This window comes from Chenopodium album, chromosome 27 (assembly GCF_948465745.1).
Source record: "Chenopodium album chromosome 27, dcCheAlbu1.1, whole genome shotgun sequence".
Taxonomy (NCBI): domain Eukaryota; kingdom Viridiplantae; phylum Streptophyta; class Magnoliopsida; order Caryophyllales; family Amaranthaceae; genus Chenopodium; species Chenopodium album.
In genome coordinates, this window is record NC_137860.1 from 9,075,020 (window position 1) to 9,147,108 (window position 72,089).

Below are 72,089 nucleotides of genomic sequence, written 5' to 3' on the forward strand. Positions count from 1 at the left end.
TTGAGTTAATTGAAAGGTTGACTTATTTTGAGTTAATCATATAAAGGTTGCCTTATTTTTAACAAATTTTCCTACAATTAATGTGAGACGGAAGAATTAATTAGATTCTAGTATCCGTAATATGAAAGCTACCCTTTTTTTAATATAAAAAAAAGTACTCCCTCCGTTTCAATATGATAGTATCATATGGAATCAATCACATAAAATAAGAAAAGGAAAATATTTGGAATCCAGCATTAAAGTAAAAAAAAATCATAAATAGTTTTGCCTTATTTAATTTTTTTGATTTTTTTTTAGAAAAGCATTAGTCATAATGGCATAAATCAAGGGAGTAATTTCTTTACTTAGAGTCATGTCATTAATTCACAATCAATTAATCTAACCAATCATAATTTAATATGTATAAAATTGGAAATACAAATTAAGTTAAAAGTAGAATACATTCAATATGGGTAGATCTTTTTGAAACGCCCAAAATAGTATATGGGACTAACAAATTGAAACGGAGGGAGTACTAACTATTCATGTTATTCTAGTTGGGGAAAAAAAATATTTTTTTGATGATATATTAATAGTACTCGTATTATGTAATTTGACCTAACATTTCATTCAATATAACTATATTTTTTAATTTTATTTAAATTATTATTGTTGGATATCACTCCCTAAATGTAAGGCAAAAACTTCTCCTTTAGATATAGTAAAACACTTATATCAATTTAAAAAAAAAAAAGGTTAAAAGGTAACAAAATATTTTGGCGGGAAAATTTTTTATATGGTGATGACACGTGTACTTAGGGATAACTACGGGGATTACTTTAGCATTAAGTGTAGAAGTGTAGATAGATAGATATTTATTTATAGAAGGATACATCAAATATTTTATTTTAACTATTTTTTAAATGTTTAAAATTTTAATTACTTTCCTAGATCTTTTTAACTTATAATTAAATAAATAAATAAAATTATTGTAGTAATAAGTAGTACATAAGATTCTTGCACAATTTATGTTGAAAATCTAATTGTATTAGATTTGTCAAATCTTTTATTTATGTAATTATTTAGCTATTTTTTTTTTTTTTTTAATTTATGTATAAGATTTGTTTCCTAAAATATTATTTTTTTTTGTTAAAAAGAACTAATGTCTTTTAGTATATAAGAGTAGGTATAGATCCTATCCCCTTCATAATCTCCGTCCCTCTAAACAATCAAAAGACTTGTTTAATCCCTCCTCTGTTATCCTATTCCTAGACCTGGCAAACAGGTCATTCGGGTCGGGTTCGGGTCGGGTCAATTCAGGTCGGGTCAAGTTCGGGTCAACAAATGTTCGGGTCGGGTTCGGGTCGAGTCGGGTCGACTCGGGTTTCGGGTCAAATTCAGGTCAGCACTTCGGGTCAAGTTCGGGTCAGGTCAAGTTCGGGTCGGGTTAAGTTCGGGTCGGGTTAAGTTCGGGTCGGGTCAATTCGGGTCGAGTCTTTTCGGGTCGGGTCAATATTTAGGATCAATTTTCGGGCCAATTTCGAGTCGGGTCAATTTCGGTCGAGTCAACTCGGGTCGGGTCTATTCGGGTCAAGTTTGTGTTGGGTCACCAATGTAAATTCACTTAAAAAAAAATAGTTGGAAAATAAAGTAAAATCGTTAAAAAAAAAAAAAAAAAAAATCGTGAGTACCTATTACTTAGAAAATAAAGAAGCCTTAAAACAAGTAATTAACCATTTCATCCTATTCTCTTATTATTCGGGTCAATTCGGGTCGGGTTGATTGGGGTCAATCAATTCGGGTTAAAATTTGGTCGGGCCACTTCGGGTTTCGGGTCGTTTCGGGTCGGGTCAAGTTCGGGTTTCGGGTCAATTTCGGGTCAGGTCATTCGAGTCAGGTCACTTCGGGTCATCGGGTCATGTTCGGGTCAACTCCATTTCGGGTCGGGTTCAGGTCGGGTCGGGTTAGTTCGAGTTCGGGTCATTTTCGGGTCAATGATTTCGGGTCAACTTCAGGTTACGGGTCGGGTTATTCGGGTCGGGTCAATCGGGTCGGGTCAGGATTGCCAGGTCTACCTATTCCCCTCTTTTATTCCTCTAAGCAAACACCCCCCAAATTTCACGAATTTCCCCAATTCAGCCCCTTTTTGTAACCCTAGAACCCTAATTTCTCGATTTATTCTCCAATTCAGCCCCAATTTGTTGAATTTCCTTCCAATTATCGTAAGTTTTCCTTAAATCCATGTTTTGGTCTCTCTCAGATTAGTGAGATATCCATTGAAGCGCACTCAACGTTCTCCATTGAAGCGCAGTTGGCGTGAAGCTCTTTTATCCCCCATTGAAGCAACTTCTGAGGTAAGTTGTTTGTATTTGTTATCATCATATCAAATATCTCTAAAATTATGAGATTGATAATTGAATCAAATATCTCTATGCCCTATAATTATGAATCAAATTTGGTTGCTAATGTATTGCACAGCACTTATTAAAAAAGTTAAAAAACAGGAAAAGCCAGCATAGCAATTTTAATCCATAAAATTTGGGGAAAAGAAAAACTGAAAAAAACAGGGTAAAGTAGGGACGAATTAGTGAATTACTTTGCCAGTGTTACAATTTAGCATGCACCTTTGGCAGATTTTGATTAATGGTCTTGCAATGGATAGAATTTTCAGCAATTCAATGTAGAAGAGTTTTGAACATCTTCACTGAATGATCTGTGAGGGTACTCGATTAAAAGGGGTACTTTAGTAAATTACAACTTGATTTAACTATGGTTAATGACTCGATTAAAAGGGGTACTTTAGTAAATTACAACTTGATTTAACTATGGTTAATGATTTTAGTTCAATTTGGTCAGATTTACTTACATATAGCTATATTAGAGACTAATTAGAATACTAATGCTATTTAGGAGATTATTGAAAAAATTTGGCTACCATTGAGAATCCGCAATCGTATATAGCTACCACTGAGAATTACCCTGTTTGTTTTAATCTATCGAATATTAATTTCACAATCTAGTGTTAATTGATTAATTTAGTCGTCAATTTAGGGATCTTGATTGAATTATTGATTCTAATTAATTATGATTATTGTTTTGATTATATGTTTGTATTGTTCTTTAGATGGGTGATTGGTCTATGTTGCCCAAGGATATCCTTGGTATAATTGCATTGAAATTGGAAATAATTGAGGACTTGGTTTATTTCTCTGCGGTATGTCATTCATGGAATCATGCCTTCAATATGGTTAAACTCGAGTGGAGTCGTGCTAATAAACACACAACACCTTGGTTGTTACTAGGTGAGCCTACTAATAATAATAATGATGGTCATAGGAAAATCTTAAGTATTGGAAGAAATAATAAGTGTTATAAATTAAGTCTTCCGGAGACTTTTGGGGCGCTATGTTGGGGTTCTCCATATGGCTTTATCTTGATGCTACACCTTAACAAGAAGATCGAGTTATTTAATCCAATCACCAAAGCTCGACTAAATCTCCCATCCCTGCAAACGTTGCCAATCGATCCAGAAGATGAAATTTTTGATGATCAACTTTACTTTGATAAAGATTGGCAAAAATTGTGTGTACGCAAGTTCATTATCTTAAAAATGCCTCAAAGTGATGAGTTTCTTGTAATGGCAATCCATTGGAATCATGACAATTTAGCATTCGCTCGCCTTGGAGACCAAACATGGACACCAATACACACATCTTGCGGTAGATATTATCAAGTAATTGATGTGTGTTTTTGGGACGGAGTATTACTCATATTATATCAAGACGGAACACTTGCTTATTGTGATATTACAAAATCTGATTTTACGGCCAAGCTTTATTTATCGGTTCCTTGCGAGGTTTATAGAGATGTACTTTTGGGGATTGGAGAGATGTATATGGTGGCGATTGATGGTCATTTGCATGTAGTCTCTCGAATGAAGCAGGAAACAAGATCTGGCTGTAGTACCTATTTTACGTATGATATTCTAGTTCACAAGCTTGACGTTAAGAATAAATTGTGGGAAAAAGTTAACGGTTTGAGAGATGGTTCGTTTTTTGTCGGTAATAACACATCAATGTTTGTTAACATATCAAATGCTCAACGAAATTGTGTCTACTTTACCGATGATGAAATTGAATACTGGGATGAAATTGACAAATTTCGTGGACATGATATGGGTGTGTATGATATGACATCTAAATGTTTAAACAAATTTTACCAAGGTGACGATGCACTTTCCGAGAATACATCTCCTACATGGTTTATACCCATGTTTTAGATATTATTTGTTTTCCTTTTTCTTTGAACAATTTTGCTTACAGAGAAGCTTATCTAGTAATTTTAAATGTACTAAAGCTTTTTTTTTTTTTTTTTTTTTTTTTTTTTTTTTTTTTTTTTTTGTAAAATAAAGGGGATATGCTATTATCCTTATAGTAGTTTTTAATGGAACTTTGAGTTGATCTGAACTAAATTTCTAGTTGAATATTTATGATTTTTCTTAATAATGTCTCTCTCTCTCTATATATATATAGTCCTTTTTATTAGGCCAAGTTTAGTTTGGTTTATAATGTTATATGCTGCTTGTATTCTGATTGATTTTAATATGAATATTTATGATGTTTAATTTTATATATATATAAGGTATAATCCTTTTTTAACTTGGTTTATATTTTTTAAATTTATTTTCTTGCCCAAACTTTGTTTATAATCTGTATTATAATCTTTATTAAAATCTATATTGTTAATTTGAAATTAAAAATAAAAGTTGTTATTTGTGTTTTGGGGTTTTTTGTATTGTTTATTTTGAAGTTGTAATCTGAAATTTTCTGTAAAATTGTAATTGAAACTTGGATTTTGAAATATATTCTCTGTTTGCAATCCCTCATTTGTTGTAAACTCAGGTTCATCTCAACTAATATTGGCAAATGTCTATGTATGCTCTTTGTAGCTTGAAATTCTTTTCAACTGTATCTACATGTGGAGAAGAGTCTTGTTGGTATTTTTTTTTGGTTTTGGGTTTTCACACAGACAAAAAAAAAGCCATTGACACCTAGGTTAAAGGAAAGAAGAAAATGTTTAGCTCAAGCGTCTCGACTCTTAACCTTTAATTAATCTATGCAGGTGTACTTATGATATTGATCTATTACTTAAACTGAAAGAAATTGTATTTTTTGGGTTTGGATTATAATTCACCAAATCAAAATGCTAAATAAACTATGTGTATATATATGAATTTGAAGAAGTCGAGCCATACCTTCATTGCTTTCAGATCAGCGGCCTAATGTAAATGACCTTTTAACTGTAAGGGTAAGGTTATCATATGGTCAAGTATTCGATGACCTTTATAGCATTTATTTATTTATAAACCAGAGTAAAAAGAGTAAATGAGTTGGCATGTTAGGATGTGCAAGAGTAGGCTAGAAGGAGATAAAGAGAGGAATAAAACTATGATCGATCTCTTTTATTTTGAAATATAACAACAATCTTTGAATATTGTATAGCATTGTTTAAATACCAGGTATAAGTTGTTGGGACTTCCTGCAAGTGCAGCGGCAGGACAAGTAGTTGGAACTGTTGTTTGACTTGTTTTGCCTGTTTTGCCACCACATATATAGGAGCTGAGGAATTGCAGGTTCTGTGTGAAAGTGAGACAATCAATTTATATGAACTTTTAACAAGTTTAGAATGAGCATATAAAGGCAGCTGATTTGGGTCAAAAGTTGTCATTTTTGGGTCCAATCAGCTCTAACGTAGTGATATATAATACTAATAGTACCATTATACTCTTGTTAGAGTGAGCAATCAGGGCAGATGATTTGGGCCAAGAGTTGTCATTGTTTTTGCTCCCGTAATACATTTTTTCACTTACAGAATGAGAGGGAGTTAAAGCAGGAGAATTGAAAACAGTCCAATTGAGAATCTGCTAGAAGATCAAGGTTTAAGGAAACAGGTAGTGTGACACATACCGTTACTTAATTTAGATAAAGCAAAACCTCAACTGTGAAAATCACTATGTTTTCTTCTTGCCTTTGCAAGTGTAGAACTTGCCAGAATAGTAGAATATCTCAATGCTGAAAACTTGGCACTAAACTCAGAAATCAATCAGCTGGTGGAGAAGTTCAGAAACTCCGTCTTGTAAATGCTGCATTTACGGTATAATCAATTTACATCAACTCATCTTCACCCCTTAATCTTATCCTGCAATACTTCTCCCTGCACTAGGAACTTCTACGTGCATTATTTTTGACTGTTCTGCTGTAACTCTGTATAGTTCTAATAGATTTGCTTCAATAAGATTAGAATTTTTACTTGTTATATGGAGTAAAAGATCACTAATTTTGTTAATTTATTTGTTATACATTCTGTCATGAGAAATTCAGTATGCTCATTATTTTGTTAAATACAATGTAATATTTTCTCTCCCCCACCTTTCCTTATGATTTTGCAGAATTTATCAATGGATTAATATTTCTGAAGAGTCCCGTTTTCCACTACGGTGTTTAGAGTCTAAACCATTAATATCAATGGATTAGCATCTTTTTTCTTTCTTAGCTGCCCAATGTGTTTTTTGGGTGTGTGTATAGATATTGATTAAATAAAGTTGAATCTATCATATCTTTTTTTATTCATTTCTTGCTGGCTGTATCAGGAAGTGTTGGCAACTTTGAATGTGATTGTACTTTACTGATTACTTTCATAGTTTGGATTGTGCATTTTAGTGCATGGTAACATCAGATTGGCAAAGTCCGCTGCAATTCTTGTACAATGCGTGAAATATGAAGGGAGAATTGACCATAATCAAGTTTTTAATACTCTTCTAGTCTTTTGTGAGAAAAGTTATATTTATTTCTCTAATCTGGGTTGCTGATGATGTTTGAGGAACTTCTGTATTTCCTTGTTCTGCTGTAATATATGTTGACTTTTGCTGTTACATTTTAGTGCATGGTTACATCGGATTGGCAAAGTCTGCTGCAATTCTTGTACAATTCGTGAAATATGAGATATAATTGACCATTATCAAGTTTTTAATACTCTTCTAGTCTTTTTGTGAGAAAAAAAATTATATTTATTTCTCTTTTCTGGGTTGATAATGTTTGAGAAACTTCTGTATTTCTTTGTTCTGCTGTAATATATGTTGACTCTTGCTGTTATATGACATTTCATTCAACAATCTCTCAAGCTTTGCATGCATAGTTTCTTTTGCTCTAATATAGATTTGCAGAATTTGTCAACCTTGGTTTTTGGTGTATAAAGTTTATGGTCCATACTGCATAGTTTGTTGTTTAAGTACTCCACTTTCATAAACCAACATATAAATGTTGAAAACAATTTACTGGAAAACAATTCAGGTATCATGGTGTTTAATGAGTTGATGCTTTGTTTACCACAGATGCCTCTAAAACTGGTACTGCAAAAGAAGCAAGGCAAAACACAGTTCGTAAAGCAAGTTGGGCTCTCACAGATCAAGAAGCAAGACAAATTCTTGGAGTCCCTAAAATGCTGCTTGGGAAGAAATTGTCTGCATTTGGTACAAGACTACAAGGTAAAAATTTATGGTTTTGTGGATTCTCACAAAGTAGTGAAAGGGACCAGCTTCTTTACACAATTGCTATGCGAGATAAAGTTATATATTTGCCACCTACTATATTATGCTCATGTGATCTTCCAAACGAACTGAGCTACCTTTAAATAGTAAACAATTTTTTTTTTGAAGTGTAGATTAAGGTGAGAGTATCATATGTCAACACCTATAATAAAGAACTCAAACCCACAACAAGCACATTATTCAATCATAATAGGCATGCCTACTTTGCAAAGGTGGTTATTGCTGAACCAGTAGCCCAAATATTAGAGTTGCTATGGCTATTTCAGACTAGCACTCTGAAATATACCCAAATCCCTAGTGAAAGTAGTTTAGATGACGTCCTTGGCGGTGGAATTGGTGAGGATAGTGGGTTATCTTGATTTTGATAATTCCAACTAACATACCTTGATTTTGATATCTACATTTCACATTAGCTGCCTCTTATTGAATATTTAAAGTGAGAATTGATGGTAAGAGAGACAGTGGGAGATTTGGGAGTGAAAGAGCCAGGAAGTGTAGTTAGATGGATGTGAGGGACTTTGGGAAATGCACTTTCTCTAAGCTACAACAAATATACTTCTTTTGTTTTAAAAGCGTGTAACTATAGGATAATTCATTTATTCTTCTTCAGCAGTTAGCATTTTATATTTAATGAATCAAGCCTATGTTAGTTTTCTAAAACTAAGACAATAACCATTAGAGAGGACTAGAGGAGTGGGAGATGGAGTGAGCAAAGGGGAAAAGGTTAAGTGGGAAACAACTTTGTGAATTTTCCAAAATGGTTATACACTATGTAAAATGATGGCGTGGAGAGTCTGTAGTTAGAGAAAACTATTTGTGCTTTTTTCCCCCAATAACGTTAGGCTAGTATGGTAGAATTTTAATATTTTACCATGTCATCTATGTAAAGGCAAGCTCAATGGTAGTTTGGAAAATATATATGAGCTTTCAGTCTCATATAGTTGAACTAAAGGGGCTTATCTCTCTGACTACTGGAAGAAATGATATACACTTAAGATAAGTCATTTTTAAGTACATTGCTCATGGTATCTTTTTAAAGAGCTAACCTTTGCCCAAAATTCATATCGCAGGTTCTTGTCCTAAAAATGTTTTATGGGATATGGACAATCTTGTAAAGAATCTTTATATTCAGACGCCTACAGTCACTGTTTTAGCAATGGATGGAAAGAGACTTTGGTTGGATATTCAGAAGCTGGTTAGTCTGGGTTTTTATGCAAAATTCACATGTCAATCTATTCAAAAAAAAAAAAAAAAAAAAAATCACATGTCAATAGAAGTAAATATGTAGAAAAGTGGGATATAGGGGGATCATCTAAATTAAAATTTTCAAACAATAAATGATTTTTGATTATCTTCTCTTCCCCTTTTTCTTTTAGAAGGGAGGCCATAAAATAGTTATCTATTTCTTCTCTCACACTACTTTATACATCCATTTCAAGGCTCTGTTCTGTCTAACTTCTTTTGTCTGAATACATAATATCAAAACTTAAAATTTATGTTTCACTGTGTTTGAACTAATTTTGTCTAAACTTAATTTGAGGAATAAGAGAAGATGAGTTGAAACAAACAGACCCTAACTCTATTTTCATAGTGCCATCTATGTGGTGATCATTTGTCTGAAACATGGAAAGGAATCAAAGGATTGCTATCAAAACTTTCTTTTTATCTTTAGGGTATCAAAAATCTGTTCATGGAATCATGGCTATAAATTGAATCTTAGGAGTTTATAATTATGGTACTTTGATTTGAAAGTCCATAGCTGCAAACAATTGCAATGGTTTGAGTTATGCGTACTGGCTGCTTGCATTCATTCTTTGGTATCTTGAATGCTCTGGTATCAGTTGTAATAGTTTATTCATGTCTGTAGGGCTCAAATGGGAAAAACCATTTTTTATTGGTTACAAATCTTTCCCCATGTTATGGGATCAGAGTTCATCTCTGGCTAGAAAAGGGAAACTCTTCATCTGACTTGCCTCTTGGCAAAAGAATAGTGGAGGTAACATCAACAACGGCACAAATTCCATCAGGACCAGCACCAAGGCAGGTACTAATCTGATACTTCCCTGTTTTATCCTCAAAGTTATCTTGTTAATATACTGCAAGGCCTTAACTCTTTCCGTTTTCGTCAGATTTAAAAAGTTCTTGACAATTTTACTAATGCCTTTTTTGACAAACCCCTATTACCATGTTATCTCTCTTACTCCACAATATTTTCACCTTAACTCATTTAACTTAATCCACCTTTTTCTTACACCCACATACCTTTTTACTATGTCAATACCTTTTCTTTGATTGCTTTAATTTGTGTGCATACATTAACATAATAAAGAACATTCAGAATTGGAGGTAGTATATTTTTATGGTCAACGATTGACTTCAATCATTAAATTGTTTTATGCTGAGATTTCTTACTTTCAGTAATCATTGTGATTTTTATTGAAGTATGTGGAGGCAAATCATCCTTATATAATTCAAATTAGCATGTATATAAAAGATATAGTTCCCTTGTCGATAAATCGTCATTGTAATTTAAACATACTGACATCTCTGGATTTTTTAATGGCCATTACTATCAGATTGAACCAGGGAGTCAGACAGAATAGCCTCCTCCATCTGCTGTATTTTGGTTGAGGCCTGAAGCTATGCAGGGATTTAGATTCATAACAATTTCAGTTGCTCCTCGGCCGGTATTGTCTTAGACCTCATTAGACAAATCTTATCCTGTATTACCCAATCATGTCAACTTTACAACTGATCTGCTCAAACTTCTGTATGTAGACGGTATCTGGGAGACCTCCACCAGCAGCTTCAATGGCTGTTGGACAATTCTTCAACCCAGGGGAGGGAGTTAAGGAATTTTCTCGGTTCTCAATACTTCTGTCTGCCATTTTGTGTAATGTAAGCTTTCTCTTATTTTGCATTTGTCATGAATCTACATTCATTATTAATTTTAATATGCTAAATTACTGACTGTGCAGGAGATATTGTTCAAGGAGGATCATCCTATAGCTCTTAATCTTTCTTTAACCATCAGTTTAGGCCTGTTACCAGTCACGATTTCTCTTAAAACAAGTGGTTGTGGAATAAAAAATTCTGGATTTTCAGCTCAAGAGGATGATGATGTTGAAAACAGCCCTAAGTGCTCAATTTCTATTTGCTTGTGTGTAGTAGAATTTCATATGATATTATTAGATTTTAATTAGCTAATCTTAATCTGGAATCTTGATACATTATAGATTCCTTTTGTTTCCTGGTACCCACTATTGGAGATTTGCTAAAAATGTTTAAGCATAGCCTCTGGTTTTCTTTCCTAAACCTTAGTTTGGATTCCATGATGTAAGATGATATAGATAGTAACTTAGAGGATTCCTACTTCCTGGCTTCTTGGCTTGAATTTCATATACTCTAGTAAGACAACTTGATGATCACTGTATTCTCTTTTTAAAGCTGAGAAGAGTCAAAGACGCATTGTAATTGGGATGAAATAAGTTGACTTTTACAATTATGCTGAAGTTTCTCTTGTTCTTTGCTGAATCTGCTTTCACTATCCATGTAATAAAGACACTTTTTTCTGCTATAAAATGCTAAGCATTCTAAGGATTAATGAGCCTTTCCTGCAGATCTAATTATCTATATGTGTTTTGCTTCATTATCTTTTTTATTATTATTTCTTTTTAATTAGCTAGAATTTAACTGTGGTAAGATTCAGCTTCTTTAAGACTTAACAGAGTGGACGCTCAATTCGACATCATTGTTATTAGTTCTTTTAAGGTTGCAATTAATTATAAAAGTTCGTGTATATCTTGGGCTTGTATAGTGCTGAGTATTCCTAGTTCCTCTTTTTATACCCAAGTGCCTTTAATTGACAATTTATCAAGGGTGTAAACTTTCCAGTATTATACTACCTGTCTAGTTATCACATTGTAAGTATAAATTACATTATAATAGAAATAATTATTTGTGGATGGAAGGAGAATATATTTTAAAGGTGATATAGTGATATTTGTAGCTATCATTGCAAGAGCCTTGTAACAGTAAAAACAAATTCAACATATCTTTTCCGTGAAGTTAATTATTTCAGTATCTATTCATCTGGCCTTTTGACATTGTGTTTCACTCTCTTTTACATGGTTATTTAATTGCTTTGCATCAATTTGTTTTAATTTTTTAATTTATTTATTATTGCTTATTGCTATGTCATTAGGGCTTTGCAAGATGCGATGCTTTCCAGCTGTGGCCTTTGCTTGGGATAGGACATCTGGTCTTCATGTATACCCAAATCTGAATTCTGAAACAGTCATCGTAGACTCTGCACCAGCACTCTGGAATTCAGCCCAGGGATCAGACAAAACTACTGTCCTGTTACTGGTACTTCATTCTTTTCTTAACTAGTTATTGACTTATCATTGGTATATTCATAGTATCTACTCTTAGGGGCCGTTTGGTTCACGCAGGGTAAATGGAATGGAATGAACAATGGGAATGAAAGAGAATGGAATGAAAGAGAATGGAATGAAAAACCATTCCAATTGCTATGTTGTATGTTTACAAAAAAACAAAGAGAATCCAACCACCATTCTAAACACTACACCACCACCCCACCACCACCACTACAAACACAACACCTTCCCTTTTTTCACTTTTCCAGCCACCCCACCCCACCACCACCTTCGCCACCCCTCTCCCACCCATCGGTGCCCCTCTCTGGCCCCTTACCGCCCCCCTCTCTCCCCAAAAACCAATCTTCTTTCCTGAAAAACCATCCCCCACCAACGAAAAAACCCTAAAAACCCCTCCACCTCCACGGAAAATAGTCGGCCACCCCTCCCCTCATCCTCGAAACCCTCGGGCGAGGGTTTCGAGGGTGGGAGGAGGGGTGGCTGACTGTTTTTCGTGGGGGTGGAGGGGTTTTTAGGGTTTTTTTCATGAATTAATTTTTGGGGGATGGAGAGGAGGGGCGGCGAGGGGGAGGGGCGACAAGAGGTGGGGTGGCTCGGCTATGGGGTGGTTGTATGGTGGGGGAACAATTTCGGGAAGAGAAAGGGGGTTTATCAGTGGTGTCGGTGGGCCGGGGAGGGGCGTTGGGGGGCAGGGGAGAGGCGGCGGTGGGAAGGGGAGAGGCTGCGGTGGGATAGGGAGAGGTAGTGGTGGGCGGCTGGGTGGTGGAGGTAGGTTAGAAGGTTGTGGTGAAGTGGTGGGTAGGGAAAGGGAATGCAAAAGGGTAGGGGGGGGGGGGTGGGGAATCAATTTGGAATAAAAATGGGTAAACTCAAAAATAAATATTGGGAAAGGGAATGACAAAAACAGACAAGCAAACAATAACAAAGGGAATGATACCCTTTCCCTTTGATGATTAACCCCAACCAAATGGCCCCTTAGTATTTATTCAGTATGGAGTACATGACTACTCATTTATTACATTAACTTCCATTGGTTCTGGTCGATCCTCACTGTGCTTACAAAGCTAGCTTTTCTGTTTTTATCACTGCTGCTGCAAGCAGATTTCTGCTTCTATACTGCTCTAAGGTGATGAGCTTTGCTCTATGATCTAAGTATCAATATTGTTTGCCTCAAGTTTTGCTATGTGTCACTCACCAAAAGAGCATGTTCATTTAACTCTAGATCTGATTTTTGTAAAGAAATTTTAATAAATGTTCTATTGTTAGAAATTTGGTTTTTGTATCAAAGTCTGGTGTGGCAGCAAGGATTTGCTGATAAAATTTGTGTTTACAACTGGAAACTTACTCATACCTTGGCTCCATGGTGAACATTATCAGAAAATTGCAATTTGTTGATTGGTTTGAAAATCTATCTTATCTAAAGATCAACAATCCAACTCCCCCAACTTCTCTTATTGGTCACAGACTATCTATGTTTTATATGTTACAAGAACAAGCAACTTTTGATTATCTATTCTATCACTAATTCACAAAATCATTAGAGGGTAACTTATAGCAAAGGTTTCTTAAGTAATTCTATTCTACTATTCTAGTAGGTTTTTTTGTTTTGTTTTTTTGTTTTTTGTTTTTGTTTTTTTTTTTTTTTTTTTTTTTTTTAAATAACACACAAGAATTTTGATATTTCAATGCAGATATTAAATGTGGAGTTAATAGCTTTTTTTTTTTGACTAGGTCAAATCACCGATATGTAATATATGTGACTTTTGTAATTGAACATGGTTTCCTTACTGCCCGCTAAACATAATTGTGATCTGTGAATTAAGCCTGTATGGGATATTGGTTCACTGAACCTTATCAGCTGTTTGGTTCCATAATCTAGAGTAATATTATAGCATATGCCATATCACCTATTCTCAGTTGACATCATTCACTGTCTTCTGTGGCCTGCTGTGAGATCCCCCAATTTTTTTGATACAATCTAAATGATGAATGCCTGATTATAGTGCAACTCCAGTTTTTAAAAAATTAATTGTCAAACTTGTTCTTATAGGCAGATGTGCCTGTGTGGCTACATTTTAAGATTTGCTGAGCTTTGCTTTTTAATAATGTATCAAAGCTGCATGTTTAATTCAAAGCATAACAAAGATGCCTATTCAGTATTGGATTTGTTGATTTCCCAAATTCATATGATATGCGGTTGCTGTTGCAGATAGTTGGTCTTGCTATTGCCGTAGTCTTCTTTGCTCTTATGAGGCAAGCACATGCCTGGGAGCATGATTTGCCTATACCATCAATGTGAACTTCTGTTGGGAGTAATATGAAGCTATTTACCCCATTTGTCCTAGTGACTGTAGTGCCTCTGTTGACCCCTCTGGTGCTCTCTGTCCTTCAGTTTCATCCCATTCCATCAGTCTCAAGCTTCCTTGTTGTATCACTTGCCTGTTACATGTTTGCGAATGGCCTCATCATTATTCTGATTTTAGTCTCACAGTTGGTTTTCCATGTCAGTGCCGTTGCTCATGTACTCTTCAGGAAAAAGGTCAGTTTACTCAATTTTCCTCCTTCATACACTTGTTTTTGGATAAATAACAACTTGTTTATATGCCACAACTGCATTCTGCTTTGGCCTTGCTTTGGATAGTCCCTACTTCCCAATTATAAAATATATTGCTGGCTTGCTATTTTTTGTGCCTGACTAGTACTTTCCATGTCTCCAAACATGCAATGGCACTATGGCAGTTGTGCAGGCTGTGATTGATTGGAACTGATGCCAATTTTGCTTGAATGCCTCTTTACACTCTCTCTGCACTTGTTCTGTGCAAGTTCATGCATGAGGATTGAGAATTTCTAGAATTTACAATACGTCTCCGCAGAGTAAAATATTTCCTGATTTGTGATTTTGTGAAAGGTTTCTGATACATAATTAAATTAGTTATTCTCTAAATGAAGGTATAAATTTGTCAGAGACTGTGATTTACTGAACCATAGGGCTTGACAAACAGTACTTCCTCTGTTTTTGTTTCTACCTGCAACACTTTTCATATCACGCTTTCCAATACATTATTTTAATCACTAACATCTTTAATTACCACAATATGTAAATGTAATAAAGTTTAATAATCAGGTGAATCTAGCAATATCTCACATGACTATATTTTTCCTATATAAATCATCAAAGCTAGTCAAATTGGAGTATATGAATAGTGTATAGGTCAAAGTGTTGCAAGTAAAAAAAAATATTGAAGTATAGTGTTATAATTTTCTTTTCAAGCTTTGCAGTCTTTCATAATTTTGTATATGTACATAAGTTGGACAAATACTGAATGCTCAAATGCAGAAAATCGAAGCTCAGCATACCAATGTCTTTGTAAGAAAGAGAAAGATATTGAAATCTTAAAGCAGTCCTGATTATATGTGAAGACAGTAGAAAATAAAAAAATATGGGCTCTGTACAAACTTATACATTACTGGAATATACTTGAGTGCTAATTTTGTATTTCAATAAAATTAAAAAGGCTGAAATCTTGCGTGGTTTTTTTTCCTTTTGTAACTGCCTGTCATCCTACCTCTTTATACTACTGATGTAATGTTAATTTATCTTCGATCTGTATACTACTACTATCATTAATTCATTATTACTACTAAAGTATCACTATTTTGTCATGATTATAGTCTTCTTGCTCATTATGTGGCAGGTGGCAAGTATGGAAAGGCAACTTTTGTTTGGTCTATCTCCAAAAGTTTTTCAACCTTGTTTCCAGGATCATTTCATTTAAGGTAGTGACTTTGACACATACCAGTTGCTCTCCTGTTGGCATATAATCTTAAATACAACCTAAAAATCTTCTTGCCTTTTATTTACTTTCTCATCTACTAATAGAAAATGTTTGTCTTGCCTAATTTGCTGTGGACAGGTGGTGAGGCTTATTAGATATTATCCAGTACTCTTGATGGCTTTGGTAGCAACCATTTTAGTGTGCTTTGTTCATCCAGCATTGGGCTTATCAATACTGCTGATATCCCATTCTTTATGCTGCCATAGTGCAGGTAATCCTTGCAAGTTGAATATCAAGTCATTTTGGGAAAGATCTCCCTCTTTTTTAAATGCCAGTGTCTAACTAAATTTATCAGGGTCAGGACATCTTGAAACAAAATCTAATCATTGAATTAATAAAAACTACATTTATTGTTAATTTAATGGTCTATATGCTGGGAGATACCAAGTCGATGAGCTTAATATCATTTGAAATGTAGACCTGAATTTTATTTCTCAGTGAAGAATTTGTTTTCAACAGAATGATGGAAGTTGGTTACTTGGCTGACCTACTATGATTGAATTGTTATCCTTACCTTCTTGGCATTGTGGCATGCTTCTTCTGGCTCATCCCCTGTCCCGTCTTTGGGCTTGTCATGCATATACAAAAAGTGAATTTTTCATTTTTTTTTTTTTTTTTTGGTGACAGCTATTTGACAGCATCCTATCGCAGAGGAACACAAAAAAAACGAATTACATAACTCTAAAGATAAAGACTATGATCGGTCAGAACAGTATTCTTCTTAGCAAAGCTGTCGGTCGAAACGTGGTTTGCCTTTAGAAGAGAATCATAACATTCCTGGTGGACCCCTTTACAGTTATGATAATATACAGTTAGAAATCTTCCACCACAGACATGGGATGCTAATTTTGCATTTTCTTGCAATGCTAATGTTTGCTCCTTCCCTAGTGGCCTGGTTACAGGTATGAATGCCAATGACTTGTTCTTTGAATTTTTTTGGTAATTGTTGATACTTATTATATGTTCACCACATAAAATACCCAATTGGATTATGTTTTAGCACCGTGTATGAGTGGATATGAACACTATCAATCTTGAGTCATAAATAGTGGGAAGGCTGTCAGATCTTGTATAACTTTCTTTGAACATAAGGAATAGGTTTAGGGTATATGCCCTTACCTACCAGATATCCTTGGATTATGGCTGTGTTTTCCGTTAACAAATTAAAAGATAGTTTTAGATAAGTTCAATTGAGATTAAAAAAACTTCAGCAAAAATACCCTCACTAGTTGAGGAAATTTTAAGGAAATTTTAGACTTCAGATAAGTTTAAGTTAAGGCTTCGTAAAAGTTTAGGAAAGTTCACCTCTCAGTCCCAGTGATGTCTAAGTCTACTTTACTCCCAATGATTTCATCATGTATCAATTTTAGTACACTTTGCTCAAAAATAAGCTTTAATTTTTTTTTGGTGTTTTAAAAAATAAGCTTTAATGTGAGAACTCTTGTAAACCTTACCTTGGCACGTCTTAATATTGGGCATTGCTTTTGTTTGCAGAGATTAAGAATGGGTCAGAGCTTTCCTTGGTTTCTAGATTCAGTTCTTTGCATTGGCTTCATCCTTAATGGTGTTTGTGACTCAAATCCTGAACTTAATTTCTTCATTTACCCCATCCCTGGTGTACGTGGGCTTGAAGTAAAATTGAGCTTTGCCTACCTGCTTGCTGGGTATTTTTCATTCTTGTCAGGCCTGGCATTGGCTCCTTATAGAGTGTTATATGCCTAGAGTGTTATATGCCATGGCAACTATTGGAGCACTTTCATTTGTGTTTAGAATGATCCGAAGGAGGAACAGAGAGAAGGGAGAGGCAATTTTTAGTAGTCGGAAGCACTCTCATCACCAATAGTGTGTCTTTTACAGTAAATTTTTTGTAGGTAGGTCCTGTATGCTGTACTAATTATTTGTTGATTGCCTTCTGAAGGTATTAGGTATTGTAAACCCTAGCTTCTTGCCCTCAGTTTTGCAATTTTATAACCATATTCACGATGTTGTGGAAAAATGTAGATTGAACTCTGATATAGGACAAATAGATTTAATGTAAACTCAATAGTCAACATCCCTTTAGGAGATTACAGAGTTAGGGCCTGTTCTCATTGACTGAGCTGGGCTGGGCTGGGCCTTATTATTTCTTCGCTTTTGTATTTCCCATGTAGCTTTACACACAAATACAATTTCTTGAATGGATTTTTTCATCTTGTTTTCAGTATTTCCTATATATTTGCACTCCCACTTTGACATCCTCTTGTATATAAAAAAAATAAAAAATCATTACATAATCTCAACAATACTGGTCCTACTGGTAAGCTGAACACCATCTCTGTGTTCGTCCTCCGTTTTGATTGGCAAAGTTCATAGTTGAAACAAAGAAGAGAAACTGTTAACGAAAAATGACAGTTCTATCTTTCATACTGTAAGCAGCTAAGTGGTAGCTTCCAAGAACATAATAGTACATCATTTGATATTCGTCCTTCAAAGATATACTCTGCATAAAGGTAAAACATGCCTAAAACATAACTTAGGGATAAGATCTATGGGAAATGATTTATTCATTACATAATGTTAACACAAACCGACGAATCAGCCGATTGTGTAGGCAAATTGATTACAGTGCTCTTAATTTTCGTCATCATATTAATACTGTTGGTTATCCCCTGGAAACCAATTCCACTGTCCTTTATTTCCTGCGTACATAAGAATCATAAGCATCAGACGAATAAAGAGTTTCTATATTATGAGTTTATGACTCATCTGTTAAGTTAATACTCCATATTGATATGCATAGTTACTACTTATTGCCAGCAAGCTGATCTTCAGTTTTGGTTTGTTAGTAAGTCGCCACAAGCTTACCTGGAAGGGGAAGTGATCTGGTCCACGAGCAGGCGCAAAATTGATCTGAACTGTTCCTGTCTCCATTGCATCACTAATCAGAATTGCCTTGTTTATGTCTTTTGTGAAAACACATTCCTGCATCAATCATCACATGATTTATGTCAATAGAGGAATAGAGAAGCAATTTCCATGTCACGCTGCGAAAAATTATTCCTACGTTAAACTCACTGTGGTCTGTGGCTAGGAAGGAAAAATTCAGAACATTTCATGAGTTCATAATTACCCCGTAGAACTTAGTGGACAAACCAGAGAGATTAATCATACCTGGAGACTGAAATTGCTGGCATTACAATGGTGGATCCCTTCTTCGATACTGTTTATCCTAATAACTGGCAAGGCAGGGTCGAAAGGCTAATCCCATGCAGTCCTCATGTCAGGTCGAACGTTGTCCAATAGCAAGGGCCAAATGAGGTTGCCCTCCCTTTTATACTCTTGACAGATGAATCTTGAGGGCCAAATGAGGTTGCCCTCCTGTTTAATTCTTGGCATCATTGACTAATCCTTCAATGAAGTTTGCAGATGACTCTGTGACAACAAGGAGTTATATCACAGTTTTCCTCAGGAGGACCAACTGTGGGTTTGACTACTCTAGCTTTCACTTTTTCGACAAGAGTATCAGCCACGGAATCCATTACTAGCACAACTTTAACAGCTGTGCATCTTTTCCCACTGAAGTTAAGAAAGGAAAGGATTAAAGTTACATGAATCTAAAATTAAACACGAAAAGGACAGATTGAGTTTATATCAAACAGCAAATATTATTAGAGTATGTTTAAAGAAGCAGTTTGAATTCCACATACACTTTCAACAGGCTACTGAAGTCAAAAAATGACGCTGAAGTTAGTTGTAAGGCCTAAACCCATGATCAACACAAGAACATCGAGTTTTGAAGCTGTATTGCAACTACTATCTCTCTTTGTCAAGATGCCATAACTCTGCTCTTAGTGGCATTACTAGCATTATTCCAGCTAGTATTATTACAAGATTTAGAAACTTGACTAGACAAACCAAGACTATGAGATAACCATAGGAGTTTATTAATTGCGGAATAAACATGAATCATATTCATAAAGCACCTAAACCAAGGATTTCATGCATAACACATAAAAAATAAGAATTTATACCTTTGAAGCGTGATTCCACGTATGATCGAGCAAGAACACGAGAGATAAAGAACCTCAAGCGTGATTCCTGTACTTGGTCCACGGGCACATATTAAGCAATTGAACCCTTCAATTGACCTTCTACGGAGAAGAGCGAGCAATGAACCAACCATGAACCACCACGAACACCACACGCGCCACCAAGGTGACTGGCCGTATGGTCTAGGGAAGGAGAGAGAAAGTCGTGAGTTAGAGAGAGGAATTAGGGTTTTGGGATTGACTGCCTTGATGTCAAAATACACTATGTGTGAATTATGACTGCTTGCTTACAACCCTAGGCATGAGTCTTATTTATAAATCTCATCTTTAAATAAGAGTCTATGTCAAAAGCCTAAAACCTAATTCTAATCTAACTATGCTAGCCCAATTCATTTCATAATTAGTCAATTGCTCATGAGGCACATTAATAGGCCTCTAACTTGCTTAACCCAATACCCTTGTGTATGACCTCATAGGATCAATTCTAGCGGGCTTTGGACCATTTGATTAGTCCAAAGATCATCGTTCATAGTCTATCAACAGATGATGAAGACCCAAAAAGACCGAACTTATCATCTCCATAATAGTGATCGAAGACACAATTCCTTCAATAACTTCTGATCTTCAATGCAATATAAACCAGCATGCAGACCTTAGTTATCACCGGTAGGATCAACACTTAATTTTACGTTTACAATACAGAGTTGTAGTTGGCTTTTACTTGCCTAAAAAATAGCTTACGAGTACAAATTTAGAATACTCGAATGTACCCATGTAATTATGGTAATGCACGGGATTTACTTAATTACTTCGTTTTATCGAATTTACTGTATGTATGTTGAAGGAAAAACAATTAGTACTATTGGATTTTGTGATGAACTTGTTTGTACTGGACCTTTCCCGTAGAGTATCATCACTCTGGCGGAATTGGATTTAATTTAACAGAAGCTTGTGCTACCTTTCCCTAAAAAAAAAATTAGTACTGCCTCTGTTAAATACGAAGTATTTGTTGTAACTTTGAAATACTTCGTATAAGTTATTCGATAATTAAATTTTAGTTACAAAGTTATTGGGCAAGTACTATTTTTATTCTTGTTTATATTCCCCTATTTGTAATTTATGATAAATAATACAGTACTCAATTGAAGATTTGAAGTGTAATACATGCCTACAAAAATAATAAATCAAGAAAAAAAGTGTAATACAAATAATATGACGCAAATGCCCTTCTTTTAATGGATACATAGACAAAATTAGATTGGGTCGAAAATTTTACTGTACATAATGTGGTTACAATGACATAACTCAAATTTTATTGTCTTAGAAAATTACAGTTAAAGGCTGATACATAATTTTTGCCCAATACAATTTTTCCTGCCTCTGGCAGATTTCTGACTCTTCTACACTACAAGACTACACCTGCAAGCAGCCGGAGTTGCACAATCAACAACCATAACCGTTTGATTGTTGGAACAAAATTTCTGCTTCGTCATTTGGCATTAGAAATTTATCTGGCTAGCTCCTTCTGATCAAATTAACTTCATTCTGGAAAGGTGAGAAACTCTTGATTGGACTGTCATGCAATTGGTATTTAAGAAGTTTCACTCGTATGCCACCATTCTTTTCTCCTTTACGCTTTCTGCATTCGTCATTGGCTGTTAAGGTGGTATTGCAGCAAGTTTTAGCACCCTCTGTAGAATCGATCATCACAAAATCCTCATCAGCACCTCCATTTTTTCCAACATTTTGGTCAATGCAGAAATTGTTATTACCATCTAGAGCCAAGCATGGAAGTGCAGTTTTCATCTCAGATATGTAATTCATAGCTTTTTCAATAAGCATTGAGAACTCGTCATTGAAGAAGCCCTTTGAAGTTTGGCTAGTAAGTTGTACGAGCCATTCTGAAACAAGGAAAAGTCCAAAATTAAATAATCACATATTCAAGAGCAGCATATATACTTATAGCTCTATTTAAGCCACTACTATACTGCTATAGTGCTATTAACATCTTCCAATTTGAGATGTCCCCATAATCAGATTACACCTTTTTTAAGTAAACCTTTGACCTACCCATTATTTCCTGTCTAAATTTTTGGACGGAGGGAGTATAGTAGTATACGTTAAAAATTTTCAAGCTATCTAATAAAAAATTTAGCCCTCAATAACAGGTTCAACATTATCATCACTGTGGCAGAAGGTCAAAGAGAAGAAGTACTTAACTCTTACGACAAATAACAAAGGGGGAAAAATACAATTAAGACGGCCAAATGCTGGAATCACTCACCCGTAAAAGGTGCTGGAGTTGAAATATTATTGTTCTCATCCGCTGCCATAACAATTTGTGTTGAGACCCACTTCAATAACTGAGTGTATGAGAGATTTTGAGAAATCATTCATATATGAGATAACTTTAGTTTGGTCACCATTATGCCTGCAGCAAAAATCTAATTACATATAGTAGAGATAACAAAATAACAGCTTCCAATCATAGGATAGGTGAGAGAGAGATTAACTTTATAAATTCTGCAAAATCATAAGAAAGGAAAGGTGGGAGAGAGCATTACATTGTATTTAACAAATTGTTCAGCATACAAAATTACAAACTCATGAATTTCTCATGACAGAATGTATGACAAATAAAGTAACAAAATTAGTTATCTTTTACTCCATATAACAAGTACAAATAATTCTAATCTTATTGAAGCAAACCTATTAGAACTATACAGAGTTATAGCAGAACAAGCAACTCTGGTCAGTTTGTAGCTCACCAGTAACTAAAATTCATAGTTGAACTAAAAAAATACCAGTACATTTCAACCTCACTTTAGACCAAACTGTCAAAATTAATGCAGGTAGAAGTTCCTAGTGCAGGGAGAAGTATTGCAAGATAAGATTAAGGGGTGAAGATGAGTTAATGTTATTTGATTATACCGTTAATGCGGCATTCACAAGACGGAGTTTCTGAACTTCTCCTTTGGCTGATTGATTTCTGACTTTAGTGCCAAGTTTTCAGCATTGAGAGATTTTACTCTTCTGGCAAGGTCCACAGCCTGCAATATAATATGCAAATGCAAGAAGAAAACAAAGTGATTTACACAGTTGAGTTTTTGTTTTATCTAAATCAAGTGACGGCATGTGTCACACTAATTGTTTCCTTCAACCTTTATCTTCTAGCAGATTCTCGATTGGATTGTTATCTCTGCTTAAACTCCCTCTCATTTTGTAAGTAACAATATGTAATCACGAGAGAAAAAAATAACAACTCTTGGCCCAAATCATATGCCCTGATTGCTCACCTAATAACAGCATAATGGTACTATATATATATAGAGAGAGAGAGACTCTTTCCCACATGTAGATACAGTTGAAAAGATCAAGCTAAAAAGAGAATACATACACATTTGCCAATATTAGTTTAGATGAACCTGAATTTAGAACAAATGGGGATTGCAAACAGAGAATATAATTCAAAATCCAAGTTTTAAGGAAAATTTCAGATTACAACTTCAAATAACAAAGTTGATGTGTAATATCAAATTCACTATATACATTATAATAAAAATTATGACCAAATTTGGGCAAGAAATTAAATATAAAAGACTGCTACATGCATGTATTCAAATCAAATTAAGCTTGACCTAGTCAAAAAGGAACCTTATTAAATCTAATACACACACACACACACACACACACACACACATTATTAAACATCATAAATATTCAAATTGAAATCGATCAGAATTCAAACAAAAAATGTTATAAACCAAACTAAACTTGGACTAATAGAAAGGACTATAACTTATTAAAAAAATAAAAAATATAAATATAGACATTATTAAGAAAATCATAAATATTCAAATTGAAATTTAGTGCAAATTAAATCAAAAGTTTCATACAAAACTACCATAAGGATAATAGCATATCCCCTTTATTACTAGATAAGCTTCTCTATAAGCGAAAATGTTCAAAGAAAAGGAAAACTAGTAATATCTAAAACTTGGGTATAAACCATGTAGGAGATGTATTCTCGCAAACTGCATCGCCACCTTGGTAGAACTTTTTAAAACACAAAGATGTCATATCAAACACACCCATATCATGTCTACGAAATCTCACCCTTCCATGTCTCCAAAAGTCTTTTTCATCATCGGAAAAGTAGATAGCATTTCTTTGAGCATTGATATATTGGCAAACATTGATGTGTTATTACCGACAAAAAACGAAACATCCATCAAACATTCAACTTTTTCCCACAACTTATTCTCAACGTCAAGCTTGTACACAAAAAAATCATATGTACGATAGTCCGGATAACCATCATCATCTAAAAAATCCTCCTTCATTCGAGAGACTACATGCAAATGACCATCAATCACCACCATATACATCTCTCCATTCCCCGCAAGTACACATCTAAAAACATCACATGGAACCGTTAAATAAAGTTTGGCCGTGTAAAATCAGATTTCATGATATCACAATAAACAAGTGTTCTGTCTTGATATAAAACGAGTAATACTCTGTCCCAAAAACAAACATCAATTACTTGATAATATCTAGCGCAAGATGTATGTATTGGTGTCCATGTTTGGTCTCCAAGGTGAGCAAATGCTAGATTGTCATGCCTCCAATGGATCGCCATTACAAGAAAATCATCACTTTGAGGCATTTTTAAGACAATGAACTTGCATACGCACAATTTTTTCCAATCAATATCAAAGTATAATTGATCATTAAAAATATCATCTTCTGGATCGATTGGCACGTTTGCCGGGATGGGAGGTTTAGTCGAGCTTTGGTGATTGGATTAAATAACTTGATCTTCTTGTTAAGGTGTAGCATCAAGATAAAGCCATATGGAGAACCCTAACATCGCGCCCCAAAAGTCTCCGGGAGGCTTGATTGATAACACTTATTATTTCTTCCAATACTTAAGATTTTCCGACGACCATCATCATCATTATTATTATTAGTAGGCTCACCTAGTAACAATTAAGGTGTTGTTGGTTTATTAACACGACTCCACTCGAGTTTAACCATAGTAAAGGCATGATTCCATGAATGACATACCGCTGAGAAATAAACAAAGTCCTCAATTATTGAATCCAATTTCAATGCAATTATACCAAGGATATCCTTGGGCAACATAGACCAATAATCACCCATCTAAACAACATTACAAACATTTAATCAAAACACTAATCATAATTAGTTACAATCAATAATTCCTAAATTGAGTATACTGACGACTAAATTAATCGATTAACACTAGATTGTGAAATTAATATTCGATAGATTAAAACAAATAGTACCTCTAACTTGTCCAGATTATTAAATTAAAGGGTTATATATAAACCGAACTATCAAAAATATGAATAGCAAAAATTTAGAAACCAGCATAATGAGAATTTAATTATAACCCCCCTCAAAAAAAAAAAAAAAAAAAAAAAGAATTTAATTATAACCAATATTTCAATGAAGCCTAAATTTAAAAAGCTAAATTATGAATTGCAATATTTTAACAACCGTATTTAATTATAACCAATATTTCAGTTAAGAGCCCTAAATTGAGTATACTGTTAATAAAATTAATGATTATGTGAAATTGATATTCCCCGTAAAAAAAAAAAAATGATATTCGACAATAAAATTGTAATATCTTACCTCAGAAGCCGTTACTTTCAATGGTGGAGACCGGAGACCGGAGACCGAAGAGAAAGCTCAAAAGCCGCTTCAATGAAGGAGATTTTATAGAGAATATCAGAATACAGTGGCGTCATTTTTTGGTTTTTGGAAACTTTAGAGCAAGGCCATTGGATGACCCAAAAAATTTGGTCATGAAATTGTTTATTAGTATTTTCTATTCCACTTCATCAATGACCAAATTTCACGACCATTCACAATTTTATACCTCAATGGTTGCCCAAGAAAGTTTGGTCATGAACTTTCTCTCTCCTACTTTTACCATACCCCACCATACATTCTCTCTCTTAAATCTCACCATAATGAAAATTATTATTAATATAAATAGTATAAGTACCTTAATTTGTACTCTTAATTTAAAAGAATTAGAGTGTATCCGTGCAAAATGCACGGGATATATAGTATATTAGAAAGATATTAAATACATACTATAAGAAAAAATATACTTTGAATACGGGAAGTTGATTTTGATGTTGTAACTTAGACCTGTTCTTTTGAGCTGTTGTGGACTTGTGTTCTGGTCTGCTCTGCTTAGCTATGGTCTACTGAATATTATTAATTTGTTGGCACTTGGTTTTCCCTGCTAATTGCTATGCTGAAATCTTATGTTCTTTGCCCTGCTCCAAAAGCTTAAAAGAACAGGGTCTACTCTTATATGTCGGTGACCACGCAATGTGACAAGTAATTATGGGGTTTACTTTGTCAAAGCTATAGAGGTTACTAATTTAGTGTTATACGGGTAACTTGGCTCAATGATGTAGGAGTTACTCTTTTCTTTTGCAAATAGTTTTTCGATGAGACCAGTTTCGCAAAAAACGTGTTGTATATATTTTTTTTTCTTTGATTTGGTTATTAGAGAAGTCGAAATTGTTTGGAGGGTATTTCCTAAAAAAATACATATAGTCGAAGGGTTGGGGATTTTGAGTGTTATGGTGAATTGTTGATCAATGAACTATATACTCAAAGTGAAATGTTATTAGTGTACTTAAAAAAAGTGTAATATTAGTAATATTCCCGTGTAAAAAAATACCAAAAAAAAAAGAAAAGAAAAAAAGGAAAAAAAGAAATTAGAAAAAAAAATAGTGTTGTTATAAAAATAAGAGAAAGAGAAGAAAGTAGGAGAGAGAATAGATCGATATTCTTATTCAATAATATGTGGGAGTATACATATATTTATACCTGAGATATAACTAGGGTTTTGGGGAATAATAGTATCTAGAATATTCCTGAATAATCCTAGGGATATAATGGGCATCCACTAATACATATATTATATAACACTCCCCCTTGGATGACCATTATCGAATAGTGTGCCTCGTTAAAACCTTACTAGGGAAAACCCGATGGGATAAAAACCTAGTGAAGGAAAAAGAGTACAACACTTTCGTAATACGCCTTAACATGCTGCCTCGTTAAAAACCTTACCAGGAAAACCCGATGTGGGACAAAACCATGGTTAAGGGAAAAAGAGTGCAGCGCGTATTTTTCTCCCCCTGATGAATGCATAACTTGAGATCTTCCAATGTAATCTATCCAATGCCTTAGTGACTTCACATTTGTAGCTGAATAACATTCTTTGATAGCCGATCCTCCCTGATCAAACTTGAATCTTCAAATCTTCACTGTTAGGCATCTTCATTTATCCATGCATACTTGTGAGAACAATACCTATGTTGTGTTTACCACTATCTTATATCACAATTTTGTTTCACGTTGCCTTACCACAAAATTTTGCCTACTTCTGGAGGTCGTAAAGTAGCTATTGATAATCAAATATTGATAATATTTTATGGCAACTTGTGATATCTTGATATCATTATCTAAGCTTATATGAATTAGTAATAATATAACATAAGTAATTATTATATACTTTACTCATGGTTCTTCTGGACCATAAGAAGATTATTCTTACTGTAATATATCTCATTACTATTCTTCTTTAGACATTTTCATTTTAGATGAGAGTTTTCCAATGAATACAAAAATCGATTAACTCTCACTTGGTTAAATTTCAGGTTGAAAACTCAATAACTTAATCACCAATACTCTCCATGAGTTTGATAACAATATCAACATTGTCATTTTTCAAAATATAGAATTTGAAGGGCTAGATATTTGAATACGTTGTATGTAAATTCTTCGGGAACTTTTATGCATGATTCATAACATGCTATTGAATCGTCATCGTATAAAATTTCATCACAATTAATTATAAGCCCATCGAAATATATATAAATTTCTTCTTGTAAGCCTTCATCATAATTATAAACTCGTCATACCACAAACATTCACATATAACACAATTGTTGTATATAACTAAGGCATGCAATATAAGATGTAGAATTTATGATAAAATCATGAACAAAATACATATGTGATGAGTAATGCATCAAACTACATCCTATACATACAATGAGTAATGCATAAATATAAAACTCAAACATAAAGGACTCAAAATGTAAACACTGTACAATGTGGATTTCAGAAATCCATTTTCAAATTGGACTACTAGTCCATGATAAACTTTTGATTTATTATCTTAGTTTCATGTCGACATCAAAATGGACATATATTTCTGATCCCTTATTCACAAGTCCATTCATTTTGCATATGCATATTATGTATCGGTTCCATCATATACCGGTATCATATAATTCCTCAAGATACAATTTAATTTACATGCTATTTTGCAATGATATCTGAATACATTTCTTATTGGTACCATCATAACTTTCTTACATCATAGGCCATCTATTGTAATAATTCAGATATCTATACCACTTTTAGGGTATTTCATACACTAGAGTATTTATATACTATTACACTATTAGTGTTAACTGCACTATCTTGCCATATATCATATATATTAGACTTATCTTTATTTTGGAACCGATCATACAACCTACACTTCAGGTGTAGTGATTCAAGTATAATTGGCAAGATTTTATCTCAATGTATACACATAATTAATATGACCAAAATGTATCTTCAACGTTATGCAACATGAGTCATAACTAAATACAAATCAAATCATAAATGTGCAACATATCTTGATAATATGTAGACAATAGTTGGCATATAACTTTTCAAACTTACATTACAGGGATCATCAAGTTTTTGATTTTGCCAACTTATGCTAACCCTTCTCCCCCTAAGTTGGTAAAATAACTCATATATAGGGGCATTAAAATTCTTGACCAACTTAGTACATAAATTTGCAAAATAATTCATTTTATTGGGAAGATTATATATAATAAAATTTATCTCTTCTGGAGAATATTATCCATTGGGGGAGAGTATATTGTGCAGTTATTCGTCATTTCTTATCTTTATTCTTGTGCTGACTGATAATAGCCCCAATAATCAAGAGATTGTTATATAAGTATAAGTCACTTGTATATAATTCACTAGACAGTGATCTTCTGATCATCAAAAGACTTTAATAATGAGATATTAGTTACTCAAAAATTTAATATACAAGTAGCCTTAGTGTGCTCTTTCAGTCACCTAATACGGTGAGCTTCTACTCACCTGAAACTGTACAAAACATAAACTATCCTGGTGAACTTCTGGCCACCCATTACATATGCCCATACAAAGTTGTTAGAAACTTATATATATATATTTATATATATACAATCTCTTGAAATTTTTTTCGTCAAAATAAACTATTAAATTCACAATTTAAATGTATCTCAATCTCAATGTTATGTCTTGCCATTCAATTCATTTCATATATCTAACATTGAGAGAGCGTCAGCACATAATTTCTTTCATATCAAATGAAACTTCAGGTTCTCATAACGAGTATTTATTGAACCCAGATGGCCTATTTAATTTTCACATTCAATCACTTTTTATTTAAACTATATATGGTCAGTTTTCCAATTCTGTGATCACCTTATTAAATGTATTTTATGCATGGCCATGAATATAATGTGATATAAGAACAATAATATGCATATCTTTATTCACTTGGCAAGACAACCAACTAATACATGATCGATAATAATAACTTAATTACACTCTGCTGGAGCATTAAGTATAATCTTGATACATGCTAATTTTGTTGGACATTTCCTACTCTTCTGGAGTCTTTTGTATAAATATGGTAAAATTTAATTTTACTAAACATGATGCTTCTAGTGATCTAATAAAGTTTATCACTTCATCATCAAATTTGTCATTGTCAACAGTTGCTCCTTTCTTTTTTTTTCGAAAATTCATATTATCTATAGGTATCCATTAATCTACCACGCTTCAGGCGTCTCCTTGGTTGATTAACAACTGATATTGTCCTTTCTGGGACATAAATTTTAATAGGAGCCTTTACAACTAGTATATAGTCAATGACAGTACAATTGTTCATATATATCTCCAGGATGGTATCATACTAAAGATTTAATTATCGTGTGGCCACCTCTATCAAATAAATGTTGATATGTAAGTTAATGTATGTATCAAACTGACCATCAAAGCATTTTAGTGTTTTTGTGCAAGGGTTACCTAAATTAACGGAATGAATAATATCTCCCCCTAATCCTTGCATATGGGGGCATAATATTAATCGTCCAACAACCTTTAATTAATTATATTGCGTCTTTTAAGCCAGAATTTATTTTTGGCAATGTCATGTATCAAGTCAAATGTTCCTCTTGCATTCATTTTAAATTGGAATATCTGATAAGTATGGGCATAAACATATTTATCAAGTGAGTTGCTCACAATGTCATGCATGTTCAATCTCTTGCTCATAAAGATAATATCTATTCATGTTTGCAATTCTATCTTATGAACTTTTCCATGAAGAATTATATACAATCAAAAGAACATCATGCAAGCATGCTAATCTCTATTAAGTATGCAAAATCTCATTCACTTCTGGGAATGAATATATCTAGTTATTTATCAATATTCAGCTAGAATTTGGTATCTTGGATATCCAAACAAAAGACAATAATATATAAACTATATAAATTCTTTATATTTTCACATGACATTGTGTATATAGGAACACATTAATTATGTAAACGGTGGATTATCCAAGCAACATACATTAGAAACAATTAGAAATTTATTGGTCATTTATAAGTTTTCATATTATTCCTGGGGCTTTCTGGCCCTTCATAAATATTTAAGGAACTTCAGGTCCATATGGTATAATTATTTAATATATAAATGACACATCAATCATTCAAAATACATTCGCATATTTTTCATATGCAATTGAAATAAATCACAAATCTATCTATTATCCATCTACATTTATTAAGGAATATGATATCATATAGTAAACATTGTCATTATTACCACTATTGCTCATAATCCCAAAATCAATTATTTTCACATAAAATAAAAGATTACCCTCATATACACATTTAAATTCAAAATACGATCAGACTACATACAAGTATATATATATATTTCTTTATAAAGTTTGGGGAATTTTAAATCGATATAAATGAAAAAATTCATTATTTCTAATCATAACTCTTTTCAATATTATTATATTATAGTACTATTTGATACTTCACTACATAACTTGACTATTTCACTATGAAACAATCTTCAACCAAGAACTGTATGAGCATGGTACAATCACTTGATTCAATCAAGATAGACCCAAAGTAAAATCTGTAACAAAAATAATATATACATACTTCTGACAAATTCAATGTTTAGTTCTAGTGGAATAGAAGATTGGCATATATGCTTTAGTAGACTTTACAGAGAGAACAACGTAACCAAGCTAAAGATATTACAAATAAAACAACTTAAAGTGATAAGTATGCTAGGAGATAAGAATGCTTACTATAGTTGACTGTACAAGAATTATCATATGTAAATAATTATGAGGATAATAGTTTACCGTTGTTTTACTTCAATAAATATAGTTTTGACTTGTAATTATTGATCAAACAAAAATAACACATATAATATGATTTTAAACACATACTTACAATTGAACAAAATAAATTAGTCCTAATCTAACGTCATGCTTCTAGTGAAATACAAGTTTCACTTGCAATCCTCTCATTATAGATCAGACAACTTGGTCTGTACTAGTATAATACTTTAACTCTTTATTACTAGTAAGATTGAATGGAATATATATATATATATATATATATATAATTATATATAAGATTGAAAACCAAAAATTATACTCCGTACTTATTTTAAATCTTCAAAACTAATGCTCCTTAGAATATCATTGAATCTATAAAAAGGCATAATGATGGATACTCTACATCAATAGTCCATATATACTCAACTAGGCAACAGATACCACTAACATCAAGTTGAAATAATAGTACACAAATAATAATATCAATCATCATATGAATGTTTCAAGCTGCGTCGTGTCTCATTACTACGAGTAGAAGAAAAGCACAACTTTAACATCCTATCATAATTTAACAAAGCAACCTCCAAAATGAGTTCATGTAACTATCTACTAATAGGCTTACCAGAGATACTTGCTATGTGTGTAGTAGTTGTACGAAAGATTGACAATGATCATGACACAATTTATTTATTATTTACCAAAGTTTATCAGAGAAAAAATAAAATAATACGAGACGTAAAAAAAACTTCCACCAATTCAATAAATCCACCATCATCCAATAATGCTTATATAATAAGCCATAATTCATTATAATAAGGTAGCAATGATAATCCTAAATCAATAGCATACAAATAAACATAATAATCATGGAATCATAGAGAATAAAGTAATACTCCGTAATTCTTAGTATTGGGCAGTTGGCATTTTGCAGCACCTTTAATTGAAGCATCTATCAAACTCCATACAACAAATATAATCAGTGTCGTATACCGATATATAAATATATATATATATATATATATATATATATATATATATATATATATATATATATATATATATATATATATATATACTTTGCATTAATCGAAAGAGTACATGTTTATAAAATCGAAATATTGTTCAATCGTAACACAAAAATAGTGATGAATTCATGATAAATTTCATACTAATTAATCCAATAAATACAAAAGACTAACCTCGATGATGATTGATTTCCCTCATATTTTTGGATGACTGATTTCCCTCATATTTTCGTCGAGTTAATCGGCATAGTATTGGTTTTCTGTCTCCCTTTACTCAACCAATTATGATTGATTTTCCTTAGCGATGGTGCTGATAACGTGTTATAAAAATAAGAGAAAGAGAAGAAAGTAGGAGAGAAAATAGATCGATATTCTTATTCAATAATATGTGGGAGTATACATATATTTATACATGAGATATAACTAGGGTTTTGGGGAATAATAGTATCTAGAATATTCCTGAATAATCCTAGGGATATAATGGGCATCCACTAATACATATATTATATAACAGGATGGTATTTATTGATATTTTTGTGGAATGGGTAGTTGTTTTTTTTTAATTTAAAAAAAATAATAATATAAAAAAAATGCATGAGAACTCAGGGAGTTTGGAGCATTTATGTATATTTAAAAGAAAAAAAAAATTAATTGGTAGTTTTAGATTTTTTTTTTATTTTTTTTTTTATTTTTTTTTTGGAAAAATGGAAGTTATTGTTATGGAAGTTAAAGAGTTAGTCATTAAAAAAAAAATTAAAAAAAGAGAATGCATAGAATTACTCCATTCAAGGATTGGAGTATTGTGAGTGAAAGTTGGCAAAAAAAACTCTACAATTATATTATAGATTATACTTTGTGATATAATTATTAATAAGCAATTAAGAAAAACTTAAATTAAAACCTCAATACATAATAATTATAATACGTAATAATACAAGAACACATTTTCTAAGCATGAAAATTGAAAAAACATACATACATATAAAAGACAACAAAATACATTATTATATTACAAAAAAAAACCATAATACATTGTCTAACCAAAATATTATTTATAATAAAAACTAAGCATACTTAATCAAAGGAAAAAACTCTTAAACTAACGATAATACATCCATTACTGCCTATAACCCCCATACTTACTCCATAAATGCTCTACTAAATCTGGCTTGAGGGTCGTATGCATAAGTTCATCACGAACACGAGCTCTATTAGACATGTAAGTCCTTAAACTTGTTGGTCGGTCACGACTGTAGCTGAATTGAAAAGATTCCTCCATGTTTCTCCTACGTGAAGACGAAGGAGCAGCTTGATCATATTCATTTGGATCATAATATGTTGAATACGTATCTCACTCATCTTCAACGATCATGTTATGCATGATAATGCAAGCTATCATAATTTTTCCCAACATACTAACATCCCGAGCTAGAGCAGGATAACGAACTATTGCAAAACGAGCTTGTAGTACTCCAAAAGCACGTTCCACGTCCTTTCGCCTACTCTCTTGCTTTTTGGAAAAAAGACCCTCTTTTTCATTTTGGGGGAGAGATATTGTGGGAATGAATGTTGCCCATAAAGGGTAAATGCCATCGGTGAGATAATACCCCATATTGTATTGGTGGCCATTAACAACATACTGAACAGGAGGTGCTCGACCTTCAAAAACATCATTAAATAATGGAGATCTGTCTAGAACATTTATATCATTACGCCTTCCTGGGGTCCCGAAGAAAGCATGCCAAATCCAAAGGTCTTGTGAGGCCACTGCTTCCAAAATCAAAGTGGGCTTATTAGCTCTTCCAGAAAACATGCCCTTCAATCTAAGAGGTCAATTCTTCCATCGCCAGTGCATGCAATCAATGGATCCCATTATCCCTGGAAAACCTCGGCGCTCCCCATCTCGTAGCAATCTGACCAAATCCTCTTCGTTGGGTCTTCTTAAGTATTCATCACTAAAGTAAGAGACAACTCCTTCAACAAAATGTTGCAAACAGTCTCTCGCCAGAGAAGCACTAATACGTAGGTAGTCATCAACAGAATGAGCTGCACCACTGTATGCTAGCAATCTAATAGCGGCAGTACATTTCTGCAAAGCTGTTGCACCTAATCTACCAGTAGCATCTGGTCTTTGTTGAAAGAACTGATGACGTTCTTCTAAAGTTTGCATTATACGAAGAAAGACATGCTTTCTCATGCGAAATTTACGATGGAACAAATTTGGAGGGTAGACCGGCTGGTCAGAAAAGTAGTCATTCCATAAACAGTTATGTCCATCTTCACGATCCCTTTCGACCAAGGTCCTTGGCGCCCTCGGAACTTGATGAATCATTTGGAAGAATTCAATTGGGTTGGACATTATTAATTCATCCATCATTCTATCAACCAAACGATTCGCTTGTCTACGTCTCTCATAACGATGGTCAGATTCATCATCCGAAGAATTTTGGAGGTTGTGATTGGTAGATGAATTGGAAGAATTAGAGGATGAGTTAGAAGAGTTAGTACTTTCATTGGACATGTTTACAGAGAAAAATTATTTGTTGTAAGAGGTAAGAAATGGCTTGTAGGCTTTGGTGTAGTGAAGTTGATATGTACACCAATATATAGAATAATAATTGATCAGCAATGTTAGTAATTTAACAATAATGGTTGACACTTATTCTGAGAAATTTCATACACACTTCATCAGGGTTACATCTCATCACTCTGAAAAATTGCAATTGGCTTATGTGATCAGTGTTATATCTCATCAATATCATTACTGTATTGCTTTTATTGAAGAGTCAATTCATTTATGACAGTGAGAAATCACATCATATGACAAAGCTTCTACATTTGTCACAAGTGTATAGTGTCCATAAAATTTTGCCATCTAGTACTTTTAAATGTAGTTATTCATGAACGATACAATGACAATACATTAATTAAAAATGAAAAGATCATACATAATAACCATTCATTAAAAAGTTAAAACTACAGCTTAAACACTCATTACCTAACCCTACGACATTAAGTGAAAACTAAATTATTAACTTCAAGGAAATAATATTTTCACTAAATTGTTCCTTCTTTCTTGATCTGCCTCTGATAAGTATGGTTTTGCTTCAAGTATCTTGAACAATTCGAGATTGATTTTTCGCTGCTTTCGTGCTTCCCTATCCTTTTCTAGTTGTGCTAGTCCAACTTCTTTTTCTCTACGATACTTAATCTTTTCCATTTTGACCTCAGCTTCAGTTTGTCTAGCTAGGTTCATGTGTTGAAGAGTATCCAACCATTGTTGAAATGACTCAGAAGGAACATTCATCACTTTGCTCTTACCTTTACTTTTGTTGGAGTCAGCACTATAGGGGAAGCCGGAACAACCTATGTCACCGCTGGTTGGTGTTTCTGGGTTTGTTGAAGATGAATAGTTACCAGCTTCATTGATCCTTGATCTCTTAGAGACATTTGATTGGGTTGAAGTCTTCTGCTTACACGTCTTAACAAAATTTTCATTTTTGGCCCATGCTTCTTCGTTTTTTAAAATATCCCAAGCATGCTTGTCTTGAAATACTGTACTGGTATTATTTTTTGATTTGTCGTCTCTGTAAATTTTACGGGCTACCTTAATAACATCATCGTCTGATTGCCCACTCCCTCTTCTTTCCTCAGCGTGTGCGTAAGCACCAGCAAATTTTGAGCAATTGGCATTCAACCTTCTCCAACGACATCTAAGCTGCTCCAAACCCCTCACTCTTAATAAATCACCCTTCGTAATGCCATCAATACCTTGTTCAAAACACCTCTCTCTATACTGTCTAACATTATTAAACATTTGCTCAATTTTTCCCCAAAATTCAGCCCCTTTTTGGTTAGTATTAGTTTTTTTGGTTTTACTAACCTCAAGCCAAGCTCTTACAAGAACCTCATCTTCGGGGTGTGACCAAAAATTTCTTCCACCTCCTGTATCGTCACCTTCATTATTTTCCTCAATTTCTTCAACCTCGTCGTCATTTTCATCATCTGAAGCAGCGGTAGATCTATAAGCCCAATTAAAATTTGAAAATGCACCTTCGCCTTCACCCATCGAAAAGTGTTGTGACATAGGAAATGTTGTTTCATGTTCAGCAAATTGATAATTCTGAACAGATACATTTCCTTTAGATGAAAAAACATTATGAGAATGAGAGGTATATGGATTTTGTGGTGGTCGTAAAGGGACTTTTGTGTTGGACACTGAACTTGCAAAATTCATATTATACATTCCATAATTTGGAAATTGTGGAAAAATTGAGAGCTTGGTTGTAGTTGAGCATTAAGATCAATTTGACTATTAGAAAATGAAGGTTGATTATTCGGATTATTTAGTTGTCGAGAAGGATTTTTTGATTTGGAGCGATTTTTTTTCTATTGGATTTATCCATATCCAATATCGTATTTTTGAGTTTAGTAGATAAGAAGATGTTTCAATTTGAAAGTGTGTAATTTAGAGAGATGAATAATTGTATGAAAATACTTCAATATTAGACTAATTTTATAGGGAAAAAAAAATATAGTAGTTGGAACAATTTTTTTTTATTAAACTTTGTATTTTAAAAAGGACATTTTGTGAGAAACTACCTAATTAAGCCTAAATTTTATGAGAAACTACCTAATAAAAAAAATGTTGAAAGAAACTACCTAATAAAAGATAAAATGTTGTAATATACTACCTTTGACCGAAATTCCACTGTTGACTTAATTTTAGGATGTTGATCCACCTTAGAATACCCCCAAAACCACTGTTAGGGTTGGTTTTCAAGGTGGTAACGTTATTTTCGGGGTGGTTGGAGGATATTTTGAGTTGGTGAGGATAGATTAGTGCTTCGGGATGGTGGTTTTTAGGGTTAGAGGTGGTGGTTTTGGGGTTGGAAGGTGCTTTAGACGTGGTGGAGACGATTTCAAGCAAGTTGTCTTAGTTTTGGGAATGAAAGCGGTGGTTTTGGAGTGTTTTGAGGTCGATCAATGGTGAAAATTCGGCATAGATAGTATTTTACAACATTTTACCTTTTCTTAGGTAGTTTTTGCCATCATTTTACCTTTATTAGGTAGTTCATTACAATATTTTTTTTAATAGGTAGTTTTTCACAAAATGTTGGTTTTATTAGGTAGTTTTTGACAAAAAGCCCTTTTAAAAATTATTACCGTTATAAGAATTATAACGTTATTAATAACAATGGTTTTGGACCGTTAGATGTATCTACAATTGATGCATGCTAACCATTGGATTGCATGAGTAAAAAAAGATGCAGTGCCTTTTCTTCATGGAAATTATAGCTTTTTTGTCTTTTGCAAAGTAATTTGGGACATGCAATTCCATGTGGCCTTCTCCCATGCTTTGCCCAAAAATCATGTTTTGGTCATGGTGAAGCCCGGGTCATCAGCCAAATACACCATTTTTTATTTATTTCCATTACTTTAATACTATTTTAAGATTCTCTCTCTTCATGACCAAAGTTTTGGTCATCCAATGGGCATACTCTTACTTAATACTATTTTAAGATTCTCTCTCTTCATGACCAAAGTTTTGGTCATCCAATGGGCATACTCTTATAAGTAGATAATTTTACGTTTACAATACAAAGTTATAGTTGGCTTTTACTTGCCTTAAAAAATAGCTTACGAGTACAAATTTAGAATACTTGAATGTAACCATGCATTTATGCTAATGCACGGGATTTACTTAATTACTTTGTATTATTGACTTATCGTATGTATGCTAAGGGAAAACAATTAGTACTATCTCGGTTAAATACGAAGTGTTTGTTGTAAATATAGAATATTTTATATGTCACAAATAATACCCAAAAATGAAAAGTGTTGCAACTAATTAACAATTTTCAAAATAGGAAAGTGTAACAACTAAAAAGAAATGAAAGAAGTATTTAACAGATGTAGTATAAGTTATTTAGATAATTAAATTTTAGTCTTTTAGTCATTCATATTGTGAAATTGTCTCACATGATAATAAATAATTTAAAATTATTATTATTTTTTTTGAAACAATTTAAAATCATTCTTTTTTTTTTTGCTTGAAACAATTTTAAATCATTCTCGATTAACCTTGAGTTTTTTTATTTGCATTTTGGCTATAATGTACATAATGTGCTTACAATGACATAACTCAAATTTTCCTTTCTTAGAAAATTACGGTTAAAGGCTGATACATAATTTTTGCTCGATACAATTTTTCCTGCCTCTGGCAGATTTCTGACTCTTCTACATTACAAGACTACACCTGCAAGCAGTCGGAGTTACACAATCAACAACCATAACCGTTTGATTGTTGGAACAAAATTTATGCTTCGTCATTTGGCATTAGAAATTTATTTGGCTAGCTCCTTCTGATCAAATTAACTTCATTCTGGAAAGGTGAGAAACTCTTGATTGGACTGTCATGCAATTGGTATTTAAGAAGTTTCACTCGTATGCCACCATTCTTTTCTCCTTTACGCTTTCTGCATTCGTCATTGGCTGTCAAGGTGGTATTGCAGCAAGTTTTAGCACCCTCTGTAGAATCGATCATCACAAAATCCTCATCAGCACCTCCATTTTTTCCAACATTTTGGTCAATGCAGAAATTTTTATTACCATCTAGAGCCAAGCATGGAAGTGCAGTTTTCATCTCAGATATGTAATTCATAGCTTTTTCAATAAGCATTGAGAACTCGTCATTGAAGAAGCCCTTTGAAGTTTGGCTAGTAAGTTGTACGAGCCATTCTGAAACAAGGAAAAGTCCAAAATTAAATAATCACATATTCAAGAGCAGCATTAACTAATAGCTCTATTTAAGCCACTCTTGTACCGCTATTAACATCTTCCAATATGAGATGTCCCCATAATCAAATTACACCTTTTTAATGTAAACTCTTGATCTACCCATTATTTCCTGTATAAATTTTTGGACGGAAGGAGTATGTAAAAAGATTAACAAGCTATCTAAGATAAAATTAAGCCCTTAATAACAAGTTCAACATTATCATCACAGTAGTAGAAGATCGAAGAGAAGTACTTAACTGTTACTTTAGAAGAATACTACAAGAGGGGGGGTGAATTGTAGTTTGTGAGAATTGAGCTAACTTTTTGCAGAATTGATAAAAATAAGCTACAGGAACTTAAAGTAAACACAAAGAGATTTTACGTGGAAAACCTCTTGGCCCTAACAAGAGGAAAAACTACGGCCACTTGGGATTTTAGGAAAGATTTTCCACTATAACAAGGCAAACAACCTATTACAAGCTAAAGAATCAGTCTTCAAGTTCCTCTATGAACTTGAAGTTCCCAGCAACAAGTCCCACTACTTGCCACTCTTCTCTTCTCTATTCTCTTCTCTTTCTTTCTCTTCTAAATTCTCTTAGAGTTCACTCAAACTCCCAATTCCCAAAATACAACTCAATTATAAAACTCTAGTGAAAGTAATTAAGAAAAACACTTAAGTGGAATGCGACTCTTGACTCTTTTGTAAACAAGAAAGAAAGATAAAAGTAATTGAGCAAGGTTAAGTTATCCAGAAAATAACTTCGATATTTATAGGAAAACATTGCTTGGTGAAAACGCCACACTTTCCACCACTTACACCACCACTGCTGCATATCAACGCCACTACTCTCCACCACTTCCAAATCTTTCAATCGTGTCCTAAAAACCAGGGCATGTTAAGCCTTAAGGAAGCAATGTATTCGTAAGTAGAGAAGACTGAATCAACAGTCAGTTGCGCAAGCTTAAGGAGTTAGTTTTTCAAAGATATTTTTCTGAAAATAAAAAATCAACTTTAAAAGATAAAATCAGAAAAGATATTTTTCCAAACAAACTATCCTATTTTTTAGCAAGTTAATAATACTTATCTTTTTCAAACGCATTCCGCTAAGCATTAATCCTAATTAATTTTCACTTACATAAAACCTAAAATAGAAAATATTTCAGACTTTATTTTTCTCTAAGAAGTCTCTGCTCCGAGTCTTCTTTCCTTAGCTTTTGCTCCGAAGCTTTAGTTCCTTCACAGGAACTCTTCAGCTGATCTCTTTTATTTTTAGCTCCTAATGTTCCTTTGCCTTGAGTGATTCCTGTAACTTATAAACAAACCACAAGACTCACAAAATACATTAGTCCACTTATTTGACTTGTGTTGTCATCAAAACATCAAGGGCAACATTAACACTTTACGGCAAATAATAAAGGGGGAAAATACAATTAAGACGGCCATGCTGGAATCACTCACCCATAAAAGCTGTTGGAGTTGAAATATTATTGTTCACATCCTCTGCCATAACAATTTGTGTTGAGACCCACTTTAATAACTGAGAGTGTATGAGAGATTTTGAGAAAGCTTTCATGTATGAGACGACTTTAGTTTGGTCACCTTTATGCCTGCAGCCAAAATCTAGTTACATATAGTAGAGATAACAAAATAACAACTTCCAATCACAGGATCTAGCATCTCTCATACTAAACAAACTTCATAGCCTTATTGCCTACAACAAATAACCATGTTGAAGCAAGGCTGTTTAAGTGATGGCTACAAAGAAGAATTCCACATCTTGGATTAAAGAATGGGTAATCTACCAAGATGATTGCATCAAATAGGGCTTCTCGCAACAGCACTTCATCAGCCATAGTCTGCAGACACCAATACCAACCAAAGCTAAATGTTTATATCATTAACAGATAGTAAATTCTCTTAAAGGAAAAGGACAAGTTACCCATTTATGCATTCCGAGTTCCGACCATTTGAACAGCACAAAGGTCCAACAAAGAGGGTGTTGCCTACAATTCAAGTATCCATTCCGCAAGGAACTCCTCTAACGCTGACTACAACTAATGACAAATTCCACATATTGCGACACAAGGCTAAGTGAAATGCATCACCTTCACACATAATGTTGACCATACAACATTAGCAGGGTAATGGAATTAATTATCTCCAAAATGCAGAAAAGATATACTCACCAGTAGGGAGGTAACAGGAAAACGGAACTCCAAAAGCATCTTGAGAAGGGTATCTGTCAAAGATCCACAAATTCAATAATATTCAGATTTATTTTGCATCTAGTACATCTCAATTGGTGAGATGAAAAGAAATTTTGTATCTAGACCCCGCTTGGTTTGATGTAAACTATTTTCAATGATACATAATTTTCAAGGAATATATATTTTCAAAGAAAAGCACAATTGCAAATTAATTTTTCTTTGTTTGGTTGCATACAAGAAAAGTAAAAGAAAAATAAAATAGGAGTGGGAATATGAGGATAGATGAGAAGAAGGTAAAAAGGAGGTAAGGAGGAGGCAGGAAAATGTGGCTTCCCTTGTTTTGTATAGGAAAATGTTTTCCATCATAGGATGCAATTTCCCACCATTGGGAAAGACTACATGCAAATGACCATCAATCACCACCATATACATCTCTCCAATCCCCGCAAGTACATATCTAAAAACATCGCAGGGAAGCGGTAAATAAAGCTTGGCGGTAAAATCATATTTTGTAATATCACAATAAGCAAGTGTTCCGTCTTGATATAAAATGAGTAATACCCCATCCCAAAAACACACATCAATTACTTGATGATATCTATCGCAAAATGTGTGTATTGGTGTCCATGTTTGGTCTCCAAGGCGAGCGAATGCTAGATTGTCATGACTCCAATGGATCACCATTACAAGAAATTCATCACTTTGAGGCATTTTTAAGACAATGAGCTTGCGTACACACCATTTTCGTCTTTAAATATCAGAGTATATTTGATCGTTAAAAATATCATCTTCTGGATCGATTGGCAACGTATGTAGGGATGGGAGGTTTAGTCGAGCTTTGGTGATTGAATTAAATAACTCGATCTTCTTGTTAAGGTGTAGCATCAAGATAAAACCATACGGAGAACCCCAACATTGCGCCCCAAAAGTCTCCGGGAGACTTAATTGATAACACTTATTATTTCTTCCAATACTTAAGATTTTCCGACAACCATCATCACCTAGTAACAACCCAGGAGTTAAATGTTTATTTGCACGACTCCACTCGAGTTTAACCATATTTAAGGCATGATTCCATGAATGACATATCCCCGAGAAATAAACCAAGTCCTCAATTATTTCCAATTCCAATGCAATTATACCAAGGATATCCTTGGGCAACATAGACCATTAATCACCCATCTAAACAACATTACAAACATATCAAAACAATAATCATAATTAATTACAATCAATAATTCAATCAAGATCTCTAAATTGACGACTAAATTTTTCGATTAACACTAGATTGTGAAATTAATATTCGATAGATTAAAACAAATAATAGTACCTCTAATTTTAAATTGGCCAGATTATCAAATTAAAGGGTTATATAAACCAAACTATAAAAAATTTAGAAACTAGCATCATGAGTATTTAATTATAACCAATATTTCAAAGAAGCTTAAATTTAAAAAAATCCAATAACTAAAGGTAAAAAATAAAGTTTGTGCACATATCAGGTTATCATAGTGGATTATAGTGGACTGGATTCATTCGAGAATTGGTCTAGAGTAGATAGTGTCAATAGTTTCATATAAGCTTCTAAAGAATTAGAACACATGATTCTTATGGCAGAAGCTATAGTAGCGTTTATTTGTGAATAATGTGTAAACATCTTATTCTTGAATTAGTTCTCTATACAATTGTGCATGCTAATAACATAATTAGATTGAAAAATTATTAAAGCTAGAAGTATAGGGCTGAAGTCAATAGTATGAATAAACTTATCTAAGCTTCATAACACATGACTGCAAGTAAAAGTAACAAAGACATTAGTTTTAGTTAAATTTCGATGTAGAATATCCAAGACACCAGTTAGATAGTTAGATTTCTAGGCATCAACAAGCACGAAAATGACAATGCATGAGCGTGACTACCTTTTAGAAGACCACAACACATTGAAGCCATGTCTCTCCCTCTCAGATTGTTAAGCCTCTCAATCACATCTGTAAACAAAAACATACACATACATGTATCAGATCATGGTACCAAAAAGTTAGCAAAAATACGAAGAGGCTCTACGTAATTGAAAGAAATCTTGAAACATATTCTTAAATTTATGGAAAGTGGTTATAATTTGAGAGTTGACAGTCCAGTTCCTATTGAGAAGAGAAGCAACATCTCTTATAATGTTACCCAGATCATTATCCAAGAAAGCATCAGGGTTCTTAAGCATTTTAGAAAGGGCATCAGCATCAATCTCTAACTCAAGCAGTTCAATTTTTCTCTTCCAAGCTATCAACAGACCTTCTCTGACCGCCAAAAAATTTCTTCCTCAAATTGTTTTTTCTTTACAGGTTTCAGCCTTCGTGAATTTCTACAAGCTCCGTTTCTTTCTTTTCTTTTCTTTTAGTCTATTGCTTTTCCTTTTCGCTACAATGACCTTACAACCTCTTTCTTTTACTGATATCAACATGGTTGATACTAGTAATCTAGCTCCAACTACTAGTGTTCTATTCTCATGAGAACACTAGTGTGGTTCACTAGGATAACGTGCAAGAAGTTCTATCAAATAGTAACATAGTAGTGGATACGGCTATGTTAGAAAACAATGAAACTATCCCTACTAATGAAAAAGTTCATGCACAACTCACATCAATACAATCAAAGCACTCTTTTAGAGAAGCAGTTCAATCTTCTTCTCAATGGTTTGATGAAGCAAGGAAGATTGTTGTTACTTCTACTGAATGGGAGGATGAGGTTTTAAGTCCACCAGATCCTGCTAAGGATGTATCCTTTCCTAAGGATACCTTGCAAAAGCATAGGCAACCTTGAAAACTAACCCTAATGGGCAAATGTTTAGGTATTTCTGTTCGACCATCTTTTATAACTCAAAAAGTTCGAGCCATGTGGAGACCTAAAGGAACTCTTGAAGTTATTGATCTAGGAAAAGATGTTTATCTTTTTCGTTTCTCTGTCCAAGATGATTATGAAAGGGATTTACTAGGAGGACCATGGTTTATCTTAGACCATTATTTGATGATTACTAAATGGAAGCCAAATTTTAGACCTTCAATGAATACTTTTGATAGGATGTCAGTTTGGATTTGGTTTCTAGAATTACCTGTTGAGTATTACGACAAGGAAGCTCTTTTTGACATTGCTAAACTAGCAGGAACACCAATCAGAGTTGATTTTGCAACTGACCACCTTACTAGAGCAAGGTATGCAAGAATTTGCTTAGATATTGATCTTACTATTCCTTTGATTTCAAACGTTTGGGTGGGAAATAGTTGGCAAATTATTGAATATGAAAATATTCAATGTCTATGTTTCCTTTGTGGAAAAATTGGACACTCTAAAGATAGATGTGCTCAAAGAGTTGTTGAGTCAAATATTCAATCTACTACTTCAACCTCAAAAGATGAGATGAATTCCACAACCATAGCCTTTTCTTCTACCTCCCCTAATTTGGGGGTCTTGGTTCCCCACACCAATTCTGAATATGGACCATGGACTATGGTTTCTAATAAAAAAAAAAAATCATCAGCTTGCTAAATCTAGTAGAATATCAGTTCAACCCATTGTTGCAAAAACACCCCAAAGCCCAATTCAAAAAAACCAAAGTAAGCCCAAATCAATCTCAACTACTACTACTAGCAAATTGAATGAAAATCAGCAATTTGCTTCTAAAAATTCCACTACCAACTCTTTTTCTTTACTGGATACTACCAATGAAACCACTACCAATGATTTAATTAATAAAATAATAAATCCCAATGATAACCTTAACATTGAAAAAACAAAATCAAATCCAACAAATCCCTCTTCTCCTTCTACACACGCTTCCCCTTCCTCTTCAATTTGCTTGAGCTCAGACATTTCCAGCCACCTGGCAGCCTGGAAACGGCACCTACAATGGCAATTGCTTCTACTACTACCACCAATTCAAGCCTTTTAAACTCCCCTAGTATAAATTCGAACTCACAAAACAAACAAGTTACAGAAAACCAAACCTTGATAAAACCTAAAAATGGAGAAGAACAAAGCCAAATTCCCCCCCGTTCGCCCTCCTCGCCGATCGGTGAGGATAAACACTAGAACCAGCACTCCACCACCGTGAATGCAGCCCTCGTCCAGCAACCCAACTCCCATACCCCGCCATCTCCGGGAAACCCCAATCACTCGAGCTCAACCACTCTCGATCAGACAGCCGTTCACTCCTTTTCCCAACCCGCCACCACTATCTCCAAATTCCCTCTCAATCTCAATCTCAATCTCACTCCGACAATGACCCCATCTCAGATCAGGAACATTGTGCAAACTCCACCGTCCTTCCCTGTTCCGACTCTAATGATTTCGACACCACTCTTATTGTCATCGATAGAAACCCCTCCGATACTGGAGAAAATTGCGACGATGTACAACACACTCCTCCAAATTACCAAGTTTATGACCAATCACCTTCCATCACCAACATAAACGCCACCCCTGCTTTCAATTCCACCCCTGGCTTCAACTCAAACTCAAACATCTCCTCTTTGCCCTTGGTACAAGCAACAAGTCAATTGGCCGAGTTACCCAGCCCACAACCTAGTTCCACCTCCACAAAATCCGCCAATAATCAATCTTTCGTCGGAAAACAGTGAACAAGATCCAGAAGACCCATGTCGCCTTATGAAAATTTTCAGCATTAAAGAAGGGGTGGTGGGTCTTCAAGTCGATGTGAATTTCTGGGAGACGGTGAACACAATTAGGGAATTAAATTCGATGGTCATACCTCTGAAGATGCACGACGTGGTGATGATGAATCGAAGCATGAGTTGGGAGGATTAGGACAAGTTTGATCCTCTTTTCTGTAATGGTAATCCTTGGATAAAATAGGCCCTAAAACTTAGTAAAATGTTTTTTTGATGTGATTTCAAGTCTTAGACACCAAATCCTAGGTAATATTGACATGTTATGATAAAGAATTAGTGCATTTGATAAAAAATGTAGAAAATGGACAAAGTATAAGTCATATAGGCCTTTTTTGGGGCATCTTGTATAAAATACGTCCTAAAACTTAGTAAAATGTTCTTTTGATGTGATTTCAAGTCTTACACACCTAAGACTAGGTAATATTGACTTGTTTTGATAGAGAATTAGTGCATTTGACTAGAATAGTAGAAAATGGGCAAAGTAGAAGTACAATAGGCCTTATTTGGGGCATCATTGGATAAAATAGGCCCTAAAACTTAGTAAAATGTTTTTTTGATGTGATTTCAAGTCTTAGACACCAAATCCTAGGTAATATTGACATGTTATGATAAATAATTAGTGCATTTGATAAAAAATGTAGAAAATGGACAAAGTATAAGTCATATAGGCCTTTTTTGGGGCATCTTGTATAAAATACGTCCTAAAACTTAGTAAAATGTTCTTTTGATGTGATTTCAAGTCTTACACACCTAAGACTAGGTAATATTGACTTGTTTTGATAGAGAATTAGTGCATTTGACTAGAATAGTAGAAAATGGGCAAAGTAGAAGTACAATAGGCCTTATTTGGGGCATCCTTGGATAAAATAGGCCCTAAAACTTAGTAAAATGTTTTTTTGATTTGATTTCAAGTCTTAGACACCAAATCCTAGGTAATATTGACATGTTATGTTAAAGAATTATTGCATTTGACAAAAAATGTAGAAAATGGGCAAAGTAGAAGTCATATAGGCCTTATTTGGGGCATCCATGGATAAAATTTGTCCTAAAACTTAGTAAAATGTTCTTTTGATGTGATTTCAAGTCTTAGACACCAAATCCTAGGTAATATTGACATGTTATGATAAAGAATTAGTGCATTTGATAAAAAATGTAGAAAATGGGCAAAGTAGAAGTCATATAGGCCTTATTTGGGGCATCCATGGATAAAAAGTGTCCTAAAACTTAGTAAAATGTTCTTTTGATGTGATTTCAAGTCTTAGACACCAAATCGTAGGTAATATTGACATGTTATGATAAAGAATTAGTGCATTTGATAAAAAATGTAGAAAATGGACAAAGTATAAGTCATATAGGCCTTTTTTGGGGCATCTTGTATAAAATACGTCCTAAAACTTAGTAAAATGTTCTTTTGATGTGATTTCAAGCCTTAGACACCTAAGACTAGGTAATATTGACTTGTTTTGATAGAGAATTAGTGCATATGATATGAAATGTAGAAAATGGGAAAAGTACAAGTCATATAGGACTTTATAATGGGGCATCAATGGGTAAAATGCGTAATGCTCTTTTGATGTGATTTGTAAATGGCATCAATTAGTCTTAGCTAGCTAATTATTTTAATTTTTTTTATAATAGTCAAGTGTTATATATATAATGTTTGTTTTTTTTTTCCTAAAGGTTTGCGCGATTCAAAGGGAAGGCCCGTTAACAAGCAAAGAAATCGATGAAATTCGCGACATGTGGGCTTATTTCGTGACATTTGACGGCATCTATTAGTATTGTCGGAGTGGGTGCACACACACCAACTTAATTAGTGAGCTTGAGTTTATTAGTTATTAGTATGATGAACATTATTTTAGTTAGTGTATATGTTTTTTTTATATCAACATTCATTATGATTAGTACGTAGCTATTGATGGTGTTATATATCTTTACACATTTTGTTGTACTTACATATTATTGTTAATTCAATATCACAATGATGTTACTTTTGATATGATATATATATATATATGTAATTTTTATTTCATGTAATATATTGTATATTATTATTATGAATAATATTAATATTAATAATAATAATAATATTATTATTATTAATAATATTAATATTATTGTGACAGGAACCTATTATAATTAAGACATGACTATTTATATTAAAACAGGTCACTAATTATATTATTTACAAATTAATAATAATTTAGGAAAAAAAAAAAAAGAGAATGGCAAGCGGTTCAGGTAAAGAACCGCTTCCCATTTGAAGAAAATGGCAAGCGGTTTGGCGCCAAAACCGCTTGCCATTACAATTGACATAAGAGTATGTCATGTGTAATGGCAAGCGGTTTTGGCGCCAAACCGCTTGCCATTCTCATCAAAAGGCAAGCGGTTCTGAACCGCTTGCCATTTAAATGGTCATTGGCAAGCCCCCCATTAGGGAGCGGTTCAAAACCGCTTGCCAATGGGGGGTTTGAACCGCTTCCCAATTAGTTTTTTCTACTAGTGACCCCCTTTTCCTAATTTTGACATGAAAATAGTTCTTTGGAATGTATGAGGTGCAACTAGGAATGAATTTATCCCGCATGCGTGGGAAGTTATTACCTCTCACAAATCTAACATTTTCATTATTCTTGAAACAAAGAGTGATGGGAATCGTGCTTCTGAAGTTTCTAAAATGCTTGGGTTTGATGGATTTCAATTTGTTAAACTGATTGGTTTGCGTGGTGGTATTTGTGTGTGGTATTGAAGTTTCACACAAGATTGTTCCTCTCGAAAATCCTTGAGGTAAGGCTCAAGAATCATCCAATTCAGAGTTATATTAAAGAAGTTACAGCCCCTGCAAGTTCTGCCTATTCTTTCCAACGCAAATCCAATTCTTCTCTTTTCCTTGGTTTCTTATCTTTTCTTCTTTTCTTCTCTTATTCAATTGTTGTTATCATGGGGATTTATAAATAGTTATTACGAGCAGTTTTAATTATATAAAATCAGATTTTTAATGATGTTTATGAGAAATTAATTTAAAAGGTTCATGTACATAGAGTTGGGGGTTTCTTAATTATTTGTTAAGCTTATATTGATTAAGGTTATATTTATTTGTAGGGTGTGTCTGATCAAGATTTTTGAGGTACTTTTGGTGTGTTTTTCTAAGCAAGGATCAAGATACGTTAGGTGGCTAGATACCTTGAAAGTAATTGGTTTGAATAAGTAGGTTTTGGATGGTTTTATGATGATAGATATAAATTGAATTGAATTATGATTTATGAAATAAAAGTATGTTTAAATGAATTGGTTTTGATAATTAAATTGGAGTATTGATTTTATATCATGTTTTAAATAATTAAAATTATTATTTATGTTTAAATGGTTTGATACTGAAAGCATGTTGAATTTAATAAAAAGAAGTTTGAATTATTATTTTAAGAGTTGGAATTATTGGATTTAAAAAGGATTTATTGAATTATTATTGAATTAATGCTTACAAAAATGTTGGTAATCCCACTATGCGGATTTGGTTTATTGATAAAGCCTTGGACTTTCTATGACCAGGTCTTTCCTCAAGAATAACCTTGTAGCGTAAGGAGACTAGCTTTGGGGGTGTGCACACTTGGGTGAGGAATTGATTTTAAAGGAATTGGATTATAATGAGGAATTGGTTTTATTGAATTTGACTATTGATTATTATTGTTGAAATTGGTTTTGTAATTATGAGTTGGAATTATTAGTGTAATTATTGGAATGGATGGAATTGATTTCAAAAGCATGTTTGCAAATAAATTGAGTTTACATTATCTTGCACTTATCGTACTTAGCATATTTTGCTAACCCGTATTTCTTACTTTTTTTTGGTTCGCCCTGTTTACCGTAATGGTAAGCAGTGTTGACTAATTTTGGGTGGAGTCAATGATTCAGCATTTGGAGTCTTGAGAATGGTTTCACCTAGATTAAGAAATGTTGGTCTTTATGTTTATTTTGAGTACTCATGACTATAGTTACTATTTATGGTTTATTATTAATAAAATAAGAGTATTGAAGTTTTCCGCTACAAACTATTGGTTTTGTTTAGTAAGTTTTTTAGTAGCCTTGCGTAATCACGCGGCGGTACCAAGGCCAAGTCTAATTCTACAGTATAATTACACGTATTATACTGGTACTTTCTTAGAGGGATATATGGGGGTGTTACAAGTATGGGCGGTGGTAGTGAGTTTGTGGTTGTCTGATGTTGGGGTTAGGGTTAGTTAGGGGTTAGAGGTGGTGATACGCCGTGCAGGTGGTGGTACGGCGTGTTTTTTTTTTTGTTTTAATTTCATGAAAGCATTTTCCGAAGGAAATTTTAGACGGACTTTTCTGATGTCGGAAAATCTCTTCCGACAAAAAAAATACCGTCGAAAATGTGTTTCCGACGGAATTTTCGCCGGAAAAATGTCGTTTTTCCTACAAAATCTTTTCCGACAACTAGTTCCGACGAAATTTCCGTCAGAAACGGGTTTTATGACAAAATTCAGGGTGATTCTGATGGAATTACGTCGGAAATGGCTAGTTTTCTAGTAGTTTAACATATACAAACCGATTGTGGCATAAACTCCGAGAAAGAAGTTCTAACAATCTTACTCCCTATGTGTTTTAGTAAGTGTTACAGTTTAACCATCACATAGTTGTAGGCGATTTAATTGACTTGAATAAAATAAGATGTAAGTGAGGTAGTCGGAGTATTGAAAATTGTAAGGAAATATAGTGGGGTTAATAGTTTATTATTGAAATTTAATGAATGTGAGAGGAAAAATATAATAAAAAAACGTAGTACTGGGTTTGGGTGGGGACCATGGGAAGAGAGATATATAATGTTTAAATGTAACTTTTTGCCATAAAAGAAAGTGTAACACTTATTAAACCGTAGTTGGATTTGGTAAGTGTAACACTTATAAAACTAGGGGATCCTACGCGCGTGATGCGCGCGATATAGGTAGTGTTTCAAGTTGAATTATTGCAATTAGTCTTAATACCTTATGCATGTTTCAAGTTAATCGTATTTGAAATCAAATTTTGCTGAGTCTATTTGTAGTTTAGAATTATCCCTCCCCCCTCAAAAAAAAAATTAAAAAAAAATAGAATTATCGACAGAAATAAGCTTGCATTATATCGAACAAGTATCAAAGAAAAGGAATCTGTTTAATTATTTGTATAGATGTTTAATGTTATCATTACAATGAAATTAACTTTCAATTAAAGGTTCGTGACAATACGGTACCAGTAATTGTGAAGAGCCGGAAAAATGACTTCTTTTGTGTCCTGCAAGCACCTGGCCTGCAATGCATCAAGAAATGTGGCTTTTGCACCTGGATGGATGTACACGAGTTCTGAATACTATATTTGACCAAGCTTTGTCTTAGCTTTTCCTCATATGATCTTTCGGATTTCACTTTCAAAAACTTTTAATAAACCAATACCCTTGTAAACTTAATATCAAAAGCATGGACATCGGTTTTCTCTTACTACAGTCTCCGAAATCCAACCGATTCGCTAACCCACTCTTGAGCTTGATTTCTCATATCAATTTCAGTTTCGGACAAAAGATGACCAACTTGCTTTTCCTCTTCACATCTCCCTGTAGCAAAGTTCCTTTTGCACAAAATTGGACAAATGCTTGCTTCCATACTTCCTTGTGATTCATATAGAAAACAATGTAAAATTGAATACTTATAAAGGTTAAAAAATCCTTGAATAATTAAGGATTTTTTGACATTTTCTACCACCTAAAACACCTATCTTCAGATTTACACCGTTTTAAAATTTTTTTTTTACTTTGCTACCACCCTAAACAGAGTTTGTTAGAAATTACTACCACTTAACGGAATCCGTTAGGATTTTCGTTAAGTTTATTTATAAAAAAAAAACTAGCCACCCCACTGCCACCGACCCCCTCCCCTCAACTACCAGTCTGCCACCCATCCCCCCTGCCGGCGCCGGCGACCTCACCCCCCTCCCTTTTCCCCACCTACGAAGCCAACCCTTCTCCCTATCTCTCATCCAAAAAGCCAACCCCACCACCTACGAAGACAAACCCACCGAAATCAGCCCCCCTCCCCGTTACCCCACCGGAATCGAACCCCTCCCCTTCCACCACCCAAAAACCGACATCCCTAACCCTAAACCCGAAACCACCCAAAAGAATTGAGGGTTTGTGAATTGGGGGTTTGCGAATTTGGTGGGTTAGGGTTTGTGAATTGAAGGTTTGCGAATTTGGTAGCTGTGATGGTGTTGCAAGCTTCTAAGAAATGGTGGTTGCGAATTGAGGAGGGTCTGCGAAATCGGTGGCAGAGCTGGTGTTGCAGGTGGGTGTGAATTGGTGGCTGCTAATTAAGGGTTTGCGAAATTAGCGGCTGAGTTGGTGGCGGAGTTGGTGGCTGAGTTAGTGGAGGTAACGGGGAGGGGGGCTGATTCGGTACGGTGGTGGTTGGCTTCGGTGGGTGGGGGAAAGGGAATAGGGGTTGACTTCGTGGTGGGGGAAAGGGAGGGGGGTTAGCTTCGTGGGTGGGGGGAAAGGGAGGGGGGTAGGGTCGCCGACGCCGACCGTAGTTTTGGGCGCCGACTGCTGACAGGAGGGAAGGGGAGGGGTGGCAGTGGGGTGGCTAGGTGGTGGTACGGCCCCAGTGACGGAATTTGTAACGGTGTAAGGCATGGGGTAGTAATTTCTAACAAATTCTGTTTAGAGTGGTAGCAAAGTAAAAAAAAAAAAATTTAAAACGGTAGCAAATCTGAAGCTAGGTGTATTAGGTGGTAGCAAATGTCAAAACATCTAATAATAAAAGGTAAAAAATAAAGTTTGTGCACATATCAGGTTATCATAGTGGATCATAGTGGACTGGATTCATTCGAGAATTGGTCTAGAGTAGATAGTGTCAATAGTTTCATCTAAGCTTCTAAAGAATTAGAACACATGATTCTTATGGAAGAAGCTATAGTAGCGTTTATTTGTGAATAATGTGTAAACATCTTATTCTTGAATTAGTTCTCTATACAATTGTGCATGCTAATAACATAATTAGATTGAAAAATTAATAAAGCTAGAAGTATAGGGTTGAAGTCAATAGTATGAATAAACTTATCTAAGCTTTATAACACATGACTGCAAGTAAAAGTAACAAAGACATTGGTTTTAGTTAAATTTTGATGTAGAATATCCTAGAAACCAGTTAGATTATTAGATTTCTAGGCATCAACAATCGCGAAAATGACAATGCATGAGCGTGACTACCTTTTAGAAGACCACAACACATTGAAGCCATATCTCTCCCTCTCAGATTGTTAAGCCTCTCAATCACATCTGTAAACAAAAACACACACATACATGTATCAGCATCATGGTACCAAAAAGTTAGCAAAAATACGAAGAGGCTCTACGTAATTGAAAGAAATCTTGAACATATTCTTAAATTTATGGAAAGTGGTTATAATTTGAGAGTTGACAGTCCAGTTCCTATTGAGTAGAGAAGCAACATCTCTTATAATGTTACCCAGATCATTATCCAAGAAAGCATCAAGGTTCTTAAGCATTTTAGAAAGGGCATCAACATCAATCTCTAACTCAAGCAGTTCAATTTTTCTCTTCCAAGCTATCAACAGACCTTCTCTGACTGCCAAAAACTTTCTTCCTCAAATTGTTTTTTCTTTACAGGTTTCAGCCTTCGTGGATTTCCAGAAGCTCTGTTTCTTTCTTTTCTTTTCTTTTAGTCTATTGCTTTTCCTTTTCGCTACAATGACCTTACAACCTTTTTCTTTTACTGATATCAACATGGTTGATACTAGTAATCTAGCTCCAACTACTAGTGTTAATTCTCATGAGAACACTAGTGTGGTTCACTAGGATAATATGCAAGAAGTTCTATCAAATAGTAACATAGCAGTGGATACGGCTATGTTAGAAAACAATGAAACTATCCCTACTAATGAAAAAGTTTATGCACAACTCACATCAATACAATCAAAGCACTCTTTTAGAGAAGCAGTTCAATCTTCTTCTCAATGGTTTGATGAAGCAAGGAAGATTGTTGTTACTTCTACTGAATGGGAGGATGAGGTTTTAAGTCCACCAGATCCTGCTAAGGATGTATCCTTTCCTAAGGATACCTTGCAAAAGCTTAGGCAATCTTGAAAACTAACTCTAATGGGAAAATGTTTAGGTATTTCTGTTCGACCATCTTTTATAACTCAAAAAGTTCGAGCCATGTGGAGACCTAAAGGAACTCTTGAAGTTATTGATCTAGGAAAAGATGTTTATCTTTTTCGTTTCTCTGTCTAAGATGATTATGAAAGGGATTTACTAGGAGGACCATGGTTTATCTTAGACCATTATTTGATGATTACTAAATGGAAGCCAAATTTTCGACCTTCAATGAATACTTTTGATAGGATGACAGTTTGGATTTGGTTTCTAGAATTACCTATTGAGTATTACGACAAGGAAGCTCTTTTTGACATTGCTAAACTAGCAGGAACACCAATTAGAGTTGATTTTGCAACTGACCACCTCACTAGAGCAAGGTATGCAAGAGTTTTCTTAGATATTGATCTTACTATTCCTTTGATTTCAAAGGTTTGGGTGGGCAATAGTTGGCAAATTATTGAATATGAAAATACTTAATGTCTATGTTTCCTTTATGGAAAAATTGGACACTCTGAAGATAGATGTGCTTAAAGAGTTGTTGAGTCAAATATTTAATCTACTACTTCAACCTCAAAAGATGAGATGAATTCCACAACCATAGCCTATTCTTCTACCTCCCCTGATTTGGGGGTCTTGGTTCCCCACACCAATTCTGAATATGGACCATGGACTATGGTTTCTAATAAAAAAAAAAATCATCAGCTTTCTAAATCTAGTAGAATATCAGTTCAACCCATTGTTGCAAAAACACCCCAAAGCCTAATTCAAAAAAAACCAAAGTAAGCCCAAATCAATCTCAACTACTACTACTAGCAAATTGAATGAAAATCAGAAATTTGCTTCTAAAAATTCCACTACCAACTCTTTTTCTTTACTGGATACTACCAATGAAACCACTACCAATGATTTAATTAATAAAATAATAAATCCCAATGATAACCTTAACATTGAAAAAACAAAATCAAATCCTACAAATCCCTCTTCTCCTTCTACACACGCTTCCCCTTCCTCTTCAATTTGCTTGAGCTCAGACATTTCCAGCCACCTGGCAGCCTGGAAACGGCACCTACAATGGCAATTGCTTCTACTACTACCACCAATTAAAGCCTTTTAAACTCCCCTAGTATAAATTCGAACTCACAAAACAAACAAGTTACAGAAAACCAAACCTTGATAAAACCTAAAAATGGAGAAGAACAAAGCCAAATTCCCCCCCGTTCGCCCTCCTCGCCGATCGGTGAGGATAAACACTAGAACCAGCACTTTACCACTGTGGATGCAGCCCTCGTCCAGCAACCCAACTCCCATACCCCGCCCTCTCCGGGAAACCCCAATCACTCGAGCTCAACCACTCTCGATCAGACAGCCGTTCACTCCTTTTCCCAACCCGCCATCACTATCTCCACAATTCCCTCTCAATCTCAATATCACTCCGACAATGACCCCATCTCAGATCAGGAACATTGTGCAAACACCACCATCCTTTCCTGTTCCGACTCCAATGATTTCGACACCACTCTTATGGTCATCGATAGAAACCCCTCCGACAAAATTGCGACGATGTACAGGACACTCCTCCAAATTACCAAGTTTATGACCAATCACCTTCCATTACCAACATAAACGCCACCCCTGCTTTCAATTCCACCCCTGGCTTCAACTCAAACTCAAACATCTCCTCTTTGGCCTTGGTACAAGCAACAAGTTAATTGGCCGAGTTACCCAGCCCACAATCTAGTTCTACCTCCACAAAATCCGCCAATAATCAATCTTTCGTCGGAAAACAGCGAACAAGATCCAGAAGCCCCTTGTCGCCTTATGAAAATTTTCAGCATCAAAGAAGGGGTGGTGGGTCTTCAAGTCGATGTGAATTTCTGGGAGATGGTGAACATAATGAGGGAATTAAATTCGATGGTCATACCTCTGAAGATGCACGACATGGTGATGATGAATCGAAGCATGAGTTGGGAGGATTAGGACAAGTTTGATCCTTTTTTCTGTAATGGTAATCCTCCACCCCCTTTTCCTAATCTTGACATGAAAATAGTTCTTTGGAATGTACGAGGTGCAACTAGGAATGAATTTATCCCGCATGCATGGGAAGTTATTACCTCTCACAAACCTAACATTTTCATTATTCTTGAAACAAAGAGTGATGAAGTTTCTAAAAAGCTTGGGTTTGATGGATTTCAATTTGTTAAACCGAATGGGTTGCGTGGTGGTATTTGGTTAATGTATAAGAATTCTATCGAGGTTATTGACATTGAGGGCCATACTCAAAATTATTTTCATGCTCTCTTTAAATTTTCTCCTGATAGCAAAGAGGTTTTGGATACTGCTGTTCATGCACCTTCATCTCCATCGGAATGACCCAAGCTTTGGAGGGATCTGCAAGCTTCCCTTCCTCTGGATGATACACCTTGGTTATATCTTGGTGATCTAAATGAAGTCACAAAACCTTCTGAAAAATCTAGTGGCTTAAGGTTTAGGTAATCTCAATGTGCTGATCTTAACCGTCTTGCTGATGCTGCTTGCCTTGTGGACTTGGGATTCTCTAGAAATCCTTTTACTTGGCATAATGCGTCTCGAATTGATTCAGGAAAGATTGGACAGAGCCCTTGGAAACCCTAGTTGGCTGAGCACCTATCCTAACTCTCAGGTATTACATCTAGCTCGCACTCATTCTGATAATAATCCTACCCTAATCTCCTTATTTGATAAAAGAAAAGGTGGCCCTTACCCATTTAGATGTAAAGCAGCTTGGCTTGTACATCCTGATTTTAATGAATTTTTCTTATCTAATTGGCGTATGCATGAGCTTGATTTTATTAAAGGAAGACATGAATTTATGTTAAATATTAAATCTTAGAATCATGATGTGTTTGGTAACATTACTGTTCAAAAAAAAGAATTATTTCAAGAATTAATGGTATTGAAATTGCCCTAGCTAATAAGTATTCTGATTTTCTTGTTAACCTAGAAAAGGATCTTCTTTTTGAGCTCAATCATATCTATAAAATTGAGAGAGTTATGTGGGCTCAAAAGGTAGGTTTGGATTGGAGAAAACATGCAGATTGTAATTCTAAGTATTTTCACCTTAGCTAATGTTAAAAAATCTAGAAGTAAAGTGTTAACTTTACAAGATATTAATGGTAATTGGGTTAATGATTTGGTTTAACTTAAGCAAATGGCTAGAGAATATTTTGTAAATGTTTTTAAAAGGTCTTGCATTAACACTGCTCTTTTTCAAAATTATTCTTTTCAAAAGGCTGTAGATTTAACACAGATAGTAGCTTTAATTCTTTTCCTTTGGTTAATGAGATTAAATTAGTGCTTTTTCAAATGGAGCCTATTAAATCTCCAGGCCCTGATGGCATTCAACCAATATTTTTCCAAAAGAATTGGAATTCTTTAAGTAATTCTATCACTAATTTTGTTAGTGATTGTTTCCATCAGGGAGCAATTCCTTCAACTATCAATGATTCTTACATTTCTCTAATCCCTAAATGTGACAATCCTATCACTATGAAAGACTTTCAACCTATAGGCTTATGTAATATTATTTATAAGATTGTCACTAAATGTATTTCTAATAAATTAAAACCTTACATGAATGCTCTTATAAGCTCTTTTCAGTCTAGTTTTATTCTAACTAGATCTATAGATGAGAATATTATTATCATTAAGGAGGTTGCCCACCATTTTAATAAAGCTTCCAAAATGGCTAATCTGATGGCCTTAAAATTGACTTATCTAAGGCTTTTGATAGTCTTGAATGGTCTTTTATCAAGGACACTCTAACACATTTTAATTTTCCCACTAAAATGTTTAACCTCATTATGAGTTGTATTTCTACTCCTTCTATTTCACTTTTGTGGAATGGAGAGATCACTAACCCTTTTACTACTCAAAAAGGCATTCGTCAAGGTGATCCTCTTTCTCCTTACATTTTTTTTCTTTGTCTTGATCGTCTTTCTTGCATGATCCAAGCCAAAGTCAATGATGGTATGTGGAAACCCATGAAAATTGCTAAGGACATTAACATTTCCCATTTATTTTATGCCGATGATGGTTTTTTGTTTGGCAAAGCTTCCTCCTCTAATATTCATGTTACGATGGAAGTGCTTGATCACTTTAAACAAATTTCTGGCCTTTCCATTAACATTCAAAAATCTTTGGCCATTTTCCCTAGAAAAATGGATTATAATGTTAAATGTTCTATTTGTGATATTTGTAACATTACTAATACTTCTAATTTTGGGAAATATCTTGGGGTTATTATTAGTCATAAATGTTTAAATCACCATGATTATTTTCCTTTACTAGATAAAACTTGTGGTAGAATTAAAGGTTGGTAGGCTAAACTCTTAAATATGGCCGGAAGATGTACTCTTATTAAGTAAGTCTTAAATTCTTACCCCGTTTATGCCATGCAAACTAACCTCTTGCCTTTATCTGTCCTTAACGAGCTTCTGCAAACAATTTCTTTGGAATCGGGTTAATAGATCTAGGTATATTCCTAGAACTAACTGGAAGGTGGTTTGTGATCCCATGTCCAAAGGAGGCTTAGGTAATAGGGATTTAAAAAGATGGAACCTCTCCTTTATGGCTAAGCTTGGTTGGAATATTTTAACACAAACCGACAAACTTTGGGTTAGAATCCTTACCAAAAAATATCTCAAGTATAGCAACTTCATTGATTATAATGTTAAATCTACTGATTCTATAATTTGGAAAGATATTCTTGCAGGAAGAGAGATTCTAAAAACTGGAATTGTTGTCAATATTGGTGATGGGGTGGATACTTCTCGATTGTTTCACCGTTGGATTGGAGAGTGTCCCTTACATCTTTTCATAACATTAGAATTCCAAACTCTAGAGGGCATTGGAGGGTTTCTAATATTATTAGAAATAATTGTTGGTATCTAGAAAACCTTAAGCAAATTATCCCTGATTCTATTTGCTCTCTTATTCTTGCTTATTCCCTTCCTACCCTTGTTCAGGTTAAAGATAGACTTTGATGGACTCTTGACAAGAGTGGCAATTTTACTGTAAAATCTGCCTACAATTCCACTCTTCCTACTTGCAATCTTAATACCTCTTTTCTTTCTAATCTTTCTTGGAAGAATTTGTGGAAAATCAAAGTGCCATATAAATACAAAATGCTTCTATGGAATTTAGTGAGAGATATTTTGCCTAGTGGAACTACTCTTAATAAGAAAATAGTCAACTTTAACCCTGTTTGTGTAAGGTGTGAAGCACGTTTAGAAGACTCATTGCATATCTTTCGGGATTGCCCTAATTCTACAGCCTTTTGGTCTCTTGTTTTTCAAAATCACTTCCCTCCTTCTTTTGATTTAAATGCTTTTTATTATACTAACCTTTTTGATTGGTTATCTTTCAATCTTAATAGTGATTCTTCTTGGAAAACTGTTTTTGTGGTTTCTATTTGGCACTCGTGGAAAACTAGGAATATGGCTATTTTTGAGGAAAAAATGCTTTTTATAAAAACCACTTTCAATAAGTTCCAAGTTGATTATTTTGGATGTTCAAAATTTAAGCAGGGCAATGTTGATACTGCTGGCTCTTCAAGTTCATCTCAGAACAGATGCTGGGCTCCTCCTTATAGGGGCTTTTTCAAACTCAACACTGATGGTTCATGGATGAACCTAGAGAATGAGGGTGGAGGAGGAGTAATCAGATGCCAAAAGGGCCTCTGGTAGGAAGGGTTTGCTATAAACTTCAATGCTGTCAGTGCTGCTTCTGCTGAGCTTTTGGCAGTCAAAGAAGGTCTATTGATAGCTTGGAAGATTAAAATTGAACTGCTGGAGTTAGAGATTGATGTTGATGCCCTTTCTAAAATGCTTAAGAACCCTGATGCTTTCTTGGATAATGATCTGGGTAACATTATAAGAGATGTTGCTTCTCTTCTCAATAGGAACTGGACTGTCACTATATTTCATGCTCGAAGGACCTGCAATTTTGTTGCTGACAGACTAGCAACAATGGGAAGAACTAGAGTGAAAAAGGGTGAGAAAGAAAATTATTTCTTCCCACCACCTGAAGTCTTTGATATGTATGTTGTTGAAATCCCTAAATATCAAGCTTCTGATCAAGGTATTATTTAGTCTGGTCCATTCGCAGGGACTTGTTGCTAATTTTGGCTTTAGAGAGCTGCCTAGAAGATCTTTTGTCTATCTATGTACTAGTTTAATGAACTTTTTGCTTCCTTTTGCTTTCCTAGGTTTAATTATGTTATGTATTATGTTTCTACTCAAACTCCTGGTTGTTGAAAATGCACCAGTTTATCTTTCTTTTGATCAAGTGGATGTTCCCACTATGATCTAATATATTGATCTACTTTTAAGTAAAAAGAAGATTTAGTCGAAAAGAAGAAAAGTTAGGCCAAACTTTTTAGGTTACAAAGGAAAATAAAAATTCAAGAAAAATGTCAAATTAAACCAAAAAAATCCCAATAAGGAAGTCTGATATTAAAACCTATAAATTAATGACAAAGAAATTAAAGAAGCAGAACAAGATAGATTAAAACCGAACACAAATTCTAATCTGTTATGAAAATATCTATTGTGGATGACTATTATGAAGGAGTTATGTCTTCGATAAGTGCAATTACTAGATATATCAAAGGATCACAGTTATGGAGATAATAAGTTCATACCATAAGGTTGCCAATGTCTATTGCTAGATATGACAATTGGACTTTGGGCTTGTCAAATGCTCCAAAGCCTTATAGGATGGATCCTACAAGGTCACACACTAGAGTATTGGGCTAAACAAGTTGGAGGCCCATTATTGGGCCTCATGAGTATATGACACACCTTATGTTTGGGCTTGGATTGTAAGTAGAGTTCAATTAGGATTTGGACATGGTTTTATTTCTAGATATGATCTATAAATATAAACCATGCCTAGGGTTGCATGACATAACAATTTACACACTGTGAATTTTCAGACAAGCAACCAAGAGATCCCAAACCCTAATTCTCTCTCTCACTTTCGGCCCTCCCTTTCTCCTCCCCTCTTCCGTGCGTTTCCCCTCCATTGGTGGTGCGTGTGGTGGTGCTTGGGTGGTGTTGTGGTGTGCTCGTGACTCTAATCTCCGTTGAAGGTTGATTGAAGCGTTCGGTCACAACTAACTAGCATTAGTGGAGGTTTAATCCGTACTCGTGGACTAAGTAGAGGAATCACACGTGGGGTTCTTTGTCTCCCTTGTTCTTGCTCGATCACTAGTGGAATCACGCTTCAAAGGTATAATTCTTACTTCTTTATGTGTTATGCATGAGATCCTTGGTTTGGTTCTATGTGAATATGATTCATGTTAATTCCGCATTTAGTACCTATAATCTCCTCTAGTGGTATCAGTTAGCCTCTTGCATTTACATATATTGAGTAATAATTCTTTGATAATCCACAATTTTAATTCAATTAGGAGGGAGAATAATTTAATTATGGGTCAATTGTTATTTTAAATGCGATTTAACAATATAGAATCATTAAAGGTGTTTAATTTGCTCCATATTAGCCTAGTATTGATCCGTTTTTGCCCCATAAAAATCGAAAAATTCAAACCCCATAAACCCTAATTTAAAAAATTTCGAAACTTTAAGCCCTAATTTGTGAAATTTTGTGTTTAATTTTGATTTATTTCGATGGTAATATGTTTAAGGAATTTAATCTATTTGATTACATGTTAAAATTATGAATTTTTCATGATCAAATTATTTAATTTAAGTGTTAAATTAAATTGGGGATTAATTTCATCAAGAACCCTAATTTCAAAATTGAATATGATTTAGTTTTGGAATTAATTGGATCACATAAAGTTTAATTTAGGGCCTGTTCACATTTACTTAATTTCAGTTCAGTTCAGTTCAGTTCAGCTCTTAATTTCTCTCACACATAAAATATTCATTTCAGCTCAATTCAGTTCAGTTCAGTTCAGTTCCAATCAGTTCAGTTCAGTTCAGTTCAGTTCAGTTCCAATCAGTTCAATTCAGTTCAGCTCAATTTAGTAAATATGAACAGGCCCTTATTTTTACAAAAATCTGTTTTGTTTCAATTAATTAAAATCAATCAAAAAAAAGGGTGAAATTACAGCAGTAACCACCGCGGCTGGGTGGCGCTGCCACGGCGGTGCTGCTGCTGGTGGTCCAGGAGGGAGGGGCGGGGCTGGGATCAGGCAGCAAAGGGGCAGCGCAGTAGTGCACCACCCCGTTGCGTGTGCTGCTGCTGCTGTTCCCGCGTCACTGCAGGGGCAGCGCACACCGCAAGGTGTGCGGCCACCGTGGCTGGCTTCGGCTGGCCACACCACGGTGGCTGACGCGGTTTTCCAAAAAAAAAAATTTATTATTTTATTTTGATAAAATCAGATTTCAAATTTTAAAAAAAGGATAAGTTTTAATTTTTGAAAAGATAATTAACAAAATTAAAGTTGTTATTTTTGTTAAGTTTGGATAATTATGGAGGAAAAGATTCTATTTAGATAATAATTGATTAAATAATGTGATTATCCCATGATTATTTATGGATAATAATAATTGATTTAAAATATGTGATTGGTTAGTAATTAGGATAGAATTTCCTAAATTAGTTAGGATAATCATGGAAAATAAATATGATTTATCTTCCATAATTCAAATAAGATTTGATTCTATCTCATTCCTAAATTAAAATATATGATATTTTATGGTTGGTCATGAATAATATATGATATTATCTAATTACAGTAATTAATTAAAATATGAGATATTTATAGCCATGTTTCCTTTATTGTGAACATTCGATGTTGTAGTTTAGGAAAGCATAATGAGTGATTTATTATATGGCACTTTATAATATATGATATTGTTTATTGCTATATATAGACTAGTATGGCCCATAGATTCTAAATACGATCTGCGCATCGTGATGTATTTTTGTAATCTAAATACGGTCTGCGTACCGTTAAGTATTTTTGTAATTTTTTTATTTTATTTAAGTAGTAGATAGAGTAGAATAAAATTACAGGTTGCAGTTGATCCAAAAGCCAATGAAGTGAAGGCCCAATGGAGCAAGATGGATGAGATCTATGAAGGTTCAAGTGGGAGCATTTTGCTTTATTAGTTTTCTTAGGATTAAGGGGCCATACTATGTCATGTTTTATTGCATTAGTAGATTATGCATGTTTAGGTTTATTTATGTTGCTTGATGATGCGCTAGAATTCACTATATAATCACAACATAATAAATCTAGATCCCAGTAATATTGAGGCAGCTTTTCCAATTAAAAACCCGATGAAACCTTTGACATTTGTGATGGGTCATGCCAAAGCTGGGCATCATAATTTTCATTGGGGAGTGGGGGTAGGACAAATTCTACACTTTTAATTGGTTATACTCAACAAGGTTACCTAAAGACAAAGTTTAGAACCTTGAAGCTAAGGGTAATAATTAAACATGTGATGATTAATTATTCAACCAAGAATTACAAGAGTTGTAATCAGTAAAGAGTTTAATCACCTTGAAAATGTAATGGTTGATGGCAGGGCCAAAGTCCGGTTAATTATTGCACAAATAAAGGATCTTGGAATCATTTTATTCAATAGGGATCATTTAATATTGAATAAGTGCTTTAAAGCTACCAATAAATTCTAAAATTACTTGTGGTACTTTAAATTTATTAAACATAATTATTGAATTTTGCCTCGTTTTGTTTTTGTTTGTAGATGAATAACTTATATGACAGCACAGATTTACCAATGAAACTCAATTTAAGGCTAAATCTCAGAAACTACAGGCAATGGGAGGGCGAATTGAGAAATGTTCTCACAAGCCACAACCTTGAAGCTCGTCTGTATGTACCCATTGAGAACAAGTGTGCTCTTGGTCAGGATCATCAAATGCATGCAAAATTAGTTTTGGATGCACAAAGGGTCAAGTACCTAATACTGGAATCTATTCCAAATTGTTGGTATAATAGGTTCAGACGGTATGAGGTGACCAACTTGTATCAATGTCTTCGTGCTGTCTGTAGAGGTGGCATGGGGGCATTGGGTAGTGGAGGTGTCAACGATCCAAATGTAAGAGAGATCGTTAACTCGATCCCTCAGATTTACTATTCCTGGGCTGACAGTTTAAGGTATGAGACTTACAAGATTCATGGTAAGATAATGGCAAAGAAACTCTTACCTGGTCAGTCAGTGAGGAACCATGTCCATGAATTGGTTGATATGATCAATCAAATGGATATCCTTGGAAAACCGATCGATGATGATTCTACGCGTGACATTATCTTGTTCTCGCTCCATGCTGGTTTTGACATTGTAAGACTCTCTCATAATGATGAGGGATCATCAGCAAATTTGATCAACATCTTACTTAACCATGCTAAGGAGTACCTGATAAGGAGAGATTGACAGTGCTTCTTTTGTGGTGGATGGCAAGCTCATACACCAGGGTGTCCCCATTACACACCAGTGAAAACAGAAGGTAAGGAGTTACTTGATGTTTTTGTTGTAGAAATTAATCTTACTTCATCTTCCACTTGGGTATTCGATACCGGTTGTGGTGCTCATATCGTTAATGACGTGCAGGGCTTGAAAGGAAGTAGGAAGCTAGATACAGGGGAAGTAACATTTCGAGTAGGAAATGGAGCAAAAGTTGCTGCACTTGCTATTGGGAGTTATCATTTGAGACTTCCTTCTGGACTCATTTTAGTACTTAATAACTGTTATTTCGTACCCAGCATTACTAAAACATTATTTCAGTTCCAGTTTTAGATACTGAAGGTTTTTCATTTGAAATAAGAGACAAACGTTGTTTTATTTCAAAAGAAAGTATGTTATATGCTAATGCTAAGTTAATCAATGGCTTGTATGTCTTAGAATATGCAACTCATGTCTACAACATAGATCATAAAAAGCATAAAACAGATGATTCGAACCCAACTTACCTATGGCATTATAGACTTGGACATATTAACCAAAAGGGCATCCAGAAATTACAAAAGGATGGACTCCTTTCTTCTTTTGATTATGAATCATTTGAAAATTGTGAGTCATGCTTGCTTGGAAAAATGACCAAGTCACCCTTTACGGGTGTAGGTGAAAGAGCTAGTGACCTTTTGGGACTCATACATACAGATGTATGTGGACCAATGAGTTCAAAAGCTAGGGGTGGATTTAGCTACTTCATTACTTTTACTGATGATTTAAGTAGATATGGTTACATTTACTTAATGAAGAACAAGTCGGAAGCCTTTGAAAAGTTCAAAGAATTCCAGAATGAAGTACAAAACCAACTTGGGAAAACAATTAAGGCATTGCGATCTGATCGTGGTGGCGAATATTTGACCCCAGAATTTGGTGAACATCTGATTAATTGTGGAATACTTTAACAATTAACCCCTCTAGGGACACCTCAGTTAAATGGTGTGTCAGAAAGGAGAAATAGGACCTTACTAGATATGGTTCGGTCCATGATGAGCTTTATTGATCTTCACATATCATTTTGGGGATATGCATTAGAAGCAGCTGCGAATATACTAAACAGAAGCCCGTCCAAAGCAGTTGAGAAGACACCATATGAGTTATGGACTGGAAGAGTTCCAAAATTGTCTTATCTCAAGATTTGGGGATGTGAGGTCTATGTAAAACGTTTACAAAGTGACAAATTACACCCAAAATCAGACAAGTGTTTCTTTGTGGGTTATCCTAAAGAAACAAAGGGGTATTACTTCTACAATCGCGAAGATAACAAAGTGTTTGTTGCTCGCGATGGTGTCTTTCTAGAAAAGGAATTTCTATCTAGAAAGCCAAGTGGGAGTAAAGTGGTTCTCGAAGAAATTCGAGACGAGCAACAAATGGATGTGGATAACACCACGTCAGAGGGGAGGGCGCATGAGACGATTAATCATGCGTCGGAGCAAGCTAATTCCACCAGCGAGACTCCTATCGTCCCACTTGAATCTAATTCATGCGAAAATCTTCAAGGAGTTGGAGAGAAAATTTCTACTGTTGCTCCTACCCCATGTAGGTCTATCAGAATCGGAAACAAACAGTTTGTTGAGGTTCTGTTAACTGAGGATTCTGAGATCTTCTTATTGGAGAATGAGGAACCCACAACCTACAAGCAAGCTTTGGTGAGCCCCAACTCAGATAAATGGCTTGAGGCCATGAAATCCGAACTGGAATCGATGTTTGAAAATAAAGTGTGGACCCTAGTAGACTTGCCTAATGGGGTAAAACACATTGGTTGCAAATGGGTTTACAAGATTAAAACAGACAAGGATGGAAATGCCTACATCCATAAAGCAAGACTGGTTGCAAAAGGGTACAGACAGATTCATGGTATTGACTATGATTTAAACTTTTTCCCCAGTAGCAATGCTTAAGTCCATTCGGATTCTTCTAGCGATTGCCGCATTTTTCGATTACGAAATTTGGCAGATGGATGTCAAAACCGCCTTCTTGAATGGGTTCTTGACGGAGGAAGTGTACATGACACAACCTGAGGGTTTTGAAGATCCAGAAAATCCTAGAAAGGTATGCAAGCTTGAGAAATCCATTTATGGATTGAAGCAGGCATCCAGGAGTTGGAATCTTCATTTTGATGAAGCAATCAAAAGGTTTGATTTTGTCAAAAGTGAAGAGGAACCTTGTGTATACAAGAAGTCTAGTGGGAGCAGCATAGTTTTCTTAGTCTTGTATGTGGATGACATACTTCTCATGGGAAATGACATACCAATGCTTGAATCAGTCAAGGAATGGTTGAAAAGTTGTTTTTCCATGAAAGACTTAGGAGAGGCCGAATACATATTGGGGATCAAAATCCATCGAGACAGGTCTCGAAGGATGATTGGATTAAGTCAAGAGACTTATATTGATAAGGTTCTTGATAGGTTTTCCATGAAAGACTCTAAGAGAGGATTTCTCCCCATGTCTCATGGCATTACTCTCAGTAAATCTCAGTGCCCTAAAACGGTAGAGGAGATGAGACGAGTAAGTGATAAACCTTATTCTTCGGTAATAGGATCAATCATGTATGCCATGATATGTACAAGGCCGGATGTTGCATATGCTCTAAGCATGTGTAGCAGGTTTCAGGCAAATCCAGGAGAAGCACACTGGACAGCTGCCAAGAACATCCTTAAGTACTTGAGAAGGACTAAAGAGATGTTTCTAGTGTATGGTGGCGAAAAGGAATTGGTTGTCACAGGTTATACGGATGCGAGTTTCCAAACAGACAGCGATGACTTTAGATCTCAATCTGGGTACATTTTCTGTCTGAATGGAGGAGCAGTGAGCTGGAAAAGTTCGAAGCAAAGCACTGTCGCAGACTCTACGACAGAATCAGAGTATATGGCTGCTGTTGAAGCAGCTAAAGAAGCAGTTTGGATAAAGAAGTTCCTAATTGAGCTGGACATTGTACCAAGTGCTCAAAAGGGAATCGAGTTGTTTTGTGACAATAATGGAGCTATTGCTCAATCAAAAGAAGCTAGGTCACATTTCAAATCCAAGCATGTAGAGAGGAAGTATTATCTCATTCGAGAGATCGTTGACAGAGGAGATGTCAAGATGTGCAAAATTCATACGGATGAGAATATCGCTGATCCACTTACTAAACCCCTTCCAACTCCAAAGCATGAGAAACATGCAAATGAAGCTGGATTGAGGCGGATGATGTAATTAGAAGTTGTTTTTTGTTCTGAGAAAAATAAATTACATATGTAATACATTCATATGATTCATGTTAATTCCGCATTTAGTACCTATAATCTCCTACATATTATCCCAGGCCATGTACCATCTTGAATACTCTAGAGTTGGGTATTTGATCTTATCCGTTGATGGAACTCTAGATATTATTCATTTATATATATCCCGTACTGGATGGAAGAATATACAGAACGTAAAAATATATTTCTCTCTCTATATTTCTCTTCTATATTTAACACGTTATCAGTACAAACGCTCTATCAAACATTGTAAATGCTCTATCAAGTATTATAAAATACCATTACCTATATATCATCGATGTAAGTTATTTTATACTTTCTATATCGTATACAGATGTTTCTATATTTGTAAGATTCCTATCGTTGTTAATCAAGCTGGTTTTAGTATTACATGTGCAAATTTTGGTACGAAGTATTTTGTAAGTTTGTAATTGATAGATAACCTCTAATCATGTGAACAATATTCTTATATAGTATGTATGTTATCGTTGAATTCCATCATAGTAGCTTAAGAGAAATGGAATTTTGTTTAATTTTATTTCACAGCATTAAATGAAATTTCTTGTATGAATTTTTGTTTTATTTCATGTCATGTTATTATTATGATAAATTTTTAACTTTATAGGGTATTCATAATAAATTTAATTTGGTGGCAATATATATATGGTGATTACTTTTAATGTGCATATTTTTAGCTTTATAGAATGTCCGAATGTGATCTAAGTATATTCTTTATCTATCTTGTTTAGTAGTAATTTATCAATACGTGTATTTGAAACATTAATTTGATGCTAACAATTATCTATTTGATTGATAGTATATTATTTTCTTTGTTTTTTTTTTTAAAGACAATGCATATTGATTATTTTGGCACCAATTATAATTATGATTTTATATTGATTAGATACATTGACTTTGATGTATTTTATTATCTCGAATTTTTTTAATATTATTTTGTATAGTGAAAATGTCGAATCTTGCCAAGCTTGAATTTGTGGCCCTTGATATTACCGGAAAGAATTATTTATCATGGGTGTTAGATGCTGAAATACACCTAGATGCTAAAGGGCTTGGTGAAACAATCAAAAAGAGGCTAATGAGCCAACACCTCAAGATAAGGCTAACGCCATGATATTCCTTCGCCGTCACCTCCATGAAGGACTTAAAAATGAATATTTAACTGTGAAAGACCCACAAATCCTTTGGAGTAATCTAAAGGAAAGGTATGACCACCAAAAAAAACAGTGGTACTCCCTAGAGCTCGTTATGAATGGTTGAACTTGAGATTGCAAGATTTTAAATCTGTTAGTGAATATAACTCAGCTATGTTTAAAATATTTTCTCAATTGAAATTATGTGGAGAAAATATTACTGATGCAGAAATGCTTTAATAGACATACTCCACTTTCTATGCTAATAATATTGTCCTGCAGACACAATATAGAGAAAAAGGTTTTGAAAAATATTCTGAATTAATATCTTGTCTTCTTATGGCTGAGCAAAATAACGAGCTGTTAATGAAAATTCATGAATCATGTCCTACTGTCTCTACTCCATTCCCTGAAGCGAATGTGACAACCCATAACGGGAAAGAAACTAAAAACAGAGACCATTCCTACAGTAGTGGTCGAGGTAGAGGTCGCGGTCGTGGCTAATGGCTTAGCCGGGGTCGTGGTCGTGGTCGTGGATATGGTAGAGGTCGTGGAGGTCATTTCACAAACTCACATTCCCACCATAAGTGGAAACGTAGGGGTGATAAAGAGAAAAGTGATACCAATATATGTTACCGTTGTGGATCAAAAGGTCATTGGTCTCGGGTTTGTAGAACTCCAAAGCATCTTGTTGAACTTTACCAAGAATCATTGAAGAAAGGAAAGAAAGTTGAGGCAAACCTTGTTCTTGAAGATGGTGAACGTGATTTTGATTTTGGCAATGCCAATCAATTTGATGTTGCTGATTTCCTTACTTCCCTGGAAGAGAATAATTTTGATTTTGGCAGTACAACTCATTTAGAAGTTGCTGATTTTTCACTGCCCCAGAAGGGAATAATTAATATTATATTGTTTTGTGTCAGTTTTAAGTATTATACTTATGTTTGCTTATTCTAGTGATTTACTTAAGTTTATTTCTTTCGTTGTAATAGAGACTTTTGCTTTATAAATTTATGAACTATTTGAGTGTTTTTATTGATTTATTTGTTTTATCATGTTTATTTTTATGCTTAATATTTTGACATATATTTTATTTCATGAAGAACATGGATATAACTCAAGTTCAATTTGCTATGAATGGTGAAGAATTATGTCCTGCTGACAATGCAACTGCTCATACAATACTTAAAAAAACTAAATATTTCTCTCATTTGATAGTGAAAAGGATTAATGTGAGTACCATATCGGGTAGTATAAATATCATTGAGGGCTCTCGAAGAGTCACTATAAAATTGCCTTGGGGAACTGAAATTAAAATAATTGATGCTTTATACTCCCCATTTTCTCAAAGAAATTTATTAAGTTTTAAGGATATTCGTAACAATGGTTATCATATTGAGACAATCAATGAAGAAAATAACGAATTCCTTCAAATCACAAATATAACTCAAGGCTCAAAACATGTTTTGGAGAAACTACCTACATTCTCCAGTGGTTTGTAGTACACTAAAATCAATGCTATTGAAGCTCATGCTATAGTAAACCAGAAGTTTACTGATAATTTTGTTGGTTGGCATGACCGATTAGGCCATCCCGGTTCAGTAATGATGCGAAAAATAATTACGAATTCTTGTGGACATTCTTTGAAGAGCCAGCAGATTCTTCATAATAGTTTTTCATGTGCTTCTTGCTCAGAAGGTAAGTTGATTATTCGCCCATCACCAGCTAAAATTAATTTTGAATCAATTAGTTTTCTGGAACGTATACAAGGAGATATTTGTGGGCCCATACATCCCCCATATGGACCACTTAGATATTTTATGGTTTTAATTGATGCATCAACTAGATGGTCACATGTGTCTTTGTTATCAACTCATAACCTGGCGTTTGCGAGATTACTTGCCCAATTGATTAAGTTACGGGCACATTTTCCATATACTCCCATTAAGACTATTCGGCTTGATAATGCTGGTGAATTTACATCTTACGCTTTTAATGATTATTGCATGTCCATTGGGACAAATGTTGAACATCTTGTAGCACATGTTCATACATAAAACAGTCTGGCAGAGTCATTAATAAAACGTATTCACTTAATTGCTAGACCATTGCTTATGAAATCCAATCTCCCAATTTCTGCTTGGGGACATGCTATATTACATGCAGCAGCACTAATTCGCATTAGGCCAACAAGTTATCACAAGTTCTCCCCATTACAATTGGTTTATGGTCAGGAACCATATATTTCCCATCAAAGAATTTTTGGATGTGCAGTTTATGTTCCAATAGCTCCACCACAACACTTTAAGATGGGTCCTCAAAGAAGGTTGGGGATATATGTTGGGTTTGAACCCCCGACAATAATTAAATATCTTGAGCCTACAATAGGGGATTTATTTTACGGCTTGTTTTGCAGATTATCATTTTAACGAGTCACTTTTCCCAACATTAGGGGGAGAATAAAGAGAGCTGGAAAAGGAAATTAAATGGAATGAATTATCATTGTCCTATCTTGATCCTCGAACTAAGGAAGTTCAAAAGATAATTCATTTACAAAGTTTAGCGAATCAATTGCCAGACTCGTTTGCTGACCCAAAAAGAGTGACCAAGTCACATATTCCAGCTATAAATGCTTCATTTAAAATAGATGTCCCAGAAGGACAAAATAAATTTGCTAATGAGTCTAAACCACGTCAAAAACGTGGAAGACCAATAGGTTCCAAAGATAAGAATCCTCGGAAAAGAAAAGGAGCATTGATTGATGATGGTCAAATTGAAGAAACAATTTCCGAAAGATCTCCAGAAGAGACTTTAGACATGATACAAGAAGAAATTCAGGTACCTGATAATGAAGAAATTTCAACAAATTATATCATGTCTGGAATTACATGGAACTGAAATCAAATCGACGTCGATGATATTTTTGCATGCAATGTAGCATTAGATG

General features: G+C 34.4%; 4 protein-coding genes and 1 long non-coding RNA gene across 12 annotated transcripts; 1 reads left to right on the top strand and 4 right to left on the bottom strand.

Annotated features, from left to right (window-relative positions):
* Positions 1-2,059: 2,059 nt before the first annotated feature.
* Positions 2,060-18,021, top strand: LOC145619162 (F-box protein At2g17036-like). 7 transcript variants are annotated; one of them, XM_081673787.1, is made up of 15 exons: positions 2,060-2,333; positions 5,851-5,929; positions 6,021-6,132; positions 7,370-7,522; positions 8,656-8,780; positions 9,453-9,629; positions 10,162-10,272; positions 10,364-10,483; positions 10,564-10,745; positions 11,790-11,953; positions 14,195-14,524; positions 15,681-15,762; positions 15,900-16,032; positions 16,449-16,723; positions 17,316-18,021. In XM_081673787.1, the coding sequence occupies exons 7-10, from the start codon at positions 10,228-10,230 to the stop codon at positions 11,836-11,838; spliced, it is 396 nt and encodes a 131-aa protein (XP_081529913.1). In that variant the 5' UTR covers positions 2,060-2,333; positions 5,851-5,929; positions 6,021-6,132; positions 7,370-7,522; positions 8,656-8,780; positions 9,453-9,629; positions 10,162-10,227; the 3' UTR covers positions 11,839-11,953; positions 14,195-14,524; positions 15,681-15,762; positions 15,900-16,032; positions 16,449-16,723; positions 17,316-18,021. The 7 variants fall into 7 exon arrangements, with proteins under 7 accessions (XP_081529913.1, XP_081529915.1, XP_081529916.1 ...); XM_081673789.1 differs by having other exon boundaries at positions 10,564-11,953; XM_081673790.1 differs by lacking the exon at positions 10,564-10,745.
* A 3,086-nt stretch (positions 18,022-21,107) lies between these two features.
* Positions 21,108-23,315, bottom strand: LOC145621556 (uncharacterized). Of its 2 annotated transcripts, XM_081676285.1 has the most exons (4): positions 22,781-23,315; positions 22,134-22,280; positions 21,622-21,750; positions 21,108-21,540 (listed from the first exon to the last, which is right to left on the bottom strand). In XM_081676285.1, exons 2-4 carry the CDS (start codon positions 22,240-22,242, stop codon positions 21,365-21,367), a joined length of 414 nt encoding a protein of 137 aa, XP_081532411.1. In that variant the 5' UTR covers positions 22,243-22,280; positions 22,781-23,315; the 3' UTR covers positions 21,108-21,364. The 2 variants fall into 2 exon arrangements, with proteins under 2 accessions (XP_081532411.1, XP_081532410.1); XM_081676284.1 differs by having other exon boundaries at positions 21,108-21,750.
* A 366-nt stretch (positions 23,316-23,681) lies between these two features.
* On the bottom strand, positions 23,682-25,641 carry LOC145621519 (uncharacterized). Its single transcript, XR_014108430.1, has 2 exons — positions 25,514-25,641; positions 23,682-24,262 (listed from the first exon to the last, which is right to left on the bottom strand). It is a non-coding gene; the product is annotated as an uncharacterized LOC145621519 (long non-coding RNA).
* An 8,615-nt stretch (positions 25,642-34,256) lies between these two features.
* Positions 34,257-34,946, bottom strand: LOC145619644 (uncharacterized). Its single transcript, XM_081674349.1, has one exon. It carries the CDS (start codon positions 34,944-34,946, stop codon positions 34,257-34,259), a length of 690 nt encoding a protein of 229 aa, XP_081530475.1.
* A 3,834-nt stretch (positions 34,947-38,780) lies between these two features.
* LOC145619645 (uncharacterized) lies at positions 38,781-43,631 on the bottom strand. Its single transcript, XM_081674350.1, has 6 exons — positions 43,592-43,631; positions 43,333-43,401; positions 41,393-41,445; positions 40,902-41,062; positions 40,665-40,813; positions 38,781-39,166 (listed from the first exon to the last, which is right to left on the bottom strand). Exons 1-6 carry the CDS (start codon positions 43,629-43,631, stop codon positions 38,781-38,783), a joined length of 858 nt encoding a protein of 285 aa, XP_081530476.1.
* Between the last annotated feature and the right edge of the window lie 28,458 nt (positions 43,632-72,089).

Coding starts and splice junctions, on each gene's coding strand:
- LOC145619162 (XM_081673786.1), top strand. CDS start 3,104: ATGGGTGATTGGTCTATGTTGCCCAAGGATATCCTTGGTATAATTGCA.
- LOC145621556 (XM_081676284.1), bottom strand. CDS start 22,242: ATGATTTCTCAAAATCTCTCATACACTCAGTTATTGAAGTGGGTCTCA. Junction 21,751..22,133: donor AACTCCAGCACCTTTTACGG/GTGAGTGATTCC, acceptor TCCTTGTTTCAG/AATGGCTCGTACAACTTACT.
- LOC145619644 (XM_081674349.1), bottom strand. CDS start 34,946: ATGTCCAATGAAAGTACTAACTCTTCTAACTCATCCTCTAATTCTTCC.
- LOC145619645 (XM_081674350.1), bottom strand. CDS start 43,631: ATGCTTAAGAACCCTGATGCTTTCTTGGATAATGATCTGG. Junction 41,446..43,332: donor GTGTTGTGGTCTTCTAAAAG/GTAGTCACGCTC, acceptor GATCTTTGACAG/ATACCCTTCTCAAGATGCTT. Junction 39,167..40,664: donor AACTCCAACAGCTTTTATGG/GTGAGTGATTCC, acceptor TCCTTGTTTCAG/AATGGCTCGTACAACTTACT.